The sequence below is a fragment of the Setaria viridis genome, chromosome 9, assembly GCF_005286985.2.
Source record: "Setaria viridis chromosome 9, Setaria_viridis_v4.0, whole genome shotgun sequence".
NCBI lineage: Eukaryota > Viridiplantae > Streptophyta > Magnoliopsida > Poales > Poaceae > Setaria > Setaria viridis.
This window is the reverse complement of record NC_048271.2, coordinates 11,551,433-11,612,380: the sequence shown is the minus strand read 5'-3', so window position 1 is coordinate 11,612,380 and position 60,948 is coordinate 11,551,433. Positions and strand designations below refer to the sequence as shown.

General features: G+C 43.0%; 4 protein-coding genes, 1 non-coding gene and 2 pseudogenes across 12 annotated transcripts in view; 4 read left to right on the top strand and 3 right to left on the bottom strand.

Annotated features, from left to right (window-relative positions):
• Positions 1–2,607: 2,607 nt before the first annotated feature.
• On the bottom strand, positions 2,608–9,757 carry LOC117835064 (lysine-specific demethylase JMJ27). Of its 4 annotated transcripts, XM_034714418.2 has the most exons (12): positions 9,639–9,757; positions 8,598–8,662; positions 8,374–8,506; positions 8,217–8,283; positions 7,383–8,136; positions 6,329–6,658; positions 5,298–5,744; positions 5,142–5,214; positions 4,945–5,030; positions 4,711–4,833; positions 4,144–4,214; positions 2,608–3,034 (listed from the first exon to the last, which is right to left on the bottom strand). In XM_034714418.2, the coding sequence occupies exons 2-12, from the start codon at positions 8,640–8,642 to the stop codon at positions 2,968–2,970; spliced, it is 2,196 nt and encodes a 731-aa protein (XP_034570309.1). In that variant the 5' UTR covers positions 8,643–8,662; positions 9,639–9,757; the 3' UTR covers positions 2,608–2,967. The 4 variants fall into 4 exon arrangements, with proteins under 4 accessions (XP_034570309.1, XP_072147226.1, XP_034570308.2 ...); XM_072291125.1 differs by lacking the exon at positions 9,639–9,757 and having other exon boundaries at positions 8,598–8,820; XM_034714417.2 differs by lacking the exon at positions 9,639–9,757 and having other exon boundaries at positions 4,711–4,830; positions 8,598–8,820.
• Positions 9,758–11,668: 1,911 nt separating this feature from the next.
• On the bottom strand, positions 11,669–17,604 carry LOC117840248 (uncharacterized). The gene is made up of 3 exons (XM_034720726.2): positions 17,324–17,604; positions 12,070–12,146; positions 11,669–11,937 (listed from the first exon to the last, which is right to left on the bottom strand). Exons 1-2 carry the CDS (start codon positions 17,497–17,499, stop codon positions 12,071–12,073), a joined length of 252 nt encoding a protein of 83 aa, XP_034576617.1. The 5' UTR covers positions 17,500–17,604; the 3' UTR covers positions 11,669–11,937; position 12,070.
• Positions 17,605–21,177: 3,573 nt separating this feature from the next.
• LOC140221312 (uncharacterized) lies at positions 21,178–21,941 on the top strand (annotated as a pseudogene).
• A 1,722-nt stretch (positions 21,942–23,663) lies between these two features.
• On the top strand, positions 23,664–40,330 carry LOC117835269 (lysine-specific demethylase JMJ29-like; annotated as a pseudogene).
• Positions 40,331–41,588: 1,258 nt separating this feature from the next.
• On the top strand, positions 41,589–48,021 carry LOC117837061 (uncharacterized). 5 transcript variants are annotated; one of them, XM_072291306.1, is made up of 7 exons: positions 41,589–41,993; positions 42,808–44,672; positions 44,772–46,237; positions 46,325–46,484; positions 46,670–46,806; positions 46,935–47,150; positions 47,273–48,021. In XM_072291306.1, the coding sequence occupies exons 1-3, from the start codon at positions 41,846–41,848 to the stop codon at positions 46,083–46,085; spliced, it is 3,327 nt and encodes a 1,108-aa protein (XP_072147407.1). In that variant the 5' UTR covers positions 41,589–41,845; the 3' UTR covers positions 46,086–46,237; positions 46,325–46,484; positions 46,670–46,806; positions 46,935–47,150; positions 47,273–48,021. The 5 variants fall into 5 exon arrangements, with proteins under 5 accessions (XP_072147407.1, XP_034572517.1, XP_034572513.1 ...); XM_034716626.2 differs by having other exon boundaries at positions 42,808–46,237; positions 47,276–48,021; XM_034716622.2 differs by having other exon boundaries at positions 42,808–46,237.
• A 269-nt stretch (positions 48,022–48,290) lies between these two features.
• On the top strand, positions 48,291–49,972 carry LOC117837062 (presenilin-like protein At2g29900). The gene has a single exon (XM_034716629.2). It carries the CDS (start codon positions 48,349–48,351, stop codon positions 49,717–49,719), a length of 1,371 nt encoding a protein of 456 aa, XP_034572520.1. The 5' UTR covers positions 48,291–48,348; the 3' UTR covers positions 49,720–49,972.
• Positions 49,973–58,606: 8,634 nt separating this feature from the next.
• LOC117835268 (uncharacterized) overlaps positions 58,607–60,948 on the bottom strand; it is a 2,343-nt gene continuing 1 nt past the window's right edge. The window contains exons 1-3 of the transcript XR_011896967.1: positions 59,186–60,948; positions 58,977–59,104; positions 58,607–58,882 (exon numbers count right to left, since the gene is read on the bottom strand). The exon at positions 59,186–60,948 is cut by the window's right edge and continues 1 nt beyond it. This is a non-coding gene — a transcript (uncharacterized protein). The remainder of the gene's footprint in view (positions 58,883–58,976; positions 59,105–59,185) is intronic.

Below are 60,948 nucleotides of genomic sequence, written 5' to 3'. Positions count from 1 at the left end.
AAGATTCTATAGGTTGTATAATATCTTTTTTTTACAATTAATACATGACATATTTCACAGTTTCTGCATGGATCATTCTCGTTGTACTACTTTTTGGAGGATCCAGTGCCAATCCAATTGCCCCTCACCAAAGTAATTTGGATGTCAAGCACAAGAGGCCACTACAGACATTCAGACCTTACAATGTTGCCCATAGTGGATCAAGTGGCCAAATACCAGAAGAAACAACAGCAGCCTATTTGGTAACTAAATCCTTGCTTTCTATGCTACTGACAGGTTGAAATTATCTACTAAGTGGTAAAATATGGCTCTTTATATTTTTAGAGACGCATGGAATTAAACCGCACTAGCAATATTAGTTAGAAGTTTACACTATCCAAATAAAACTGTAGTGATCTCGACAGTTTGGGGCTCATTCCAGAGTATTATACTACCGCAAACTCTAAGATACGCACTGGTTCTTGAAGAGGGCAATTGAAGAAGATGCAGACTTCATCGAGGCTGATATAGTTGCATCAAAGGATGGACATCTGATATGTTTTCATGATGTAACGTTGGATGCAACAACGGATATTGCGGACCATACAGAGTTTGCCTACAGGAAAAGAACCTATGAAGTTGAGAGAGTAAACATGACTGGATTTTTTGTTGGTACGTGAATACGATTATTTTTGTGATTTTTTTGCTGACATTTGTTCCTGTGAATATAGTCTAGTAACTTGTAGAGTCATGTTTGCTTCTAGTTAGGGCCACCAACCGATCTGGTCTCACGAGCACATGCTCTTGATCTTCAGGTCTGTGATCCTAGACCTGCAAATTTTACCCGTCGCATCGATACTAAAATCATGACACACACTGAAGGTGCATCCATACACTTTCAGAAACGAGAACAAATACCTGCACTTCAACTTCCATCACGATCCTTATGTTGAATATGAGTATTGGCTCAAGGAGATTGGTGTTGATGGGCTGTTCACCGATTTCCCCGGCTGCTTGCGCAACTACCAAGAATGCAGAATGCCATACCCAGGAAGGGAGAACATATAGGCCCCCTCTTGCTGGAGATGGCAAACATGCCCAAGGATGATTGTTATTGAGACTCGGTTTACCTAAGCCATATGATACCCCTTTTCAGTTATGTTATTATTTTCACCAGGGGAAAATGTGATCTATAATTCTTCACCACTCTGTGATTGTTACCCTAAAAGTGAAACGCTAAATAGTCAGTCACCTGCTCTTTAGCTCTTTATTCGGACTAAACGGTCAATTAAATGAGTTAAATGGACATTAAACGGATGATTAAACGGACATGGCTAGGTACTGTGTAGTGTTTACATGGTGTGTAAATGGACTAAACGGCCATGTAAGCAAACATTGGTATTTTTACACGTTTATATATTTTATTTGTCTAGATGTCCAATTCCAAACATAAAATGTAAGCATGCCAAACCTTACCATGCTTAGAGAAAGGTATATTATGTTTTTATCTGGAAACATACTTAAGTTCCATCATATAAGTGTATAAAAAATTCTAAGTAGACTTGAAAATGGAATACAATAGTGAATTATGTATTTTGTAGTGGTTGTATTTTTAGATGTTATACCTTTTGAAAAGTGGTTATTTGTATATGTGAATAAATTTACACGAAATAAACCGTACTCTTTTCATCTATGCTTGTTAAGAGTAGTCAATAACACATATAAAATACCCAATTAAAAGTGCAACGGTTACGAGAGGGAGCAAAAGGTTATGTCCTTGGAGAGATAAATAAGGATAAAGAAATTATTATATAGACGTGACACGATACATGCATGGCAGAATATTATCCGCGCGCATAGGTAAGCTCAGAAAATATTCTAATATTTTTCAGCACTTTAGGTATGGTGACTAAAAAAATCTTATTTTTTGTTAAAAATATTTTTTTTGCAAAACTGCAAAAAATAATATTGACAGGATAAAATACACCGGTGGTTCTTAAACTTGTCTTGCAGTGTTATTTTAGCCCATAAACTTTTAAAGTGATGCACTTTGCAAGTTTGTGACTTAAATATGCATTTTAGGACACTGTGGACTAAGTTTAAGTGCTGCCTATGAATTTTAGTCGTTGATATAGTGTATGTGACACAACAAACGTGATACATATCAAGACGGTATCATAAAATTCACCAAGTATGTAGACAAATAAAATGGCAGGACCCCAACGTTCTAGACTTCTAGTATAGAGCTGAAGTGAAGTGACAGAGAAAACGTTCTATGTGCGCGCGCGTGTGACGAGTATATCTTAGTAGCACATTACGCTCACAGGATAGTCGGAATACATCCAGAAATCAATAATCCTGTTTTCATCAACGAGAATAAGCAGACTGCTATACATGAAGAACAATTTGCTTGTATGCTGGCGGTTGTGGAATGAGTGGGATGCGCAAGTCTTCAATCAAATTGAAGCCACCATAATGCAACTGCTGCAGGAGATCATCGAGGAGTGAGGCCAATGGGTCCAGGACTGTGCCAAGAGACTTGCAGGTGTTGGATGGCCCTGCAGCACGGGGACCGTTGGAGCGACTAGTGCAAATCGACCAGTTGGTTCCCTGCTCGGCTGTTCCCCCTAACCACGGAAAGATACAGGTTTGCATGTATTTTGAAGTACATGGTCTGTTTTCCCATCATAGAAGATGCTACTATACAGAAATTTACAAAGCTTTGTCTTTGTTCTAGCAATTCCCAATGTTTGAATTGCACTAAAGTTCTTGCACCATCGCAGAGTTGACATGCTACGCATACAAACATAGCAACGAACAGGCCAGCTTACAAGTTATAGGAGGTTGTTGCCACACTATTTGCCAAAGCACTGGTTACATTACACCGCATAGAAGTTTGATCCCAATAGAAACGAAGGCACCACAAAATATCAGGTGAAATGGCATTTGGCAGCAAGATTCCAGCAGATACAGCATCTTCTGCTTATGCTACGGTTGACATTCCATTTCTGCAACTTCACTTGGGCGAAGTTCATCTTTAACTTCTTTCTTCGGGCTGCCAATTAACAGCAAAAGCTACTTAGTAAATATCTTTATAATATCCAGTTGCTTGTTGAAAATTAAATATACCATTTCATGCCAAAAAAGTGTTTGCATAAGTTATAAACTTAATCTACTTATCAAAACAAAAGGGCTTCAAAATCAGGAAATGAGGCATTGCGTGAAATTCAGAACCTGCGCGGCAAGAGCACCATGCAGCATAGAAGGCAGCAGCTGTTAGAATGATTTGAGAAGGTTGGTAGCCTAACTTTACATAGTAGAACAATTTCTTTTTTATTACCATATGTTTTCTTTTTACCTAAACTATTCTATAGAATTAAATTATAATTAGATCACAAAGAATTTTGATCTGCAGAATAATCAACAGAACTTAATTTCTTGTGATACATTCTCAAAAGAACCCTCAGTAGAGAAACCAATATAGTATTATATTTATGTTCAGATATATTTTTCTGATGTATCAGATGTATGTAATGTTGACAGCTATATTCTAAAACTGAAACATAGTGTTGCACCTACACAAGCATGGATAAAACCACACAACAATGCAGAACAGAACACGAAGTGTGCAAAATAAAGGTAATTTCATAACGTCTCTTAAACTCCCTACGGTCACAAATACTTGATGTTTTGACCAAAATCCGGTCAAACTTTTGGAACTTTGACTGTTGATAGTTTTCAAAATATTTAATTTTTTAAAATTAAATATATAGATTTGTCTCGAAAATTGCTTTCATACTTCTTAGATATTATCATACTTCTTAGATATTATAGCTATTAAAACTCAAAGACCAAAAAGTCACCTTCTAGGAAGGTGATCACTCTGGTGCAAGTTAAGCATTATGGGACAGAAACAAGAAGAAAAGCAAGCAAGCAAATCAGCAGCGCAGAAGCTAGAAAAAAAAGAACTAAAGAACTGAAAGCTTAAACAGCACATGTAAAAGTTTGTATCAAATGAGAGATGCTAGAAAGCGGTTGATACATGAGGCCTCAAAATGATCAGAGATAGACGATTACACATGCAATATTTGTGTAATCACAGCAGGAAGATAATCAGAAAGTGCAAGGAAATTGACACAATACAAAGAGATGCTGGAAACAAACCCATCCTTGCAGTCATACAGAGTGATATCCGCAATTGCTTTGCTGAGTGCATGAAGAGCTATCTTCTTAACCTGGTGATTCAAAATCATACGATGCACATATAATTCAGAATGTAGCATTGTATCTTAACAAGTCCAGTTAAATAAGAATGCTCAAACAGTAACAAGTCCAGTTCTAGAGTAAAACAAAATAGCAAAATTGATAATATGCCTTAATTTATATGTACTCCCTCTATTCCAAGATGCAAGATGTTTTAGTTTTGTCCTAAGTCAAATTTTTTCAACTTTGACCAAGTTCATAGGAAAAAAGTATTAACACCTACGTTTCCAAATAAATGCACTATCAAGACTCATGGTGGATTAATGAAATTAATTTGACGTTGTAGATGTTGGTGTAATTTTCAATACACTTGGTCAATGCTATGAGTTTGACTTAGGACAAAACTAAACGTTTTACATTTTGAAATGGAGGGAGTAATCATCTTAAGGATTGCCATATTGAGAAACAAAGAAATGACCTTGTATATACAAAGGGATAAAGAGAATATGAACAGAATGATAGGCAGACCTCTAGTTTGTCTTCATTGGCCCAATGCCCCTTGGGTAAAAGACGGAATTCATTTGTCAACCTGATGCACTGTCGCAAATTTTCCGGAGAAACGAAATCAAGTGCGACATTTATACATGACTGCTGAATAGCAAAAGAGTGTCACAGATAATAACGATTATTATGATTCCAAAAGTATGTCATTAGTAGCAATGAAAATTGGAAGCTGTTCCCACCAAATCCTTGTAATCATACCTTCAAATTTCTGACCTGGTGGGGACATCCTGCTGGGATAAGTACCGCCTCACCAAGCCTCTGTTCAAATGTCCAAGGCTCAATTCCTACATAAGCAGTGATAAAAACCAGGAAATAAGCACCAGGTCTTGTCACCAAAAACCTTCCCCGATTGAAAGAAAAGTTAAGTTCAAAAAACGTTAGTAACGTTAACTAACCATATTCTTCCTTAAGCTTGCGCTTGTGCTCATGTGTTAGATAAAAATACTGATCATGTATAGGATGAGTAACCTGCCAACATAAGATAGTTACACAACACATGAATTAGATTTTATATGGAGTGCCATGGAATATTAGTAGGTACAAATAGGCACCTGCTTCACTGGTTCATAATTGCAATGCCTAAACTCATCTGCATGCTTCATCAGATAATCATGCAGCTTTGTAACATCTTCCCGTCGGAAAATATCCCACAAGGCACCACCTTCTGTTTGGCTTCCCTCTACAGATGGGAGATCCTCATCTTCTGACTCAGTAGACACAGGAATATGTTCTATCTTATTTCCCTTGCCTTTTTTCTTCTCCCTTTTTCCTCTTGCAACAGAAGAATTACAGGCATGCTGTTTACTGTGTGTTTGACCAGTAAGTTGGGCAGACATTCCTTCTGTAGAATCAGTAGATGTTCTTGCAGCTAAATCTGCATGTGAAGATTGTAGGTATGCACTCGCTCCCTTGGTGGATAAGATCTCCTTCATTTTCTTTACTGCAGTAATTCTTTTTGATTTGAGCTTTATTTCATCAGTATGTGTGAGGATATAGACCTGTTCAATGAGTACAAATCAGAAAGTAGAAAATCACTCAGAAAACTTAACAAAAACAAAAGGATAAGTAAAGAAAGGCTCACCTATGAGAATAATAAAATCAGGAACATTAAGAAATGGCAGTATGTGGCAATTTCTGGACCTTTCTTGATTTATAGTCCAAACCATGGTCAACCGTCATCAACATCTACTATAACTAGCATTAAGCATTTGGCAAAAAGAGGTGCAGCTTTTGGCACCAAAAACTAGCATATCTGATCTATAAGTTCAATCAATGTTAAACATGGTAAAACCAAGAAAACAATAAACATGCTAAATAACTTCAAGTTCTTTGTTTTTGTAGTATTTTTAAGACAACTGAAAAATCAAAATTGTAGATAAGTCCCAAGACACAACAATGGCATATAGAATGGCATCAACGGTTTTTACTTCCCATCACTAGAATGTGGACGTATATACTATATCAAAGTTTGAAGACCAGATAACTACAGTTATTTTGGATTCTAATGGACAACATGCCCAATTGCCCATCAGCAACATCATCTTATAAACAGGATAAAGCACAATAATAACTATTTAGTTACCGCATCAGACATGTTGCAGTGAATCTTGGTAACAGAATCACCAATTTCCAACTCTTGGGTGACTCCATAAGCAATATAAACCTTCGGACCAAGATCTGGTTTTGCAAAATCTTTGGGAACCTTCACAGCCAGATTAAGAGGACCAGATTTTGGATCTGTATAGGCACGTAATGGCAACGCAGAAATAAACTCTGTACTATGCCGTGGCAGTCGCTCCTCAAAGGAACTATGTGGTGGCCAATCTTTAAGCTTAAGTAGCAGAGGCAAATCCGCGGGGCCAACAAGCCCACGAGAATAGCCCGTAAAAAACATGCGCATATTCACATCAACCTGCATTTGGAGTACAGGTAAGCAACATTGATGGTAAAGAGAAATGATTTGTTAGGTAAGTGCAATATAGGACAGATATTTTAAAGAATGGTAATCGGACATCTTATGGGTCTACAAGGCCCTAAAAACTAAACATGGTAAAACAAGAACAAAGTATGTACAGCAATCCACACAAGACCAAACTGATATAAGCAGGAACTTGGGCTAGCTGCATTTCAAGCTCTAGTAGGCAAATTAACCGAACAAATATTATGCGGATTACAAGACATGGTACTTTTTGAAAGGAAAAAAAGATATTCCAGAACTCAGATAGAAGAGATCCACACAGCCAACGACTTTACAAATCATTTTATGCATGTAGTAATCCACATTCTTTAGCAAGTATTGAGAACTCGGATAGAAGAGATCCACACAGTCAAGACTTTACAAGTCATTTTATGCATGTAGTCCTCATTCCTAAGAATCAGTTTATCAGTTTTGGTTCATAATACTGCCAAAACTGAGACAAATTAATTGACCACATATTATGCAGATTACAAGACGAAGACAGTACTTATTAAAAAGGATACTCCAGAACTCGGATAGAAGATATCCACACAGTCAACGACTTTACAAGTTATTTTATGCATGTAGTAATCCTCATTCCTTAGCATCATCTTATCAGTTTTGATTTATACCAATGCTAAAACGTTAAAAACAAACAATTGATAATAACATCACCAACCTCACACCACGTCAGGCATTCAAGAGCAATAACTGAGAGTCGCTCATCTTTGTTCTTGTCTCTTATTTCACGTAATGCACGCCACATAACCATTGGTTCCCAGCTCAACCCAGAAGCCAATGCAAGTGAATCGCGAACAATAACAGGCTGCCCCTTCAACCAGTGCTCCTGGAAATGATCCAGACTTTCATTCTGAACATCTCTAGCAGTTGGACAATATATGTAGTTATCACAGGAATTATGTCTGCGAGATGCTTTTCGTGATGTTTCATCGTTCATGTAACCAGATTCTGCAAAGCAGGAACATTTTGAACCCTCAGACTCCAGCTGTGTTCCATTGTTGACCACGGAATTGGATTTCTCTAGTAAGTCAGCAATAAATTTCTCTTCGAGCAAACACTTAAGTTCAAGAAGTGAACTACCACAACCACCAAATGCATTTGGAGGACAAGGTATGCTTCCATTGCTATTTGCCCTCCACCTAGGAGTGTTATCCTCAGGTGGAACTGCACTACCTATCAAAATGGCATACTGTCCATCTGAAGGTCCTTGACTTGCAACTTTATCATGACTACTTCTCTGTTGCCAATCTTCCTTGCCTCCATCATAAGTGAGATTTGTAACTTTGTCACTTTTAACACCACCACCAGGAGCATGGCCTCCACGAAGCTCCCGGCAGCAGCTGAGGCAGAGATCATAGAAACATTTGTTGCAGCTTCTGTGGAAATCAGCAATAGATGTCCTGCAGTTGTTGCTGTTACAAGAAATAGCAATGAATTAGACATTTCAAGAAACAAACAACTTGCATGCGAATGTAAGTAAAACCAAACCAACCAGTATGTCCGTTCGTTGCGCCAACATGTAGCTAGAGTAACCTTAACGCTGCATGCGTCAATCCCTGCTATTAGGAGCAGCACAAACTTATGGAGTAACAAATAAGAAGCATCTATGCTCTAAATCCATACATAAAATGGCATTGCAGTAATAATACCTTGAATCGAGGCCTCAATCCTCTTCTCTAGCACCTGATCTTGGTGAAATTCTTTCAACCAAGGGAGCAGAAAGTGCACAATACGCAGGGAAAATTTAACTTTATCATCTGTAGATACATCCCAGTTGTCAACCTGTAGAACAGGAAATGTGAGAGTATCAAACACATTGGGGCCAGTTAATGAAATACAAATGGAACAAAAAAAAAAGGCACACAAGCCTTACAATTGCAAATATTTCGACAAGATGGGCAACATTTCTCAAAATCATATTCTGATAAATGTGGGTACCTGTTTCGATCATGTCAATAACACGAGCAGTGAACAATTCAATAGCAAAAACGTAAAATGCACAAACTCAGTAACAAGAAGAAAGATAATGTAAAATATGAGGCCAGACAAGAGTTATAGCTCAACAAGGCAAATAAATATAATGTCAGGTTATCAAACATGAATGCTACAAGGGCCAAAGCAGCGTCTGATGCACTTCACACAGTATCTCCTCTTATAAAGCGTGCAGCCCTGGCACCGTACAACTCTTCCACTGTCGTTCCTCTGGCACTGATGGCACATGTTTGACTCTCCAGTCCGTTTTGCCTTCTGCAAATTCCAGCAGGCAAAGTACAGCATACATGCACATATAGGAAATCTAAAGGTTATAGTTGGGAGCAACTGAGCAATTATCCCAAAATGTAAACCATTTCTGAGACATTGCACTTTATCTGTAACCTAAGGAATTGCATACACGATGTGCACATTACTCATTTTACTTCCTAATTAAGTACCGTGTGCTAGGGCCTACCGTGTGCATAGCAGTAGGATGGGTAAAAAAAATGTGACACAGCTCACGAGCATGCGCCCCCAAATGCAGGTATACAATGGAATCAAACCAAGATTAATAGTAAATCAAATATATAAGTGCAAACCCAGTGGAAGCACCAGGTAGAGGTTGGGAACAATCCGACGAAATCCCGAATGGATCGTCCTCTGCACTGCAGATCCGCGACCATGATAATCAAACTATTGTAGTGGCCAGTGGGGTAAAATGATAAAAGCTGGTGAGAAACACCAAGCAACCCGAAGGTCCCCCACCCCTCTTGTTAAAAAGGAATTAAAATAGGATCAATGGGGATCAATCCATCTCCCACTGTTGCAAGCAACGCACGCGACGAAGCCATTAAAGTGAAGCAGGAGCTGACTCGCGCCGTCGCGTGGGCACGGGGAAGGTGAAGCCACGAAGAAGGCTTACGCTCTCCCGCTTAATTACCTTGGCGGAGTCGCCAACCGGGGCCTTCCGCTTGGACATCCCTCCGGCGAGGTCCATGCGGCGAGGGAACCTGGCCGGAATCGGAACGGACGCCGCCTTGTCAGGCGGGGGAACTAGAGGGAACTAGGGAAGGAGGGAGACGGGTGGGCATTTATATACAGGTTAGTGGTGGGACCCAGGAGTCATTGACGGATTTGGGTGGGGGTAACGTTGGGGTTCGCGGGTGTTGTGAGTGGGGCCCGGTGTCAGCGACGTGGCTAGATGACGTTGTTTTTGGTTTCGCGGCTTGTGCGCAGGTGCGTTTCAAATTTTGAACGCGCCCGGTAAAAAGGTGGCTGCAGCACGAGTAGGACTGGTACTCCTACGATAGAGTGTAGCAGCGTTCCAGCTTGTTTGCTAACGAGATTTAAGAAACATAGAATTATACTTTCATTAGACTTTTTGCCAGATTTTTCAACAGCGGCGGACCCAGCGGAAAGACGGAGCCTGGGCAAGGCGTAAGACAGCTTTAACCCAGTCTCTAGCAGAAGAGCGAAAGAGAGTTACGACCATGAATGACTACTTGTAGGCTCTTGCAGCTGCTCCATCGGAGCATGGGCATGTGCCCAGGGTGACCGGGACTTGGATCCGCCGCTGCTTTTCAACTGACTTTGTCGATGTTTTTAATAAAATGGGGCAATGGATCTATAAAGAACAGGTAGATGGACCAAGTCTATCATTGTTGACTTCCATATCATACTCGCTCCAGTTTTTTTACATGTCACATTATATTTGTTCTAGATCGAACCTTGACCAAATTTATAGAAAAATATAATAACATCTACAATATCAAATTTGTTTCATTGAATTCATCATAGAATATATTTTGATAGTGCATATATTTAGTAGCATAGATGTTGTTATATTTTTTTATAAATTTAATTAAAATTAGACAAATTTGACTTAGGACAAATTTAATGTGGTATGTAAAAAACCAAAGGGAGTAATGAAGATTAAGAGGTCGAAGACTTCCAGTGCAAAGGAAATGAGTAACTAAATACGAGTGAAAGTGAACCACCCATTAACTTATTCAGGAGGAAGGGAAAATAATTACGAACACCCTATGCTTTTGTCATTCCATTCATTTAGCAATTCTTTTTTTCTACACTGTTAATCTAAAACCGTTGTTTTGAAATACAATGGATCATGTTCTATGTTGGACAAAGTTTACAAAGAATAGTGTTAGCATATAAATTGTGAAAATATATCTCGTAAGATCTAATTATGCTTATTTGAATCGTATAGATAATATTATTCTTTTTTTAATATAAACTTGTCAAACATAGAATAGTTTGACTTAGGGCAAACTTGCAATTTCTTATATTTCAGGATGGATGGAGTCCATGATATATCATGTTATTCTTATAAGCTAATTAGTAATTACGGAGTATATAGGTTATTAATCTTTAATGAGGACGGGTCATGCTGAAGTAGAGTAATCGTTAGTGCCTTAAGTGGCATCCTAAGGAAAGAATGCATCAGAGAGACCATTAAGACAAGGGCTCGATCACCTCGTATGCAAATTCAGTTGCCCCTTCATGTTATTGTTACCAATTCATTTCAGCTCATAATAGCATGGAAATGAAGGTAAATGATGCTTTATAGAATTATCTGAGGTAGTGGAGCCAGCCAGAGGATCAACGGAGCATGTTGTATCTGGTTACGCCATTGCAGTAGTAATGACCAGTTCAGCACTTTTCTCTGGCTCCCAGTGAGCAGAAGCGATCAAAGATCACCAATGGTATCATTTCTTGTTTGCACTTTTGCTCTTCCTTTACAGGATGTTCTTCTGTGAGACCGTGTGTTCAGTAAAGCTAAATGGATACCCAATGTCTTGCTCAGGTTCCTTCTGGGCAGATGGATACCCAGAGGACCCGTCTTGGCGAAAATGCAACACCCAGCTCTACTACAGCCTGTAAGGTCAACGGTTTGGAGTACACAACATAGCATGGAAATATAACCAACGCAGCAGATATAGATGACATGTCGCATGGTCAAAAGATCACAAAGATTTGAAGGATAGGCAAATCATTCTGCACGCCATTTGAGGATTTGAGCTGGAGTAAACACCACAGTGGGGGGGGGGGGGGGGGGGGGGGGGGGGGGGTCAGTTTAACACAATACATTCGTTTTGACAGGAAGTTCTAACACTAGGCAGGAAAACCAAAGTTGGTCGCTCTGAAACTTTCTGCACCACAATTGATGACTTGAGACAAGCTCATCCAACCGGCCGAGAAGCTGGGAAGTACAATGAGCATAGCTGTAGCGCACAAGAAGAAACAGTAAATAAGTTAAAAACACGACAAGGTAGCCTATTCATCCAATGTTTGACTGCAAAGACTGAGCAGGTGACAAATATCATAAGCTAATACAGGAAGAGAGATCGACTCACCTTAAGCTTGTTGTTGCTTCTTCTCGAGGATTTTCTTCCAGCGCTTTTGATCAAGCATCATTGTCATGTTTTGCCAACTACGATTAATGGTACCATATGTAAATCAACTTGTATAAGGCAAGGAAAACAACGGAAAACAATAAAAAGGATTTCAAACACAGACATAACATTGAAAGATTCTATAAGAAAATATGCCATTCATTCACAATGGGAAAAACAATTCATGTATCTTAGATGCTAATGGATAACAGCTACAATAAAGAATGACAAGAGACTACGAGATGCTCTATTATGCAGGCTAAAAATAACAAATGAGTCCCGACACCTTAGATGCAGAGCATTTCAAGCTAAAATTTGATGAGTACCACAAAACTCAAAAGCATTAGACTGAAACCCAAGAAAAGATAAACATACATGGCAGCTCAGTGACAAAAGATTCTGTAAAACCATGAAAACTTTAAAGATAAAACCTAGTGAAAATTAACTTGTACCAAAATTATGAGAATCAATTTTTAAAATTTTTCCCATGTAAGCACCTAAAGTTTAATATGGTAGTTCTAGTGGTTAATCTGCTACTATTCTGGCTTTCATTTAAACAATAAATGCTAGAATGGCCTATCAGAGGAGTAACAATGTCCAACATATTATCCGCATGTGGGCTTCAAAAATGTTTGTGCATCATAGCTGTTTACATTTATATATGGTTGAACAGCAGTGCCAAGAACCTAATACCATACATGGACCAAATCATGATCCAAAAAAGGAATGGTTGCAGCCCCACACTTCGGTAATTTCAATTGAGGCTGCTAACGAGAATCATGATCAAGTGTGCAATTAACCAATAGTAAAACTATTATGAGTGATTTTGCATTATACTGACCTCAGTTTTCAAATCAACATGTGACTGACACGAGAACATATCTACTCCAGTTATAACTGGAAGACATTTTTGCTTCAGGTGCACTAGTAAGGAGGAAACTAAAAACAGTCTGGTCTCTTCATTTCTTCCTAAACTTTTAGGATCATTCTTTAAGAGCCTAAACCTCTAGGAGCTTGTACGTGAAGCTAGGCTCCTAAACCTCTAGGATGTGATTCAGCAAGATCCAGCCCACCACCGCTTCCACATAGGCATCAAACGGGAGCATTTGCTAAAGGAGTGGTGGTCCCACAAAGTACTACACCTCGCAAAGTGTAATACCCACACGAACCATTGGAATCAATTTCCACAAAAGTGGACATCCCACAAAGTACAATGCGTAATGAAACCCCAAATGGTTCAGTAGAGAAGAAGGGGGGGTGGGGTGGGGGTTAGGGTTGGGGGGATTAAAGGTGTGGTTTTACATGAGGGTTTGGTAATGCTTCCGTTCTGACAGTAGGTAGCGGACAGTAGGTGGTGGGGTATGTCTTGATCCACTCCGAGTCATCATTAAGTGCAGGATTTGGGACTATTTTAATTTTGTTTTGCTGGATCTAAGGAAAACTACATTCTGTTAACCTCTTTGTCAAAAAACTGGTGGTGGTTTTGGGTTATATTATATGGGTAAATCATTGGAATCAATTTCCACGAAAGTGGACATCCCACAAAGTACAATGCATACCACAGATGGTTCAGTAGAGAAGAAGGGGGGTAGGGGGGGGGGGTGTTAGGGGTGGGGGATTAAAGGTGTGGTTTTAAATGAGGGTTTGGTACGGCTGCTGTTCAACAGTAGGTAGCAGATGGTGGGTGGTGGGGGGTATGTCTTGATCCACTCCAAGTCATCCTTAAGTGCAGGATTTGGGACTATTTTGATTTTTTTTTGCTGGATCTAAGGAAAGCTACATTCTGTTAATCTCTTTGTCAAAAAAAAATTTCTCGAACTACGTAGGAGAGCTGCGTGTTCATTAAGGTAGAGTTGCTCCATTACAGACGCGCCACAATCTAAAGAAAGACCGACCAGACCTCCAGAGCTTATGCTCCCAGAGTCAGCGACCTGGCCAGGAGCTCCTGAAGCTTAGAAGCACCTGCCATACACCAAAAACTAATCTCTGTGTCAAAAAATTGGTGGTGGTTTTGGGTTATATGGGGCAGGGGTGAACCTAGTGTTGCATAAGAGCCTCATGAAAACACCTCACTGGCTCCCCTTTGACATTCACTAGGATTTGTGGGCCTGTGGTGCATTTCCACCATGCTGCAGGAAGGGAAAGCCCTATCACCCTTTCTTTGAGTTCCTAGGGCAGGGTGACCCCAAGGGAACCACCAGCACGAGCTGGACACACCCTACCAATGGAAGAAGGGGGTGAGATGTGAGTGAGGAAGGGAAGGGGCATGACAAGAAGACAGGCACTAGCAAGGTCAACTGAATAAGAATTATAGTGTTACTTCAAGAGTAAGGAAGGAATAGTAAAAAAACCAAGAAGGTCATGGATTTCAGAATCTAGTAAATATAAACTGTTTAACTGGGCTATTTGGATGCTACACAAGAAAATGGCACAAGATTTAAGAAACAGAATTGTTGGGGCAGTTCCACAAGATCGGTTCTAATTAGGGTGTGTTTGGTTGGAGAGCGGGGTAGGATGAATCCAGAATTTAGGGATGGGATGGTTCCATACCGTGTTTGGTTTGAAGGATGCAACAATTACATTTTTGTGTTTGGTTGGAGGGATAAGGATGAAATGCCTTGTGTTCCGTTAACCCCATTACCAGTGGGTCCCGCCAGTCAGCCACCATCAAATCTCCTCCCCTCCACTCTCTCACTTTCTCTCCCCTCCCCGACGCGCAGCTACCCGCCGCAGCCCGTCGCCCCACTCCCTGCTGCCGCAGCCTGCGAGGCCCGTCTGATGTAGCCGCTGCCAGCGAGATGTCGTGGCTCATCGTCGTCCTCCACCCGCACCGCCAGCAACTCGTTGTCATCCTCTGCAGGGGCCGCCCACAGCTCATCACCATCCTCCACTCGCAAGCATCCACCCGCTGCCCGCAACTCCTGACCTTCTGCCACTCAGAAGCCACCACCCCTCCACCGCTGCTGCAGCCGCCCCACAGCCACCCACTGTTGAGCCCGCGCTCCGCTCAGCGTGCAGCCTTCCTCCCCACCACCCAGTTGCTTGCCATGTGAGAGGGAGGGAGGGAGGGAAAGTCGAACAGTGAGAGACGCCGTCCAAATGGGACGGCCATGTTCAGCAAAAAAATTGGGATGGAGTGGTGCAGCATATTTGGGGAATATTCCTCATGGGGATGTGGCTCATCCCTTGTATTCATCAATCAAACACCATGAAAATTGTTCCTTCCCAGGTGATACTCCCCCAACCAGCCACATCCTTAGATAAGCAATAACTATGGAATGTAGGCTTGAAAAGCCAAAAGGAGGTTCTTAACCTAGAAGACAGCCAAGAAGAAATGTATAAAAAGACACATAGGCTACTTGGCCATGCTTTATAATCAACATGATGACACCTCAAGAAAGGTAAACCATATAAGTAAGAGCCTCAAAGTCAGATGAAATGTAAATATGCATTGATCAAGTTTTTCATGCCTTTTCTATGGCTCAAGACAATAATACAACCATCCTATGTGCTAACAGTTCCATCACAGGAAAGATATACCTCATATATTATTTATTTCGTTGGAACTGCAAAGTTGTGCTTACGTAGTTAGACAAATAAATAGAAAGCCATAGAAATTTTATGTAGGAGAATACTACCTAAAAAGAATCTCTAAAGTTGAATGGAAACAAAACAACACATGCCAAAAACAAGCTGATGTAAATAAAATATTTCAAGTTCAAGAGACAGTCTCTCATCATCCCCATTTATATTTTTCAAGACATAAAAGAATGTTGAAATCGGATTCAAACTTTACCTACATAATTTGGTATTGTGCAAACAAAATGGTGGCGTATGGTTACCACGTATTGTTCAATGCATTTTAGTTGGGATTTGAAAATGCGTGGTGAGTATGCCCTGCATCTACCGAAAGATTTTCAGGATTATTTTGAACTTTGGGAGGGTGTTGAACAAGATAGACCACCATATTCATACCAATCGCAGGAATCAAAAGCAAACAAGAAAAAACAGTGTTATATCTTTTTGTTGTCTCAACTATTGAATAAATTTCTGTAGCAGCTTGATGAAAATTATGTAGCAGGGCTTCATAATGTATACCTCAAGGTTCATAAAACAAAACAAATTCAGTGCTTAATATGCACAATTGCACATATACATCTAAAGTATTGGACCCGGTTTTCTTCCTTTACCAGCATAGCCTTGCTCAGTTTTCAAAAAAAAAAAGCATAGCCTTGCTCTGTCACTTCAACGTTGGTACTTTCCTTTACCGTACATATTTAATTTGGCACAAATTGACAATCAGGCCCAACCCAATAGTCTTTCCCCCAAAAAAATAGAGTTCAGTAGCATAGGCAAACCACAGCACACCCATCAGAATTATGCACCTTCAAACTCAGCAAATCTGCATGTTTGGTACCAGAAAAGGACTGAGGATCAACATTTACTAAGTCTAGTTCCAATGCCATTGCATAAACTAGCACAAAATTAGGCTGTGCTGTGCATGCACCGAATTTATTTGATATTCACCGAAAAATGTGAGTATGCATAAACAGGAATTCCTGACACACTACAATCGCTAGGGAGAGTGTATCAAATTGATACGCCATGTTGTTACCTTATCTTTGCATGATCACAAAGTAGTGGACTATTTGGTCGTTACACAAGATTAGGATATAAATCATTAATTGTTGTGTATCTAGTCTGGGTTCAAGAATTTTCAGCAATGTCAAGTTGTTAGAATCGGAAAGGTTTAATCATAGAGTATCAAAAAGGCTCCGTATTAATGAATTATGGACTGGCCCATTAGAACATCTCCAATGGATATGTCTCTTGATCTTATTGTAAACGAACAGCAGTTCAGAGTCAGAGTGTGTCAAAATAAGAAATTTCCAAATCCAAAAATAATGGGCTCAAGAGATATCTAGTGGTCAGATTGATATTATACTAAATTCACAGAACCTTCCCCCGAGTCTGGAATGCAATTGCACAGCTACTTCAAGAACACAAGCATCTAACCAAGATTCGGCTCAACAGATCACATAAAATCCCCCAAACACGTAGGACGAGACCCAAACAAATCAATCTAGAGACACATTGCAATCCATGGAATAAACATGATCTCGGGCTCCGCAGCAATCAGGTCATAGGAACACAATTGGTACAAATATCAGCGCGAGCGAGAGATAAAGGAAGAGAGAGGAGGCGGGGGGCTCACGTGGCGGGGAGGGACTTGATGTTGGAGGCGAGCGCGGAGGCGTGGTGGTGGACGCAGGCGGCGGCGCCGAGGGCGAAGGCGCCGGTCCAGGTGGAGACGAGCCGCTGCGGGTCGGAGTGCGGGACCCCTGAGTCGCCCCTGTACGCCCGCGCCCAGTAGTCGTCGAACTCGCCCATCCTCCTCCGCTTTCCCTCGAACCGAACCTTCTCCTTCCCCTGCGGCGGCGGCGGCGAACGCTCCGGGACGAAATAGATGGATGGGGATGGGGTTTTTCAGGGGAAGGGAAGAACGGATATACGGAACTGGGGCCGCCAGGGTGCCTGGAATGTTGGTGGACCTAGTCTAGGGAATAGGGCCGATGAACCAATGTTGTTGAGATTTGTGCTGGGACTCAGGGAGAGGACGATTGGATGGTGTTTACATGGATTTTTTTTTACTTCGTTTTACAAGGGCTGGTGTTTAGGCTTAAGAAAAATGTTATTGCAAGGAGAGGTGATAGGAAATAAATAAGACACCCAACAACTTTTTTGTGGTGTTTATTTCCTTGAGTTTTTGAGAGATGGAGTTTGGTGTGGAACCATGCATAGAGTAGGCAAAAGAAAAAATGATGCAATGGTGCGCATGATATATACTCCCTCCATTTTTATTTATAAGGCGCACACGCATATCAAGATTCAAACTTTGCAATCTTTGATCAATACTTTGATTATTAATTTTTTATTTTAATAATATAAATTTTATATGGTTGGATTCGTAATCAATGATTATAAGTTTATAATCATAAACAATATAATATAAGATAAATGAATGGTCAAAATGTTATTTAGAAGATCGTGCCAAGTCATATCATGTCTTATAAAAATAGATGGAGGGAGTAGAAACATAAATTAAAGGGTTTTTTTTTGCTAAGGGGAGGTGCGGGAATTTAAAGGTAAATATGATATTTTAATTGCTCTTGTTGGCTAAGGTAACCATTCCTTTCTTTTGTTTTCTCTTAGCTGGTTATTCACTAGTGATTAGGTGGCAAGGCTATGCGACCATAGTGCATTTGCTTTGGATGTGTTTTTTTAGTTGTATTTAGTTAATTATTAAGATGATATCACTTTTATAGGCTTTGTTTCAAAAGATCACATTAAAAGTTTAGCATTAACTCCATTATCCACTAGCATAAAAACTTTAATGCGATAACACCTTCATAGAGTAACTATATATGTAATGCATGTAGGGTTATTTGACCACATATTCTATTATTAGCACGAGTATTTTTACACACTTATATTTTTATTTATGTAGATGTCCAATTCCAAACATAAAATGTAAGCAGGGCCAATCTTACCATGCTTAAAGAAATGTATATTATGTTCAGAGAACATACTTAACGTCCACTGTATAACCGCACAAAATTTCTAGCCAGACTTAAAAAAGGAATACAATAGTGTTTCTACAATTATGTCTTTACAAATGGTTGTGTTTTTAGATGTCATACATTTTGACAAGTGGTTTAGTTGCATATGTAAATAAATTTACATGAAATAAACCGTACTCTTTTCATCTATATGCTTATTAAGAGTAATCAATAATACATATATGATACCCATTAAAAGTGCAATGGTTAAGGGGGAACTCGTAAATCTTATATAGAGATGCCACATTATACATGCATTGTGGAATATATCCACATAAGCATGATAGGTATTTTTTCTCATGAAACATTCTAGTGTTTTTCGGCGGGTATCATGGCTAAAAAATCATATTGTTTTCTAAAAATAATATTGATAGAGCAAAATACACTGGTAGTCCTTAAACTTATCTCATGGTGTTATTTTTGGCACATAAACTTTTAAAATGGTGCACTTAGCAAGTTTAGAGTAAAACATGCATGTTGACCGTGTTATTTTTGTGAGCATAAGTTGCAACTTAATAAATTAAGCAAATACTACGTACATACATGTCATTTAGAAAACAATATTGGCTATATGATGTTCAACATAAGATTGTTTGTTGGTGAAATGTCCTCTTTAACCATGAGAGGTGGCTTGTTATGTTATTTTGTCCTCATGTGGATTTGTGATACGAGCACCATGTCAACGCAAAACAAGAGATTCAACTTCCAAACACTAGATTCTCCGAGCTTATTTGAAAATTTGGCTAAATTAGCCTATTTCTCATCGGAATCGTCTCCCAAAGGCCCAATCGATCGAGTTTCTCTTCCACAAATATTGGGCAAATTTGCTGCTTACATTGTTCAAGTAACTGCTCCTGTGGATTGTTCCTTTAATTGGTTGTTGGGTTGTAGTCTTTACAATGGGACTACAGTACTGCCAGGCGCTATTCACCTAGATACATAACATCCTTTTCCTACTGAAACCATACTAGTAGCACAAATACCCGGATAACCTAGTGCAATGAACTGTTAATTGTATACTTTGCCTAAAATACATACCCGTTCTGAGAGTAAACAATTGGTTCTAGGGCCAGGAACCTTTGCTAGCTGGAATGGTAGTGACATTGTAGTTTCATTTTGTAATAATTAGTGCATGTTTCTGTCATCCGTTCTCTAATTAGACGGGGTCAACCTGCAGAAATAAAAATAGTTTATTTATCTTGTTCTCTGCGTAGAAGAATTAAACAAATGTTCCATGAAATTAAACAAGCTGATGTATTAGTAAGTATGGAGTACATTAAAGAATTAGAATTTTTACCTGCAAGATGTCTCTCGTTAATTGTATAGGAACTATCTTGGCATGCAAGTATTGGTGGATCTCTATACAAAGTATGAACTTAAAACTATATATTTGTATAAATGGGTACAAATTATACTGCCTGTTTTTGCGTTGAAAAGGGAAGGGTGATCCTTAGAGGAGGGCAGAGTTGATGTCAAATGAAGCAATGGAGAAACTGCAACTCGGTGGTAGTGTTATTTCTGCTTGTGTCCAATGTTAAGTATATCAAGGCCCATATGGCTCATGAGGACTCTATATATCCATCTCTCCTAGTGGGATAGATTGTAGACTCTAAAACCCTCAAGATTAGTAGCATGGAATCAGAGCATGGTTTAGGGTTAGGATTAGGTCTAATCTAATCCACCCGAGATCCATTTTTTTCCATCATCGTCATCATCATCCTGCGCTCCCAACATTCATCCGCTGCCAACGCACGTGACGCCCGTCACGCTGCCTCTCCGCCACCCGTCACGCCGCCTGTCTCGGCTCGTCCCTGCCGCCCGTAACGGCTCCTCACAGCCGCCGTCGTGGCTCCTCTGCACCGCCTCTCGTGCGTCGCCCTCGACTTGTCTAGTTGCGCCGTGTGTCATCTTCCGCATGTCTGTCCACTGTGTGCCACCCGATCCGCTCGTCGCGGATTCGATCTTCACTCTGCACAGTGGTACTCCGCTGTGGTGACTTCCTCTGCACAGTGGTACTTTGTTGATTCTACTCTCGAGTGATATCTGTTCCTTTGCTTTTCTCTATTGTTGGTCATATCCTAGAGGTTTTCAACATGTCATAGATAAATGCAATTGTTGTCAGTATCACTCTAGATGGTCACAATTATCCTAAGTGGGCTTTCTGTGTAGAAACTGCTTTAAGGGGTACTGGTCTCTATTTTCATTTAACTGATGATGCACCTGCACTTAAGACTGATGATAGCAATGCTAAAGAAGTCACTGATTGGCAAATTAGTGATTAGAAAGTGATGGCTGCCATGGTCAACAGTACTAAGCAATCTATGATTATGAGTCTAAGTTTAAAATAGCCAAAGCCATTTGGTCTGCCCTGAAGGATAGATTTGTTCAGGATAGTGGTGCCCTTCTACATACTCTCATGCATCAAACTCAAACAATTGAGCAGAATGATATGTCCATTGATGATTACTACTCAACCTTTGATTGTCTGGTAGGCTCTTTGACCTCCATGATAGGTGCTTGTGCTGCTGATCAGTGTCCAGCACACAAATTTATTGAGAAGTTCTTTGTAGATCACTTTGTCATGGGAGTAAGGGAAGAATTTGATTCTCTACGTAAAAGGATATTACATGATTCTTCTAACTTAACCATGGCACGTGCTTTGTCTAAGTTAATTGCTGAAGAGACTCGCCTTCGGTCTACGTCTGTTGCATCTATGTCAGTATCTCATAGTGTATTGGCAGCTTCTTAGAGGTTGAGTACACCTAAAGGTACTTCTTCATAGCCATGTAAGCACTGTGGAAAGACTTCTCATACTGCAGAAAATTGTTTTTCTGAGCATCCGGAGAAGTTGGCCGAGTTTCGTGCACGGCGGGCTGCTCGTGCTGCCCGTGGTCGTGGTACAAAACTTACTCCTAGAGGCTCTATGTCTATTGCTGCTACCTCACCTGTCAGTGCTTCTTCATCATCTTGGGTGCTTGATTCAGGGGCCTCCTTTCACGTGACATCTGACCGCTCCCAGCTTGTTGGTTGCAAGTCAGTTAATGATGGTGCCTCTATTCAGACTACAGATGGTACATCCTGTTCTATCACTCATGAGGGTTCTCTTTGTACTTCTCATTTTTCTATGCCTGATGTTTCTTTTGTATCTAAATTGTCCATGAACCTTCTCTCAGTTGGTCAAGTAACCGATCACAATTGTTTTGTTGGATTTGATGACTCATCTTGTTTTATTCAGGATCGTCGAACTGGGACTATGCTTGGGACTAGCCATCGCCGTAAAGGTTCCCCTAGCCTCTATGTTCTTGACACATTGCATCTCCCTCAGCCTTACGCGCGCATGTCATCCGCTGCATGTTCATCCACTTTGTCCTTTGCCAAGTGGCATCATCGTCTTGGTCATCTTTGTGGGTCTCGTTTGTCTACATTAATAAATAAAGGTTGTTTAGGCCATACATCTATTGAATCTAGTTTTCATTGTAAGGGTTGTAAGCTTGGAAAACAAATACAACTTCCATATTCCTCTAGTGCTTCCCATTCTACTAGACCTTTTGATCTTATTCATTCAAATGTATGGGTCCTGCACCTTTGTGCTACAAAGGGTGGTCACAAATATTATGTCATTTTTATTGATGATCATTCTCGATATACATGGATTTATTTCATGAAACACCATTCACAGTTGTGCTCCATATACCAGTCTTTTACTTGCATGGTTCACACAAAGTTATCTACTCCTATTAGAGTTTTTCGCTCTGACTCTGGTGGTGAATATTTGTCTGATGCTTTTCGCCAATTTTTGTCCTCTTAAGGTACTCTTGCTCAGCTCTCTTGTCCTGGTGTTCATGCATAAAATGGTGTTGTTGAACGTAAACATCGCCATCTTATAGAGACAGCTCGCACACTTTTGATTTCCTCTTTTGTTCATTCTCATTTTTGGGGTGAAGCTGTCTCCACTGTTGTATACCTCATAAACAGACAACCCTCATCCAAACTGTCTGACAAATGTTTTGGTGAGGTACTTTTTGGTACCCCTCCCAGCTATGACCATCTCCGAGTGTTTTGGTTGTACATGCTATGTTTTGCTTGCCCCTCGTGAGCGTACTAAGTTGACTGCGCAATCTGCTAAGTGTGTTTTTCTGGGGTATAGTCCTGAGCATAAAGGTTATCACTGCTATGATCCTTCGTATCTCTTGTGATGTGACCTTTGTTGAGGACCGTCCTTTCTTTTTTAACCCCTCTACAGCCCTCGTATTCTCCCACAGAGTCCACGTCTTTTATGTGTCTTCCTCCTGTTTCATCCACAAGTTATGCCACTTCATCTTTCGAATCCATTCATGATCCTTTTATTTTCATCACACCTCCTCTCTATGAGCCACCTACACCTCCTACACCACCTTCACATGCGCCACCTCCACATCAACCTTTTTCAAAACCATCTATCACACACTTTTTTCTGTCATCGTCCCAAAGCTCTCACTGAACTTCCTTCTAGTTCTACCACCTCGACTAGTCCTAACGCACCCGCTCTTGATGCTTTTGACAATAATATTGATGAGTCACATATTGTTTCTGATGAGTTACAGGCTGGTCCACGATATAATCTATGAGATCGTACTACTATTTATCCTGAAGACAAGTATGGTTTTCCCTGTGTGAATGTTGTTGTTTATGAGCCATCCACATATCAGGAAGCATCTAGTCTTCCGGAATGGCAGCTTGCTATGTCTGAGGAACTTGCAGCACTTGATCGTACAGGCACTTGGGATATTGTTCCATTACCATCACATGCAATTCCTATTACATGCAAGTGGCTATTCAAAATTAAAACTAAATTAGATGGTTCCATTGAGAGATATAAAGCTCATCTTGTTGCTAGAGGTTTTCAGCAAACTCAGGGATGAGATTATGATGAGACATTTTGCTCCGGTTGCTTGCATGACCACTGTTTGTACTTTGATTGCAGTGGCTGCCACATCTTATTGGACCATTTCTCATATGGATGTTAAAAATGCTTTCCTTCATGGTGATTTGCATGAGGAAGTTTATATGCAGCCACCTCCTGGTGTTGATGTTCCTTTAGGACATGTTTGTCGTCTTCATCGTGCTTTATATGGCCTTAAGCAAGATCCTCGTGCCTGGTTTGAGCGTTTTGTCTTTGTGATATGGGCTTCTAGTTTCTCACCTAGTGAGCATGATCCTGCTTTATTTATTCATCTTTCTCCACGTGGACGTACTTTGTTTCTCTTGTATGTTGATGATATGTTGATTACAAGAGATGATATGGAACACATATCCCATGTGAAACAACAACTTGGTGAGCAGTTTCAGATGTCTGATTTGGGTCCTCTTAGTTATTTCTTAGGACTTGAGGTACTGCACTCTTGAAAGGGTTATTACATTTCTCAGTCCAAATACATACAAGATCTGATTGCTTGGTCTGGAGTTATTGATCATAGAATGATTGCAACACCTATGGATCTTCACTTGCAGCTTCGTCCTACATATGGTATACTTCTCGAGGATCCATCTCGATATCGACATATTGTGGGCAGCCTTGTTTATCTCACTGTTATGCAACCTGATATTGCACATGCAGTTCATATTTTGAGCCAGTTTGTGAGTGCTCTTACTTCTATTCATTTTGGACACCTTCTTCGTGTGCTGAGGTACTTAAGAGGGACATCTTCTCAGTGTTTATATTCTATGGTCGTGACAGCCCGCTTCAGCTTCATGCTTACTCGGACTCCACTTGGGCGAGTGATCCAATGGACCGTCGCTTTGTCACAGGTTATTGTATCCTTCTTGGCTCTTCTCCTCTTGTGTGGAAATCCAAGAAGCAGGCAGTTGTATCTCAGTCTAGTACAGAGGCAGAACTTCGAGCCCTAGCCACTACCACTGCAGAGATTGTCTGGCTTCATTGGTTGTTAGCAGACTTTGGTATTTCTTGTAATGTCCCCACACCTCTTCTCTGTAACAACACTAGAGCCTGTCACATTGAGCCATACAGATTGCAAATGATCCTGTGAAGCATGAGCTTACAAAACATATTGGTGTTGATGCATCCTTTACCCAGTCTCATTGTCATCAGTAAACAATTTCTCTTCAATATGTGCCCTCAAAGCTACAAGTGGTAGATTTCTTCACTAAGGCACAAACTCGATAACAACATTGGCTTCACTTGCTCAAACTCAATGTTTCAGCTCCTCCACTTCCACCTTGAGTTTGAAGGGGGGTGTTAAGTATATCAAGGCCCATCTATATTGAAGGCCCATATGGCCCATGAGGAGTCTATATATCCATCTCCCCTAGTGGGATTGACTATAGATTCTGAAACCCTAAAAGGTTAGTAACATCCAACATCATAATGAGCTACGTAGCGAATTGAGGACAAGATAAATAGGAGTATGTTCAAGATGGATTGTCATGTGCTGAAATCTTGAGGTTTGTTATTACTGCATTTAGCTGTTTCTAGCAGCCTTACTTGTTCACCATTTCAGGCATATCTATTAATTGGAGTATTAACTCGAAATTAGCATAATTGAACAAGAATATTTATTTTTAACCAAATTCTGTTATATTACTAGTTGCAAGCATCATATTCCATATATCAAGACAATACTAAATGTTAGATAGCTAGTATGTGTTGACCTTTCCTCCATGTTTTCCTTTTGAGATATTTTGTAGAATCTAATATTTTTTTGTGCTAAGGTTTTCAAATGTTTGAATACACATTTCACTTTTAGTACTAGAATGTCAAGTCGAGCTTATTGGTCATATACACAAAAAGTGCATGTGATCCTTTTTGCAGGCATAGATGTATTTTATACCCCTATAATTATGTTATAATGAATTGTACTTTTCATAGTTGTGCACACATGTGGGACAGACACACAAAGTGGTTAGATGAATTGTGCTTTTCATGTGATCCCTTTTGCACGCGTAGATGCATTTTATCCCCTTATAATGATGTTACAATGAATTATGCTTTCCATAGTTGTGTACTCACGTGGGACAAAATCCTCAAAGCTCAAAGGGGTTGAGGAGTGTTTACTGAAAGTAAGACACAGCGCTACGCCAGTGTTATTTGGGGGCCAGAGACAGCTTTGAACATGACATAAAGATCTGACTTTTAATGAAATCATGAAGAATGTTAGTTTAGTGGGTTATGTTGGATCTCAAGTGTGATGTTCTGATGAAATGTCTCAAAACATCTAAGAAGTGTCTCTAACACTTCTCTAGAATGCCTAGAAAATGTCTGCACCACAAAATATATGTGTTCTCCCTCATAGAAGTCTTATCTGGTGGGGTCGTTCATTGATTTCTTTTCCGAGTGCGAGAACCAGAGTGTAAGTAATGAGTGCTAAGCAAGGTGTCTCCCAGTTTATTATTGTTCTGTTGCTTGTTGTATCATAGTATATGTATTGTAGCATCAAATGGAGAAACCACCGTACTTGCGCGTACTTGGTGCTGAATAATGTGGACCTTCCATGAATCATGTATGTATATACTGTCTGTGTTTACTTAATCTGCTGAACCAATACCGGACTCTTTTGGTCTGGAAATCGGTCACCATGGTTGCAGTAGACAAATATATATATATATATATATATATATATATATACACACACACACACACACACACACACACACACACACACACACACACTTGCAGTTGCAGTTTCAATTTCATCCCCCATTTTGTGTCCATTTGCGACATGAGAAGCTGTAGCAATTGTTCTTAGTGGTTTGCATCGTTGATTGTTGGGGTTAACCGATTGGTGAGAATACATGAAACAACTGATCAACACCACATGATAAGATCATGCAAGAAAAAATCGAGATCATGTACTTTATACACATTTGGAAGTGTCGATCATTTTGGTGCTGCGTCAGTATCTCTCCTTAATACTACTGCGTTGATTTCCATGGGTTTTACTTTGGTTTGAGCGGGTCTTTGCGATTTTTTCACCTCTATTTGAATGAGCGCGCATCGAAAGTTAGCAAAGACCTTGTTTTGCTCCACCTCTTCGCATTTTTTGGTCTCCGCCCACGATTTATATCCTTTTCCCCTTGCAATATTTTTCTTTTGTTCCGAGCAAGAATACGGCCAGTCAGTCACTTGGGGGGTTTTCGCCTAAATATTCTTGCTGCGCTATCCTATTCGCATAATTTCTTTGATAATCTTTCTCCTACTTTTCTTGAAAGATGGGGAGACCCATGCATAATTTCTTTGATAATCTTTCTCCTACTTTTCTTGAAAGATGGGAAGATCCAGAAACGCGAAGGTAGAAAAGATGGGTAGTAAAACTTTTTTTGTATTTTTGCCGCTTTGTTCGTTACCACTTCGATTATATATGCCACACACGTGGGACCATCAGAGTAAAGACAATGCATGTTGGTGTGATGCAAAGTGAAAAAATGTATGAATGTGAATGAAAAATGTATGAATGTGGACAAAGAAGTGTATAGAATAATGACATAAGTGGGTAATTTAGATGAAGATTATGGGGTTACTTTAATTTATTTTTATAATAGCAGAGATGGGTAATTTACATATAGATTTAGGGGGTCATTTAGGCTATTTTTATAATGGTAGAGGTTGGTAATTTTTTAGAAAACAGAATAGATCTAATGGCTACGATGATTCGAGTGTTCGAATTGATGGCCGGATGTTTTGCTTTTTTGAGAGAATTCTAAGATTTCTCTCTTTTTCTAGAGTGTCCACTTATGTGGATTCACGTGAAAGCTTCAAAAGGAACCTCCAATTAGTAATAGTAAGATAGTGCGTTGCTAGTCGCTACCATTCTTCTTCAGCTTACCATTCATGTTCCTGGCCTCGAAGATTTTACCCCCTTTAACCAGAACTATCAAGTGGAACTTCTAATTTTGACTCTGGACATCATATAAATGAAGCGTCAATGGAAAAGTTAACAATGAATTAAAACCCTGAAATGTTGGAATTCTGCAATGTTCATCTATTTAACTTATCATTGGTCTTGTAGACCTTTAGGTATGCAATAGTATTATTTGGCGGCCTTGCTTCATTAAAAGAATAATGCTGCCAGCCTTACTTAGTTATTTGGCAGGATGATACTAAGCAGGACCAGGACTTAAGTTATGATGAGGCTTTACGGACTGCAAAAAAGCAGAAACGAGGAGATGCAGGGAACGATGCTACCGTTAGAAATTTAAAGAGAGGGGATGATGAAAAAAAAGGGCCTCATCCTGCAGTGACAAAAACTGTGATGAAAATAATAATAAGGTAATGTACTGATTTCCTTGTATAAGAATGCTCATGGAATGGTTCTCCACAATTATTTTAATTAATGTATGTGGTTTTTCAATTTTGAAGAAACGGAAGAGGAAACTCCTTTATGTGCCACCAGTGCCAGAGGAATGATAAAGGAAGGGTGGTCCGTTGTAATTCTTGCAACAATAAACGCTTCTGTGTGCCATGCATCCAACAATGGTGTGTCACGTTCTCTCATCTTGTTTAGTTTTTTTTCTACTAATTTGATCGCCCATCTACTACCTTGTTCTTTTGGAAGTTACATTACATATAACCTAGACATATCTGCTTTGGTCAACCATTGTTTTATGTATGCATTGACTACTTTTTTTGCACTTCAGTTTATGTCTTGGCGCTCCATATAATGCATTTTCATTTCGTTTACATTGAAATCTTGCTGTATTATTAGTCTTGTGTATTACTATTACACAGCACTGAACTTTCTTTTGGGTAAATAGGTACCCTGATTTGTCAGAAGATGAATTTGCTGCGAAATGCCCATATTGTTGCAAGAACTGTAATTGCAAGGCATGCCTACGAATGCTGCAAGGAGTTGAAGAGGTTTGCACCTGTCATCACATATCCAATCTCTATTTTTGTGCTTTCATTTTTTGCTATTGTTCCTTTCGGGTATTCCTTAATGACTCCAAATTCCTCTTGAACAAGGCTCCAAAAAAAGGACGTCACTGTTGAAAATCAAGTTGGTTATGCTTGTCATGTTGTACGCTTGTTATTACCCTGGTTGAGAAAACTGCAGCAAGAGCAGATGGAGAGAAAGAATTAGAGGCTAAAATAAAAGGTTCTTGTTCTGGTGTTGCATGACATAATCTGGTAACTGAGGTTGCAATACATGCTGATTTGTCTTTCTTTTCAGGTGTTTTGGTGAATGAAGTAAAGTTGGAACAAGCTGAGTGTTCTCCGGATGAGCGTGTTTACTGGTAAGGACCTTTCCTGTTTCCTTTATGCCATAAATGTTGTAACAGTATCTTATTTGTATTTTTTCCTTCTGATGCAGCAACGAATGTAGAACTTCTATAGTTGATTTTCATAGAAGATGCAAGCTTTTCTTTTATGATTTGTGCCTTGCATGCTGCTGGGAGATCCGCAAAGGTGAGATTCCAGGAGGAGAAGAGGTTAAGCGTGTGTGGTATGAAGATAGAGGTAAGGATTATGTTTTCGGTTATATTCCTAATTCAAGGATGCACAAGGAGTCCCCAAATAGCCTGGTCAATAGTGAGGACCCAAATAACGCTATGCTACTGTGGAAAGCAAAGAATGATGGTAGCATTCCTTGCCCACCGAAGGAGCTAGGAGGCTGTGGTGGTTCAGTTTTGAACCTCAATTGCTTGTTCCCAGAGAAGTTCTTTCTGAGTTAGAAGAACGAGCTGGCAGAATTATCAGGACTGAAATATTTGCTAAAGCAATATTGCTTGAAAAAGGTGCTCTTGCTGGGATCATTCAAGAAAGATAAGGACTCAAGACACGCGAGAGGCTGCAAATAGGAATGGTTTGAGTGATAATTACCTATACTGTCCAGTTGCCACTGGTATCAAGGAGGATGACTTGCTGCACTTTCAGATACATTGGGCAAAGGGTGAACCAGTTGTTGTTACTGACGTTCTCAGTTAACCTCTGGTCTCAGTTGGGAGCCATTAGTAATGTGGCGGGTATTGCGAGAAAAAAAAACAATTGCAAGGGAAAAGATGCGCATCTTGCTGTCAAGGCAATAGATTGCCTTGAATATGCTAGTGCATTAGTGATCGCTTTTTTTTACATGAATTTTATGTGAATGTTTTCCTTGGATTTTTTTTTTTGCTTTTCCTGGATTTGTTTGAGGGTGGGCTGTAGTTGTTGGATAGGTTCATTTCCTTCCTTGTTGAAGTATGTGCTCTGTTGCACATATTTGCCCCATGTTGATTTTCATTGTGGCGGTACAAGTTCCCAATGATATTTCTTGATTACCAATTCTCCTTTGTTGGCTTGTTGCACATATTTGCCCCATGTTTTTTTGTTCTGTATATGCGAATTACTAGTGCTTTGTTGCTGAAATCCCTCTTTGTTCTCCCCTCCTCACAAAACATTTTATTGACACACTTGGTCCAGGAAACTCTGATATTTGACAGATATGTTTCCCTTGGAAACTTGCTATTATGTGAGATGCCGGTGGGCTAGCACCTTGGTGATGAGCGATTGACAACACGGTGTGCGTGTGACGTGTCTCTTGGCAGGTTGTGGTTGTAGGTGACAGGTGGAGACAAGATACATGCGGCGACAAGTGAAGAACGAAGATAGGATGCCGCGTCGAAAAACCGCGGGGGCGGAGAAGGGCGGATCGAGGCTTGCGTTCGAGGGACAGGCGATCGTGCGGTGTACGTCTACTGTACCTGGCTACACGGCGGGAGGACGTCGAGGGAGGTTTCCGGATTATGCCACAAAATCTGGGGTTCGCTGGTTGAGCCACAAAGCCATGCATCGTACCGGGACGCTCGTGCGGCGTGCGTTGGCCGAAGATGGAAATTCTGGCGATCGCGATACGATTTCGGATGGTCGTGCGGCGACATCGCGAGGATCACATCGCGGAGATGGAGGGATCGCGGACATCGCGGAATTTGCCATGGAGGACGTAATTGGAATTTACGCCCCTACGTTGGATCTATTTAGCGTAGGGGGTTATGTGAAAATAGGTCGTGCCACCCTTTGGAGATATAAATATGTGGCACCTAGGGTTGAGGGAAAAGTGGACATTTTGGACTCCCGGCGAGCTACTATTCATGCGTGAACAGTACCCGTGAACAGTACTCGTGCCCTGGGGTTTCACGATTCAATTTTTCCTCTCTCCGGTCTAGCCTAGGGTTTGAATTCTAGTGAGAGGTTTTTGTTGATCTCTCCGATTAAGAGAGGGAGGATGTTCGGGCAGAGGCTAGATGCACTTTTGTAAGTTCAATTACTCGATTTAATCTTTCATCTATAATGATTGATCTTGTGCATCTCGATTGGTTCTTTACAATTCTCGTCAGCATCTGACATAGTCTGATTGTTTTATTTTTATCTCAAGATCCGTAAGTCCGATTGACGTGATTCCAGTTGGGTTAGTTTCGTAATTTCATCTAGTTTAATCTGACAAATTTTTAGGTCGATCGGAGTTACGGATTTTCGTCCACATCAGGGTTACTAGGTACATAGAGTTCTGTCCAGATTTGAAAAACGTGATTTATTCAGGTTTTGTGTTTAGGGGAAGGGTTAGAAATTTTTGTTAGAAAGTTTTGGCTTCTGCGACCATTCATCCCCCCTCTGGTCGCCCGTTACGATCCTTCAATTGGTATCAGAGCCGGTTTAGGTTTTCTATACCTTAATCGGTGCTGATAGCTATGGCGACCAATGAAAAGTTTGATGTTCGCGCTCCGTTTTTTGATGGGACTGATTATGATTACTGGAAGGCACGTATGACCAACTATCTCAAAGGCAAGTCGCTGAAGCTATGGAAAATCACACAAAATGCCACATATGTGATTCCAGCTGAGGAACCGACTGACGCCGCTGAGATCGGGCTTCTTGAAACAAATCATCGTGCTGTTGCTATTTTACAGGCTTCTATTTGTAAAACTGAATATGATCGGGTTTCTAGTGAAGATCTCGCTTATCAGATCTGGGAGAAACTTAGAAAATATCATGAAGGCTCAAACACTGTGAAAAACCGAAAATTTGAGATTCACCGAAAAGAGTTTGATGCTTTTTGCCAATTGCCTAGTGAGTCTATTGATGACATGTTTGCACGTTTTCAAGTGATTGTTAATAAGATGAAGGCCATGAATAGAAATATGCCTTATGATGATCATGCTAGGGCTCTCAGATTATTACATTCACTTAATGATGAATGGGATATGAAAGTTGAGGCGATCGTTGAATCTGTAGGTTATGAGACTCTCACCACTGATGAGCTTTACAGTAAGCTCAAATCAAAAGAGATTGAAATTGTTTCTAAGCGTAAATTGAAAAATCCCACAGCTGCTTCTTCTTCTGACGTTCCAATGGCTTTGGTTTCTGGAAATAAGACTAACACTAATGCTAATCCAAATGTTTCCAGTTTTGCTTTGTCTTCTTTGTGTCATGTTGCAGATGAGGAGTTGGAGGTGCTAGATGATGATCAGCTTGTACTGCTCTCCAACAAGTTTAAGCGTGTGTATGACAACAGGCGTAATAGAAGATGTTCAGATGGCTGCTTCAACTGTGGTGAGCGAGGACACTTTGCTGCTGATTGCCCAAACAAGCAGAGATCTTTTGAGCAGGGCAATAACTCCTCCAGGTGCCAGGAGAAGTTCAGGGAGAGGAAGAAGAAGAAGGATAAGCAATGGAAGAAAGGCGGACAAAAATACTCTGACAAGCAAGTCGCTAAGGCTGCAAATGTTTTGTTATCTTCTCTTGGACAGTATGTTTCAGGTGGCTCGTCAGACTCCAGCGATTCAGATTCCGAGGATGAGACACCCAAGAAGAAGACAGACGGACTTTGCTTCATCACTGACGCCGGCATCAATGATGGGATATGTACTATGGCCTTGGAGGGTGATGCATCAACCGACAGCAACGATGAAACTTCTGATGATGAGGTTGGAGGCGAGGAGGACATATGGATAATGGACTCCGGTTGTTCGCGCCACATGACCGGAGATGATAAATGGTTCTCCAGCCTCACCCCCACGAGCGTAAAGGAAAACATCACTTTTGGGGATAAAAGTCAAGGTAAGGTAATGGCGCATGGCTGCATCAAGGTAACAGATAAATACACGTTAAAGGACGTCGCATTGGTAAAGAATTTGCATTATAATTTGCTGTCTGTTTCGCAACTTCTTGAGGATGATTTTGAGGTTCGTTTTAAGAAAGGAAATTCGCGTGTTCTTGATTCTGCTGGTAACCTTGTTTGCAAGATTTCTCCTTTTAGACGGATTTTTAAAGCTGATTTTTCTAAATCTTTTGGTGAAACTTGCTGTTTAGTTGCTCATGGTTCCCCCCTGATTTGGAAGTGGCATCGTCGGTTGGGCCACTTGAGCTTTGATTTGCTTTGTCGTTTGAGTTCATTGGATTTAATTGATGGTTTACCGAAACTCAAGTTTGAAAAGGATTTGATTTGTGCTCCCTGCAAACATGGAAAAATGGTTGCTGCTTCTCATTCACCTGTGACTCAGGTGATGACGAGACGACCAAGTGAACTGTTACATATGGACACTGTTGGTCCAGCCCGTGTTCGGTCTGCTGGTGGGAAGTGGTATGTGCTCGTCGTTGTGGACGATTTTTCTCGATATTCATGGGTGTTCTTTTTGGAATCTAAGGATGAGGCCTTCTCACATGTTCATGATCTTGTTCTGAAGCTGAAAAATGAGTTGTCAAATAATGCCGTTAGAGCAATTCGCAGTGACAACGGTACGGAATTCAAGAATTCTCGCATGAAAGCTTTTTGTTCAAAACAAGGTTTAGATCATCAGTTTTCCTCACCTTACGTTCCTCCCCAGAACGGTGTTGTTGAGCGTAAAAATCGTACGCTTGTTGAGATGGCTAGGACAATGCTTGATGAACATAAAACTCCTAGACGTTTTTGGGCTGAGGCTATCAACACCGCTTGCTATGTTGCTAATCGCATTTTTCTGAGAGCTTTTCTAGGAAAAACATCTTATGAGTTGAGATTTGGTCGACCTCCCAAAGTTTTCCACCTTCGAGTTTTTGGCTGCAAGTGTTTTATATTGAAAAAGGGAAATTTGGATAAATTTGAATCGCGTTCTTCCGATGGGTTATTTTTGGGGTATGCCTTGCAAGGGCGAGCGTACCGTGTGCTTAATCTTGATACTAACCGCATCGATGAGACATGTGAGGTCACCTTCGACGAGACAATGCCTTGTTTTTCTTCTGCTTTTGAGTGTGCAGGTGATGACGAGATCGGGCAGGATATTTTTGAGGATGAGAAAGAGGAAGATGGATGTGACGACGACGATGACGATGATGCCCAGCCTGCGATGCAGGGGGAGCCTGGTGCCCAGCCTGAGCAGGCCCCCTCCACCACTTTGGAGGATGGACCATCGCCGACACGTACATCTACAGCAGAGCCTGCAGCTTCACCGACTGTTGATCATGTACCGGCTGCAGTTGAGGGGGAGGCGATTTCAGAACATACAGCACCACGACACATTCAGAATCGTCATCCTGCCAAGAACATAATAGGTAATTTGGATGAACGCACGACAAGGAACAGAGGTACGAAAAATAAAAATTATTGTGTCTTTGCGCATACTGCCTTTGTTGCCTCTTTTGAACCCCGAGATGTTGGACATGCTTTATCTGATTCTAACTGGGTCAATGCCATGCATGAGGAGTTAGAAAATTTTGCACGGAATCAGGTTTGGGTTTTGGTTGATCCTCTTCCTTCTTGTAAACCAATTGGAACTAAATGGATCTTTAAGAACAAACAAGGGGAAGATGGTCATGTTGTTAGAAATAAAGCTAGGCTGGTTGCTCAGGGCTTTTCTCAAAAAGAGGGTATTGATTATGGTGAAACTTTTGCTCCTGTTGCTCGTTTAGAAGCCATTCGTATTTTGCTTGCATTTGCTGCTTCACGTGGATATAAGCTTTATCAAATGGACGTGAAAAGTGCTTTTCTGAATGGTTTTCATTCATAGAAGAAGAAGTTTATGTTAAACAACCGCCTGGTTTTGAACATCCCAATTTTCCTGATCGTGTTTTTAAGTTGCAAAAGGCTTTATATGGTTTGAAGCAAGCACCTCGTGCTTGGTATGCTAGATTGAAAACTTTTCTGCTTAAAAACGGGTTCAAAATGGGTTCAGTTGATAAAACTCGTTTTCTCCTCAGGCAAGGCAATGACACTTTAATAGTTCAGATTTATGTGGATGATATCATTTTCGGTGGTTCCTCTCATGCTCTTGTGAAAAAGTTTGCAGATGTGATGAGTAAAGAATTTGAGATGTCTATGATGGGCGAGCTGAATTTCTTTCTTGGCTTACAAATAAAACAAACTTCGGAAGGTACATTTGTGCATCAAGGAAAGTACACGAAGGATGTCCTGAAGAAGTTTGCGATGGATGATGCGAAGCCAATTTCTACGCCCATGCCGACTAGCGCTGCTTTGGATGCTGATGAGGACGGAGAGCCTGTGGATCAGAAGGAATATCGAAGCATGATTGGGTCGCTGCTGTACTTGACTGCTACGAGGCCAGATATACACTTTGCTGTGTGTATGTGTGCTCGTTTTCAGGCGTCTCCCAGGACTTCTCACCGTCAGGCGGTGAAGCGCATAATGAGGTATCTTCGATTTACTCCTGCATTTGGCCTTTGGTACTCTGCTGCTTCAACTCTCAGTTTGTGTGGTTATTCGGATGCTGATTTTGCTGGGTGTCGTTTGGATAGAAAGTCTACATCGGGTACTTGCCAATTTTTGGGTTCTTCGCTTGTTTCTTGGTCCTCTAGAAAACAATCTAATGTTGCTCAATCTACTACAGAGGCTGAGTATGTTGCTGCTGCTAGTTGTTGTTCTCAGCTTTTATGGATGATAGCTACCCTTCGCGATTTTGGTTTGTCGTTTTCTCGCGTTCCTCTCTTGTGTGACAGCACTAGCGCTATAAGTGTTGCAAAGAATCCTGTGCTTCACTCTAAGACGAAACACATTGAGGTTCGTCATCATTTTCTGAGGGATCATGTTGAGAAGGGTGATATTAAGCTTAAATACATTGATACTAGTCAGCAACTTGCTGATATTCTGACTAAACCACTCGATCAAACCACGTTTGCACGTTTGCGTGGTGAGTTCGGGGTGTGTTACCCATTCTAGTATCATTGTACGTTGCTTCAGTTACATATGCCTTATACTTGTTTTGGCTAGGTTGCGATCGATGCTTTTGGAGAGGTTTGAATGCTTTGCTTGACCAATTTTTATTTTGAAAACAGCACAGATATATACTTAAAAAATTATGTTGGGCTATGCTTGCTTTTCTGGATCTAGTGACTTGTTGAATACTTGACATATATCTTGCTCATGGTTCGGTAGTCAACTTCTTTTAATGGGTTTTCACTGCAAATGTAACTCACAATCCAAGTTTTAACTCGGGAGTGCATAGTATGGTTGTGAGCAAAAACTCTGAATTCCCATATCTCTGCTATTTAGCTCATGATCTGCTTGCCTTACTGAGAATTTAAATATGGGCGCAACTCTGTTTTTCCCATGTCCCTGCTGGTTCTCGCTCATAAACAAAATTAAACAAACTGGCTGGGCACAACTCTTGCTTCCCATATCCCTGCTTATCATGCTCACAAAAGTCAGACTTAAATATGACAAGTGAATGCATTTGTGGGCGTTGCAGTGAACTTTGACTGAAGCTGTGTATCTGTCGTGTGAGCTCGCTATATGTTTTGTCTTCAGCTTTGCACTGAGTTTGGAATGTGCATGTTTTTGCCTGGCACATTAGTTTTCAAATAGATTTCAGTTCTAAATTTTTATTGGTCATGGCATTGTATTGTTCCTTCTCTGGATAGCTAGTGTTGTTGGTTAGCTTTTATAAGTATTTGGCATATGTCTCAGAAGCTTCAACTTGTGCTTTCTCACATGCTTTTCTCTAAATTGGTTCCTTGCATTTTATCTTGATGGAGTGCTTTGTCAACAAGGGGGAGAGTGAGTAGCGCACAAATTCATTCTTGCAGGGGGAGTTCGTTCATTCAGGGGGAGTTTTGTTTGCTGCTGAGATTGCTTTTGGGAGATTGATATGGCTTCACTTTGGGGAGAGTGAATTTCTGTCTTGATTGTGTCGAGCCTAGCTTTTTCGCTAGCCCATGTCTTTGGGGATTAAGATCGTTTCTTTTTCTTTCTTTTTATTTTTCTTTTTCAGTACGAATAAATTTGTGTGGTGTGGTGTTGTCAATGCACTCATCAAGGGGGAGATTGAGATGCCGGTGGGCTAGCACCTTGGTGATGAGCGATTGACAACACGGTGTGCGTGTGACGTGTCTCTTGGCAGGTTGTGGTTGCAGGTGACAGGTGGAGACAAGGTACATGCGGCGACAAGTGAAGAACGAAGATAGGATGCCGCGTCGAAAAACCGCGGGGGCGGAGAAGGGCGGATCGAGGCTTGCGTTCGAGGGACAGGCGATCGTGCGGTGTACGTCTACTGTACCTGGCTACACGGCAGGAGGACGTCGAGGGAGGTTTCCGGATTATGCCACAAAATCCGGGGTTCGCTGGTTGAGCCACAAAGCCATGCATCGTACCGGGACGCTCGTGCGGCGTGCGTTGGCCGAAGATGGAAATTCTGGCGATCGCGATACGATTTCGGATGGTCGTGCGGCGACATCGCGAGGATCACATCGCGGAGATGGAGGGATCGCGGACATCGCGGAATTTGCCATGGAGGACGTAATTGGAATTTACGCCCCTACGTTGGATCTATTTAGCGTAGGGGGTTATGTGAAAATAGGTCGTGCCACCCTTTGGAGATATAAATATGTGGCACCTAGGGTTGAGGGAAAAGTGGACATTTTGGACTCCCGGCGAGCTACTATTCACGCGTGAACAGTACCCGTGAACAGTACTCGTGTCCTGGGGTTCCACGATTCAATTTTTCCTCTCTCCGGTCTAGCCTAGGGTTTGAATTCTAGTGAGAGGTTTTTGTTGATCTCTCCGATTAAGAGAGGGAGGATGTTCGGGCGGAGGCTAGATGCACTTTTGTAAGTTCAATTACTCGATTTAATCTTTCATCTATAATGATTGATCTTGTGCATCTCGATTGGTTCTTTACAATTCTCGTCAGCATCTGACATAGTCTGATTGTTTTATTTTTATCTCAAGATCCGTAAGTCCGATTGACGTGATTCCAGTTGGGTTAGTTTCGTAATTTCATCTAGTTTAATCTGACAAAGTTTTAGGTCGATCGGAGTTACGGATTTTCGTCCACATCAGGGTTACTAGGTACATAGAGTTCTGTCCAGATTTGAAAAACGTGATTTATTCAGGTTTTGTGTTTAGGGGAAGGGTTAGAAATTTTTGTTAGAAAGTTTTGGCTTCTGCGACCATTCACCCCCCCTCTGGTCGCCCGTTACGATCCTTCATTATGTAAAGAAATAAAACATGCTTTACAAATAGTAAAAAAATTATTAATTGATCAGTGAAGTTAACTTTCCATTTCAATTTCAAATTAATGGTGTTATCTCTGTGCATGCAGTCAGACTGTGATCTGTTATTTACAGTTTTTTGTAAAAATAATAAGCAATTAGCATTCATACGTTTGGTATTGCAGGTAGAAATTAATATACACAAGTTTTTTTTGGGATACACAGAAGGAAGATTTCACCCCATCAAATACTGGCCTGAGATGTTTAAGCTAAAGGATTGGTCACCGTCCAATTCGTTTAATCAGAGATTGCCTCGCCATGGTGCTGAGTTTCTCAGTGCATTGCCATTTCCTGAGTATACTGATCCTCGATATGGTCCACTAAATCTTACAGTGAAGCTTCCTGATGGTGTCCAGAAGCCAGATCTTGGGCCAAAAGCTCATATCGCTTATGGATTTTACCAAGAGTTAGGCAGGGGTGACTCTGTGACCACGCTTCATTGCGACATGTCAGATTCGGTATGTTGTCTGATAGTGAAATTTCTGCCATTTTACCCCACTACTGCAGTTGTGTGTTGTTCCTGCAGTGTTTAATAAAACTGATTTGTGAAAAGCTAGGTCTTATACTAGGCGATACGTGTCCCACTTGCTTTATAATATTTCTCTCTAATGCTGCTGCTTTATACCCACCAGGTAATTACCATTAGTAGTTCTTCCTTTTTTGGTAAAAGTGCACTCAACGCCCTCAAAGTATCGTGAGAGACCACTTAACCCCCTGAAGTATATTTCGTTTTATTTAACCCCTGATAATATAATCCTGGCTCACACCACCCCTATATTGGTTTTGGTTTTGATGATGTGGAAGTTTTTTTTGCAATGTGTACTGCCACGTCACCCATATATCTCTTTCTCTCTTCTTTCAGTCTCTGTTCTGACCCCATCTGTCTTAGGAGGTGGATGCATCATGCCTAGGCTCCAAGCCTCCCAACTAAATCAACAACTGATCCAGGCGGAGGGCATTGCTGTGCTCCATCCTGCTGCTACTCTTTCCCGTGGCCTCTCTTAATGTCTCCTTTCAATGTTCAAACCTTATCACTGGTTACATGCACTTAGCTACAAATGAATCACGACCCTTTGCACGTATCATGTATCATCATTAGTGTGTTGCATGCATACATGCCAGAAGTCACGATAATTGCCTCTGCACATGCTAGTGTCGCAGCCTAATGTTGTGGCTTGTTGCTTGCATGCACTAATGTTTGAATACGGTGGAAGTCACGATGCTATTTGGAGAGCACTAGTGCACTACAGTGGGTGCGTGTTGATGCAAAGAAAGGCATCAGGGATGAGTATGCAACAGCTAGCTGAGATACCAGAAGGTGAGAGAACAAGAAGGATCATGGGACAGGACGGTCCACATGGCGAAACACCTTCCACATCATCAAAACTACTTGGAAAAACCGGTGTAGGGTTGATGTGAGCCGGCATTATAATCTCAGGGTTAAGTAAGCCAACAAATACTTTAGGGGGTTAAGCAGACTCTTGCAATACTTTTGGGGAGTAAAGGGACCTCTTCTATTTATTTATTAGTTTCTTGTGATATGTGTCTGCTTTAACCAGGTAAATATTTTAACACACACAGCAGGAAGTGGCCTATAGTACTCATCAGCTCCAGATGATGGAAAAAAACCAGAAAGAAAATGAGAGAACAAGATATTGATGAACTTTACGGTGAAGGAAAAGTCAGTGATGCTCCTCACAGGATGGTCCAGGAGAGTGGAGAGCATCAGAGGACAGGTGGTACTTTGTGGGATATTTTCCGAAGGGAGGATTCGGATAAATTACAAGATTATCTTAGGAAGCATGCCTCGGAATTTCGGCACATCCATTGCAATCCTGTGAAGCAGGTATTTGTTTTCTTTTCACTTACTAGGAATTTATTCCCTTGTCTTTTCTATGCTGATTAATAGTTATAGTAATGATACAGGCTATTCACCCAATTCATGATCAGTGTTTTTACTTAACTGAGGAGCATAAGAGAAAGCTCAAGAAAGAATATGGTTAGTGAACTTGTTCCGCGATTGTATTCAGACCTCACACGTGTGTTATGCCCTTTCTCTGCCTTTTTTTAGGTGTTGAACCCTGGACTTTTGAACAGAAACTTGGTGAAGCGGTTTTCATTCCTGCTGGATGTCCCTACCAAATCAGGAATGTGAAGGTAGCTAGTTGGACATCACGGCTTAATTTATGTTCCCTCCCTCCCTCCCTCTCTCTTTTAATGGAGCAACAAATGACTCGCTGCTTTCATTTGCGCAGTCCTGCATCAACGTTGCAATGGGCTTTGTTTCCCCTGAAAATGTTGGCGAGTGTATTAAGCTGACTGAAGAGTTTAGACGGCTTCCATCTATTCACTGAGTTAAAGAAGATAAACTGGAGGTTAGCATGGCTGAGTTTACAAATGACCTTTTTTCCCGCTGGGTACTATTCCCTCCATTTCAAAATGTAGTTCTATCCTAAGCCAAACTTCTCTAACCACAAGTTTATAGAAAAGAAAAAAGTCCAAATTACTACCCTAAACTACGAACAAAGTCTGAATAACCCCCTAAATTATCAATAGGTCAGGGTAGTAAATTGAACTTTTTCCTATAGAAGAGTGCAATAATATAAACATCAAATTAGTTCCATTAAATCCACCATGAAATTTGTCTTGATACTGGAATTTATTTGATGTTGTAGATATTAATATTTTCTCTATAAACTTGGTCAAAGCGAGAAGTTTGATAGAAATCTAAAACGACCTTCATTTTGAAACAGACTATGCAAAACATGATTCGTTTGTGCCGAGGAATGTCAAAACATGATCGGCCGAAGGAAGGCTCTCTGGTGGTTGCAAGGATGTATCGAACATGCGATCATTTCTGACGAGAGGAGCTCGCAGTCTACAACCGTGAGGCATGGGTCACTCCTCACCCCAGACACCGCCACGGCGTCAGAGTTTTGTTCGTCTGTGGTGATCGCCGGCCGGCACCGTGGTCCGTGAAGTTGCTCTTTGTTAGAAGGCTCCTCCCGTGTTTGCCAGTGATAAGAGGAAATATGCTTTTGAACACAGTTTTTTCTTTGACATTCATCAACTTTTTTTACGTGTTCGCCAACATTTTTTTTTGACATCCACGTAGAAAATGTTGAGATAGTTTATTAGAAAAATGTTGAAATAGGTTATTGGGCTGTGGATCAGTTATTGGACTACTGTTAGAGTATAAATGTTTAGTTATATGTCTCTACCGGACGTAATAGCAAATCCGAGCGCAACAGGCCAGACTGCAAAGAGCCCAAGAGCGTACATAACTTCTATATCAATTGAGCCTGAATTGCAGGCGTGCAACCAGCCCAAAACCTCTGGCTAGCCCAACTCGGCCCAAGAATGAACCACATTGCTGTAGTTTAGGCTCCTCAAGCCCACAGACCCCCTCCGCCCAGCTGCTCACCCTCTCCGGTCGACGGGAGTGACGGCCGCCGCCTCCTCCCCGGTGGCGCCTCCTCCTCCCCGGTGGCGCCTGCTCCTCCTCCCCCTGGTCCTGGTGGCGCCTCCTCCACAGACTAGCTAGTCAGCTACCATCAGCGTGTTCGGCTGGCTGCTGCTGCTCGGCTCTCTGTCGCAGCAGCTGTAGCACGCAAGCTGCAGCAGGCAGCAGCTCTCTGCTGCTGCAGCAGCAGCCAGCCGAACGAGCTGCATGTCGTCGACCTTCTCGTCGCTGGCGTGCTCCTTGTACCGCCGCAGGATCGTCGAGTGCAAAGCGGCGGCTTACTCCTCGCGGCTCCCTTCCCGCGCGAGGCCGCCCGCGTGCCCCCGTATCGCCGCCGGCGCCAACACCACCTCAGGTAAAATCCTCCTCCGCCAGAAACGCAACTGACTGGCGCCAGTCAGTATCAGCAAATATGAGCAGTCAGTCAGCAAACTTGTTGGGTTGCGTAGTTCGGTGATGCTAAGAATTGGGGGCACTAGTACTTTAGTTGATCTTTATAGTGCAAAATGCATATCCCAGGCCTATAAAAAATTACTAGTAGCCAGCAAGTGTGTGCTGAACTCAGCTTGATGGAGTGGTATGTGGAATAATAAGTTTGTGCAAATCTGAAGTCAGAATGCTGCTGGTCGTGCGCCTCACACATGTTTATTTCTTATTCTATCTCGATGCTTTCTTGATCAATTTGTAACTCCTATTCCAAACCAATTCGTTAATGTGTACTTGATTAGCAATTATGGAAATGGGGTGCATGTAAAGCTCCGAATTAGGATTTTTTTTCTTTTTCTCTGTTTGGCTATCAGTTCGGTTGCAGATTATCTCCATATTTGACTTAAGAAATGTTTTCATAGCCTCCCGCTTGAAAGTGGTATTGGCAATTCTGGATGGGTGCTTTTGACCTGACAACTTGGCATCTGCTTGTGACTTTCCAGTTCCTAAACAATAAGTCTAGGAATGAACCTGTTTTGAATGTCTCGAGGACATTATCAAAGATAAATTCTCTGACACAACAGTTTCCTAATTGAAACTAGGCAATGAACATGTGGATGCCAATCCTAGGGACTGAAGTAGCATTTCCGTAAAAGTCAAACCCCAATAACTTTCCTGTGCGCTATAACTACTTTATGGGTGGAATGAATTTCCTGTTTCATTGATTTGATTCTTTCTTTCAGCGCGTGGTATTGATAGTAGCATAATCACCATTCAGACTATGAAGCAGTGGGAGACCTTGAATCACATGGCCTACAAATTTGGGAGGCTTGACAAGTCTGATGGAAAGTTGACCTTGAAGATACTGAGTTCTATTGTGGAGCGATCAGGTTTAGACCGAATTACCTATATTTACTGTATTGCTGTTCCAATTCTCATCCAGGCTCAAATGCATTCTCAAGCAATGTCAGTGTTGAAGCATCTTGCCATGACAGGCTTCTCCTGCACTGCTATTCTTAGTTCCCTCTTGCGGACCATTTCACGTTTTGATTCCACCAATCATGTTGTTTTTGACATCCTTGTCAAAGCATATGTCAAGGAAAGAAAAGTGGTAGACGCAGTTGTGGCAGTTTTCTTTATGGATGATTGTGGATTTAAGGCTTCAGCTGTTGCTTGCAACACCATCCTTAATGCTCTTGTGGAGGAAGGGGAATCAAAACATGTCTGGTGGTTCTTGAGAGAAAGTTTGGCCCGTAAATTTCCTCTGGATGTTACCACTTGCAATATTCTTCTTAATTCCCTGTGCACTAAGGGTGAATTTAGAAAGGCTGAAGATATGCTTCAGAAGATGAAGAGCTGCCGCTTATCTAATTCAGTTACATATAATACAGTACTACATTGGTATGTTAAGAAAGGGAGGTTTAAGGCTGCCTTGTGTGTTCTAGAAGATATGGAGAGGAATGGTATAGAGGCAGATGTGTATACTTATAACATCATGATAGATAAATTATGTAAAATAAAGAGGAGTGCACGCGCTTTCCTTTTACTCAAAAGAATGAGGAAAGATAACTTAACACCTGATGAATGTACATACAATACTTTGATCAATGGTTTTTTTGGGGAAGGTAAGATAAACCATGCTCGCTATGTCTTCAATCAGATGCTGAGAGAAAATTTGGTTCCAAGTGTAGCTACTTACACTACAATGATTGATGGGTACTGCCGAAATGGGAGAACTGATAAGGCCCTTAGTGTTATGTCTGAAATGCAAATTTCTGGTGTCATTCCAAGTGAACTAACTTATAGTGCTTTGCTGAATGGTTACTGCAAACTTTCCATGCTGGGACCGGCTCTAGATCTCATCGAAGATCTGAATTCAAGAGGCATGACCATCAATAAGACAATGTATACTATTCTCATTGATGGTTTCTGTCAAGTAGGTGACATTTCCAAGGCTAAACAAATTTTAAGGAATATGCTTGCAGATGGAATTGATCCAGATGTTATCACTTATTCAGCATTGATCAATGGCATGTGCAGGATGGCTAAGTTGCATGACACAAAAGAAATTTTATCAAGAATGCAGAAAAGTGGAATTTTACCTAATGATGTGGTATACACAACTCTGATTTGTTATTACTGTAAGGCTGGGTATGTCAAGGAAGCACTGAAGCATTTTGTGGACATTTATCGAAGGGGGCTAGTTGCCAATCCAGTCATCCATAATGCATTATTATGTGCTTTCTATAGAGTAGGAATGTTTACAGAGGCTGAGCAGTTTAGACAATACATGTCTAGGATGAAGATATCATTTGATTCTGTCTCCTTTAACTGCATCATAGATAGTTACTGCCACAGAGGTAACATAACTGATGCATTTTCAGTTTATGATGATATGGTTAGATATGGTCATTCTCCAGATGTTTGCACATATCAGAATTTGCTTAGAGGATTATGTCAAGGAGGCCACTTGGTACAAGCGAAGCAGTTTATGTCCTGCCTTCTTGACATACCTTCTGCTATTGATGAGAAAACTTTCAATGCACTACTTCTTGGGATATGCAAATATGGAACCCTAGACGAAGCTTTGGACTTATGTGAGAAAATGGTCAGAAACAACTTTTTACCTGATATCCATACTTACACCATTCTTCTCGGTGGTTTTTGCAGGAAAGGTAAGATTTTGCCTGCATTCACCTTGTTGCAGATGATGTTGGAGAAAGGATTAGTCCCTGATACTGTTGCATATACCTGCTTGTTGAATGGATTGATCAATGAAGGTCAAGTGAAGGCTGCTTCTTATGTTTTCCAGGAGATCATATGCAAGGAAGGCTTGTATGCAGATTGTATTGCCTATAATTCATTGATGAAAGGGCACCTCAAGGGAGGAAAGTTAAATACTATGAAAAGTGTGATTTCTGATATGCATAAGAATGAGGTTTATCTAAACACTGCTAGCTATAACATACTTATGCATGGGTATGTCAAGAAGGGACATTATTCAAGGTCTTTTTATCTGTACAAAGATATGGTGAGGAAAGGGATCAGACCAAACAATGTCACATATCGCTTGCTCATACTTGGGCTTTCTGAGTGTGGGATGATTGACATTGCAGTTAAGTTCTTGGAGAAGATGGTTTTAGAAGGCATTTTTCCTGATAAGTTAGCTTTTGATATACTGATAACAGCTTTCAGTGAGAAATCCAAGATGCATAATGCGCTACAACTTTTCAATTCTATGAAGTGGTTACATATGTCACCCAGCAGCAAAACTTATAGTGCCATGATAAATGGATTAATCAGAAAAAATTGCTTCGACCAGAGTCATGAGGTTTTACGTGAGATGTTACAAGGAGGGCTTCAACCAAACCATACACACTATATTGCATTGGTCAATGCAAAATGTCGGATTGGCGAGATTGATGGAGCATTCAGGCTAAAAGAAGAAATGAAAGCTCTTGGTGTGGTGCCTGCTGAAGTTGCTGACAGCTCAATTATTAGAGGACTTTGTAGATGCGGGAAACTTGAGGAGGCAGTCATAGTTTTTAGCAGTATGATGCGTTCAGGAATGGTGCCAACTATTGCTACTTTCACTACTCTAATGCATGGTCTTTGTAAACAATCTAAGATTGCTGATGCTTTGCACTTGAAGAGGTTGATGGAGTTATGTAGACTGAAGGTTGATGTTGTCAGTTATAATGTTTTAATTACTGGTTTATGCAACAACAAGTGTATCTCTGATGCACTAGATCTTTATGGAGAGATGAAATCTAAGGGTCTTTTGCCAAATATTACAACCTATGTCACACTCACTGGAGCTATGTATGCGACACAGAGAATGCAGGTTGGAGAGAAACTACTGGAGGATATAGAAGAAAGGGGCCTTATTCCATCTAAGCATTCTGAAAGTCTCGAAAGGAGGATGGAAGATGCAATTAGAAGGTTAAACATGATAAGAAACTGCAGAAAGGGAATGCCTGTTAAGGAGGTTGAGGTATTGCCAGTAGAAAGCTTCCAGTGATTGAAATTCCGCTGGAACTTACCCAAGTCAAATGAATTTTAGCATTTGACCAATATGGTTGGTAGAAAACTGTGGGTACATTTTCTGGTTTATGCCCTGTGATACCTTGTACTGTGACATTTTAATGCAATTTGCCTTAACAGTTAATTCAGGTCAGCTTTTGTGTTATGTCTTTTTATCCTACTCTTTTTGTCATAATACTATTTCTTCACTTTTAATCATCAGTTTGGTGTTTCCAGAAAGACAAAATTTACCTGGGGAGGAACATCCCATATGCTTGCGCACGGGCAATTTCCATGTTTGAATCTTTATTTGCCTGTGGTTTGTCATTCACTACATAAGAACGAACATAGCCATACAAGCTGGAGCGCACTTACTCACTAAAGAGAACATAGACAGGTAAGCCACTCTGAAAACCCACATTTGACTTCTCCTAACGCCTTAATCTGCAGCAAAAAGAACTCCCAAAAGAGCTCTGTCATTACTCATTAGCTCAAATACTGCGAACAACCACACATCTTGCATTTTATCAGCACAGTTTTCACAACGTTTGAACAATAAAGTATCTACATTCTGTGCTGCAGAGGCCATCAGGTGGAGGGTAACAGGCTAACAGCGTCTTGGACTCTTGGTCCCAGGCAGGGGCTACTGAACGACAGACAGGGACAGCAGGTGGTGGAAATGCTGTCTCGAGCTCAACATGTGCTTTCACTTGTTGGAGGTGAGTAGAAGTGTTGCCCCACTTGTGATTTAAATCTATGAATTGGAAAATTTTCAGGTTTCATCATGTTTTCATTCACTGGATATGTCTCCTTGGATAGACTATTAAGTGCTATATTTCTGTTGCAGTGAGAATGTAGTCCTCGCAGAGATTCAGTATCAATCTTATGTTCCAATTACCAGGAGCTTTTTAAATGTCTGTCACTCGATGAGAAGACCTTGGATGGACATTCCAATGTATACGATTTACAAGATGGATGGCCATCACGCGTTCACTTAGTCAAATGCTTATGGTTTTTTGTTGGATCATTTGTTTGGATCTCTGAAGCTGGCTCTGCAACAAAGGTAACCCAACCCCACTGCGTATCATCAGTCATGAAGTTGCCATATGCCACTACTGGATCGGTATTTGCCTTGCTGTTGCTACTGTGTTAGTACTTACTAACGTTGATTATTTGTGTTCTCAGCAGGTATGAATTCATTGGTACTGTTGAAATAGAATTTTGTAGTTAAAGGCAGCTGCAGCCTGTTTTCAGGAGAGGAAGAATTTCTGAAGGGCCGGGAGCAAGAATGTTCAATGAACATGTATGCAATTTTGTGTGGCGAGGCAGCTGATTTGGATTTTGGATGTGGTGTAAGAGTACAGGGACCTCAACCAATCTGAAATTCAGTTGAAGAGGGATCTTAAGGCTCAGTTTCTTGGGCTGACTGCGAATGAAAAACTAAGGGCAAAGCAAGTCACGTCTGATGACCACCAAAGCAGAAGAGGCCTGTTCAAAGCTTTTCTTCGTGCAGGCAAAGGGCAGGAGGAAAAAAATTTATTCAGCAACTTGAGGCCTGATGGTTGTGTTGTACAGGCATACAGAAAATGCCTGCTTAACCACTTCAGGGCTCTGTTTGGCCAACCCTCGGCACGATCCAGTACTCAGAATTGGGATTCTCGTGGCATGGTCAGCAGGAATCTGGATATGAGTTCAGCGAAGAGGGCACGTCAAGCAGGACTGGAGGAGATCGCAAGCGTGTGGATTCTCTCAGGCAGCAAGCGTTCGGAGGGCTTTTGGTGGCTTAACGTTTTCCTTGTGTTAGTTACCTTTGAGACTGAGAGCTCCCTTTTGTTTATGTAACTCAAACTCTGTAATGACTGGCATGCTTCTCCCTAAATGATATGGCAGTGCTCCTGCCTTTTTTAAAAATAAGATGGATGCAACTTTATGTATCTTGTGTTGTGTGTTTACAAGGCACTTTATATCTTGCGTTTTGTATTCATAGTGACATGTGCATCGATCTGTATGAATTACAGCACTGAAATACTGTGAGGCTTTCATTTTCAGCCGACCAAGAACTGAAGGTTAAACATGACGTGTTAAGATTTTTTTACTGTTCTCGGTAAGATTTTTAGGAGGCTGGTTAGTGTGACGCAAGACTGAACTGTATTCTGATGAGATGCTACAAGAAAGCTGAAGTGAGCGGACAAGTGTAAATAAACAAGTCAATACTCGGCCAGCCCAACGGAAGCGATCCCCCATCTCCCCCATCCACCAAAATGGCCGACGCGGCGGCCGCCGTCCCTGGCGATCCACCGGCCGGCGCCACCGTGCTGGACTCGCTCGGCGAGGACATCACCCGCATCGTCTACCCCGTCTCCGCCTGCATGCTCCTCGTCGTCCTCCTCGTCTCCCTCCTCTCCTCGCCCTCCTCCCCCTCGCCCCTCACCGCCTCCATCGCCGCCGCCACCGGCGGCGGCGGCGGCGTCTCCGGCGGAGTGGGGGACGACATCCCCACCGCGCTCGTCACCGCCCTCACCTTCGTCGTTGCCGTCACGGCCGCCACCTTCCTGCTCGCGCTCCTCTTCTACCTCCGCTGCACGCCCTGCCTCCGCGCCTACCTCGGCTTCTCCGCGCTCGCCGTCCTGTTCGTCCTCGGCGGCCAGGTCGCGCTGCTCCTCCTCTCGCGCCTCCGCTTCCCGCTCGACGCCGTCTCCTTCGCGCTCCTCCTCCCCAACGCCGCGGGGGCGCTCGCGCTCGCCGCGCTGGCCCCGGCATCCGTCCCCATCGCGCTCCACCAGGCCGCGCTCGTCGCCGTCGCCGTCCTCACCGCCTTCTGGTTCACGCTGCTCCCCGAGTGGACCACCTGGGCGCTGCTCGTCGCCATGGCCATCTACGACCTCGCCGCCGTGCTGCTTCCTGGTGGCCCTCTGAGAGTACTGCTTGAGCTCGCCATAGAGAGGAACGAGGAGATACCGGCGCTGGTCTACGAGGCGAGGCCGGTGGATCCCCGACACGGCCGAAATTGGCGCTTGTGGAGGGAAGGGAGGCAACCTGGTGCGGATTTGGATGCCAGTTCCACCACGGTCGACGTGACTGGGGAGGTATCCGGGAGGCGTCTTGATGCCAATTCCGGAAACAGTTCGGCACCCCAAGTTCATGAAGCTACCATTTCAGCTGGTAATGTTAATAATTCAAGGCCCAGGGAGACATTGGCGGCTGCTTTGAGCTCAGATTCTACAGTTGAACAAGCTGGGGAGGTATCCGCATTGCGGGAGCATAGAGTGGCTGTTGCTGAAATGAGGGTACCTTTGATCCAGCCACGTCCAGAGAGATCAGGGGAAGAGGAGGAAGATGAAGATGGCATTGGGTTGAGCTCATCTGGGGCGATCAAGCTCGGCTTGGGGGACTTCATATTCTACAGTGTTCTGGTCGGTAGGGCAGCGATGTATGACTACATGACAGTGTACGCCTGCTACCTTGCCATCATTGCTGGGCTTGGCATCACTCTGCTCCTGCTGGCCTTCTTCCGCAAGGCATTGCCTGCCCTACCCGTGTCCATCGCCCTTGGCGTTGTGTTTTATGTGCTCACAAGAACATTGCTTGAGGAATTTGTTGTGCAGTGCTCCACCAATCTTTTGATGTTTTAGCATTAATGGAACATTGCTTATTGTTGTACTATTGTAGTTCACGATTGGCACCTTTCCTGGTCAATTAGCTCTTCATTTTCTGGAAATGTTAATCTGACTGGTCCATGCAACCTATACAAAGCTATTTGGAATTTGTGTCATATTTTCCACTACTGATCTTGTTGTGTATGTCCCAACCTAGGTACGTCCCCATCTGTTTCTGTTGTAGCATCTGGCATTTTGTAATAAAATTAATAAGAACATTTTGGGTGCATATATATTACAGACATTTTCTTGAATTATCAAGCCATAAATATGCCTTTTTAGAGGTATCATTCTTCAACTTTTTCTTTTCACCAATTGCGGATGAAAAGTTTGCCAGGCTGCAAATAGGTTGTTTAGATGGATTGATTTTCAGTCTGCTGCAAGTTTTCTAAAATTATTATGGCTGTGCATATTATGAGAAAAAAGAAAGCTAAGATGTAGGACCAACGTGCCTTTTCTGCATCATTTAAATGAACTATATCTCAGTGAAAATAACTACTGCACCACATTGTTCAACAAAATGGTCATGCGGACCACTTTGGTAGTCCAATTCAGTATGGAGTGCGCCTCACTTTCTAATTCTATATGTATTCTGCTACTAATGATTTCTGTAAGCCCTTACGCAGGATGTCTTTCTATATTTGAAGTGATATAGGAGCAAAGGAATGGTTGTTGTGGGGTCTGGCTGCGGAGGTGACATACAGATACCAGCATCAGTGTTTGCAGCTTCATGTTCTCACTACAGAAGTGTGGGGAGGAGAAGGAGGTTGATGCGGACCAGTTGGGTGTTGTTTCCTTATCCTTCAAGGAATGAGGATGTGGCATTTATTCTCTATACATTCATATATTTCTCTTTGCAGAGTGCCAGAGTTATGTTCAAACCCGGGTGCCTCCTTCGCAAAAGTCCAAACCTTATAAATCTTGTTATACTAGCTGAATGGTAGGGTCTGGACTTCGATCTTGATTTATCTTTTTTCCTAGATAGAACTTACTTATGTTCAAACTTATCTTTTTTCCAAGATAGAACTTCCTTATAGCTCAAGAATGATTTGTTTGTATTTTATTTGGAGTTAATAGTTTCAGTTTTTTATGTTCATAGTTGGCATGTCTTCGTTGTCGGAGAGTACAGTAGCTGCTAATATGATATTATTATTAGAGTTTGGGATTTCTGATGTTGAATACTGTTATCTTTTTTATTAAAGTCTCATTGTTTTTTCTCTTTGGCCTTTTATTTGTGTTGGCTGGCGATTACAACAAATAAATAGTTGAGAATGGATTTGACAGATCTAGATTCACTCAATATAGGAGGTATTCCTTTGTTCACAGGAATTTAATACTAATTTGCTACAATAACCCTGTGATGATAAGCTGGGTGAAGGGACATGAGGTATGAGCTTTAGAAGTTCAGGGTCATCTTTGTTGGCTCTCTTCCATCTCAATTGTGTCTGTACACATGGAGATACTATTTTTAACAACACTTCATGTCTTCATGGCTGTTGTGCTTTGATACTTCAAAGTGAAACTTATTATCACAGTTTTGGGAAAGACATGACAATAACTACTTTACAGCTTCTCACAGCTTCTCACTTGAGACCCTAACAAACTGATAATACGGCTCTCTTCTGAAGCTGTGTTGTTGGAAGCTGGAAGGATGAACTGAAGATAGTTTCTGGATAATCTGGTAATATGGCTGGAGGATTACTAGAAGCTAAGTTCTTTAATTGAAGCTGGCTATATGCAGCTTCAAAAGTTAGTGCCCGGTTAGAAGCCACTCAGCATATCAACAGTTTTTGAACAAGTGTGATGCGAAGTTGGCATCTAGTTTGTGTTGCCGTTTTATTGGGTTAACATCTTTCTTTCATCAACCGCTTTGCCATCATGATTGGCAGCTTTTCGCAATTCCAAATTGAGGGCGATGCTACTAATCTACTATGATAGCATATGTTGATTATGATATTATGGATAGAAGTAGAGAATTTCCCATCTGTGGACAATGTAACTTCGACTCAATGGGTTCAGGAAATGGCAGCCTAGTAATATGATACAGCAATTGCATGCTACAAGATGTAAGAGCAATATACTTTTTAAGTGCCGATGTATTTGCCATTGGAAAAGGGAATCGAAATTGATGCCTTTGTAAGAGCAAATTTTGTGTGATCAAAATTGTGTGCCAATTTATCATGGTAACTTCCTACAATTTTGCTATTCTTTCATAGCTGCGTTGATGTTCTGCTTCATCCTCAAATAGTCAAATGTCGATGATGAACACATCTATGCAGCCAACAGTTCTGTTATATATTATGATACCTAGAAAGGCACTAATAGAACTACAAAATGCCTGATGCAGCAAACCAATTAACAGCAAACATGATGGTCATCCTGAAAAGCACTGCATTCCAAAACAAAAAAACAAAAAACTGAGGTAGATGGACTCTTTGCTAGAGCCTAGATGTATAATGTTCGCTAGAAGCGCAGAGATGAGGAAGCGAGACTGGTTGGGACAGAAGAAAATAGGAAATCCTTGCGCCCCTGATCTTTGCTGTTGACATGGTGCTGTATCAGTACTATCAGAGAACACTTAATGGATGGATTATCCATCACATAGAGGTCGATGCTATTATGTGAAAAATTGTCAAAACAAAATTTCGTGCAATATTACTAGGCAGAGTTCAGGCGAAGGTAATAAATTAGGCTTGAAACTTAAAATTATTACTAAAGAAATATGATAGAATTCCCTATTTAACACCTCTACTCCAATTTTTCGTGATCACTCCCTGACCGTCATGATCAAACACTTGCCAACGAATGTTGAATGGTGGCTCACGTGTATCTATGGTCCCCAAACCGACCAGGATAAAATCCGCTTTCTTTCTGAGCTTCGTGATGTCAGGAATAGTTGCACAGGCAGGTGGATGCTATGTGGTGACTTCAATCTTATTTATAAAGTGGAAGACAAAAATAACTCTCGCCTTGACAGAAGGATGATGGGTCGCTTTAGACGTTTTCTTGATGATCTAGAACTTCAGGAGCTGCATTTAAATGGTCGTTTGTTTACCTGGAGTAATGAAAGGGCTGACCCAACGATGGAAAGAATTGACAGAGTTTTTTATCCGAAGATTGGGCATCCCTCTACACAAACCACAGTCTACAAGCCCTTTCATCTCAGTGTTCAGATCATGCACCTCTGCTTCTTCAAACCAATTGCATCCCCAAAGCATTCAAGCGATTCCGCTTTGAGTCAATTTGGCCCAAGTACAAGGGCTACATGCAGACGGTTGAGCAGGCATGGACATGCCCACCCCTTGGCCCAAAGCAGATGCATTTCGAATGCTTGATCATAAGCTTCGCAACACGGCGGTCGCACTGAAAAAATGGAGCGCTAAGCATGTTGGCAGCGTCTGGTTGCAAATGGCTATTGCCAAAGAGTTGGTGCTTAGATTTGGTGTTGCCTAGGAATCCAGGATGCTAGCAGCACATGAAAGAACCCTCTGCAACAAGATGAAGCTCAAGTGTCTTGGCCTCGCCTGACTACTCAGGTCTATTATTCACCAAAGATCACGTATAACTTTTCTGGCCAAAGGAGATGCAAATACAAAATTCTTTCACATGCAAGCATGCCATTGCAGTAGAATAAATTACATCCGGTCGTTCAAACTAGGGGACTTAGACATTGTAAATGAGGAAGCTAAAGCTGAAGCAGTCTTCCAGCACTTTGAGGACATCCTTGGAACTTCCCGTACGCCAACGGTTTCCTTATATTTTCAGTGTTTGGGTATTCCTTCTGTTGACATGAGCCATACAGACTGCTGCTTCTCAGAAGAGGAGATTTGGCGCACGATCCAAGATTTGCCTCTCGACAAGGAACCGGGTCCCAATGGCTTTACATGATTATTCTATAAAATAGCCTGGCCAATAATCAAACACGACATAATGTGTGCCTTTCATGCTTTATGGACCCTGGACAGTCGTAGCCTCTACCTTTTAAACCAGGCTTACATGGTTCTCATCCGAAAGAAGCCAGATGCTCTACAAGTTGGAGACTATCGCCCCATTAGCTTGATCCACAGCTTCTCCAAACTCTTCACTAAAGTCCTAGCTAACAGATTGGCACCCAAACTACAGAACCTGGTTCAACTAAACCAAAGTGCATTCATACAAGGTCGTCTGTTGCATGATAATTTTCAAGCAGTACAACTCTCAGCTAAGTTACTTCACTGTCGCAGGGTACCGTGCGCGTTGATCAAACTTGACATCTCCAAGGCATCCGATTCCGTGGACTGGACATTCATGCTTTGACTTCTAAAACACATGGGCTTCACGTTGGCTCAATTGGATTAGCATGATCCTCTCCACAGCTAGCACCAGAATCTTTGTCAATGGAGCGCCAAGAAGGCAAATTTGCCATGCTAGGGGCCCAAGGCAGGGGATCCGCTGTCCCCCATGCTCTTTGTTCTTGCTATGGAAGTCCTAAATGTTATGATCAACCTAGCAGATACAGAAGGTATTCTGTCCCCCTTAGGCAACAACAGCATACAACAGCGGACATATCTCTATGCCGATGATGCTGTATTGTTTCTGTCTCCTTTGCAGCAAGACTTGGTGGCCTCTGAAGTTATCTTGGATGTTTTTGGGGACGCCTCTGGACTGCACACGAACCTGCAGAAATGCCTCATCTCCCCTATTCAATGCGATCTCCAGGATACCATTGATCTCCAGGATACCGTTAGGCTATTACAGTTCTTCCCAGGTCGCCTTCAAGCTTTTCCATGCAGGTATTTTGGAATTCCGCTATCCCCACAAAGACTGCATAAGAACAACCTCGTACCGCTAATTGACAAGATAAGCGAAAGTCTACCAATGTGGAAAGCAAAGATGATGAGCAAGGCTCGTCGTGCAGTAATGGTAAAGGTCAAGATGCCTGCTATTCCTATCCACACAGCCATAGCAATTTATATATCTCCTTGGGTCATCAAATGCATTGACAAAAGAAGGAGAGCCTTCCTGTGGAATGGAACTGAAATGGTTGCGGGGGGGGGCAAATGTCTCCTGGCCTGGCCCAAGGTATGCCGACCCACTGAACTTGGGGATCTTGGGATCACAAACTTACAAACCATGGGTTATGCTCTCCGAATGCGGTGGCTATGGTTAAAGAAGACAGACAATGCCAGATCCTAGGTCGCTCTACCAGACACCACCGAACCCATTGTCACAGCCATGTTCTTTTACTCCACATCCATGCAAGTCGGAGATGGGAAACTAACATTATTCTGGACTGATAGGTGGCTCGATGGTCGCTCAATTGCTGAAATTGCCCCCTATCTGTATCAAGCAGTAAGACCGAGGACACGCAAGAAGAGAACTGTTTACGAAGGTCTACAGGATAGAAGATGGGTCAAGGATATTATTGGAGCTCTCACGGTCCAAGTCCTGCTGGACTACCTAAACATCTGGGAAAGATTGAGATTGATCACATTGGTTGATAATGTCCAAGACAAGATACTTTGGAAATAGACAGAAGATCACATCTTCTCCACGGCTTCAGCATATAGAGCCTTCTTTATTGGACAGTACGTCATCACTGGAGCAAAAATCCTTCGGAAATCTAGAGCCCCTGCCAAATGCAAATTCTTTGTATAGCTTGCTCTCCATGGTCACTGTTGGACAGCCTCGAGGCAAAAGAAATATAATCTTCAGAATGACGACGCCTGTGTTCTTTGCGGGCAAGAATCAAAGACTATAAACCACCTGATGGTTAACTGCTCCTATTCTAAGCAAGTGTGGCATTTTGTTTTATCTAGGGTTAATTGGTGGTCCAGAGCTCCTTCAGCGCCAAACCTAACTCTTGCTGATTGGTGGATGGCATCGTGAAAAGGGATCAACAAGGTACAAAAAAGTCCTTTGATTCAGCGGTCATCCTGATCTCATGGTTCATTTGGCTAGAACACAATGCACGGATATTCAACAGGGAAGAGAAAACAACAACTCAGAACAACTCAGCTAGTGCACAAGATCGCAGAGGAGGCATGGTCATGGATTGCTGGAAGGTTCACAAGCCTGTTGCCTTTTGTCTTAGATACTCCTCATGCTAATGCGTTTGTAAATTGGTCGCACAATGGTGCACATGTAGCAACTAACTAGTGAACTCTCTACTTAGGGCGCGTCATCCCTTCTAGATGACAAAGCCCTACCCTAATGTAAAATTACTTCTTCCCTCTTAATGAAATTAGTGCTAAGGTATGGTCGGAAAAAAAATGGCTCTCAAGATTTTTTTCTTACTTATTTGACACTGACTTAACTTTGGTGCTCTTCATGAACCCTCGTTGTAAATCCTATCGAGCAGGTGCTCTTCAGAGATTATGTGCGCACAAACGGTGGTGGCCTGTTCAGCTCCAGATGGAACTGATGAGTTATTCCTGCAAGGCCTTGAAGCTTTCGCCGGGGCCTGATCAGCAATGCGATGATGTCATCGATGGCGGTGCAGGAGAGGGAGCCGCCTCCGGTTGCCAGGAGCTGCGACCCCTGCTCCATCCGAGAAGCGAGCTAGTAGGACCTGTTGACGAGGGCTCCGGGCTTGGGGTGGCAGGCAGCAATGGCGGCGCACTTGAGGGCCGTCTTGGTGGTCCGGGAGGCGAATGTGAAGCCGCCTCTGCCGTTGCGGTCCTCCTCGACGAGCCGCACGGCGGAGAGGAGGTCGGCGTCGGCCAGGCGGAGGTACTCGAGCGCCTCGCGGGCGGGGAGGGGAGGTAGCGGAAGTAGTAGGTGAGGGAGAGCGCCTTCCGTCGCCGCCTCGCCGCCGCCGTCTTGTAGTCGGACGATTTGGGCATGGACGTCGCCGCAGGCTTGCGGCGGGCGGGGACGCGGCGGCTGTAGGACGAGACGGTGTTGACGACGATGTTGGTGACGGGGTCGGAGAAGCCGACGCAGAGGCCGGCCTTGAGGAGGCGCGGGACCAGCGCCGGCATCTCCCCCACCGGCAGCCGGTCCAGCGCCGCCGCGCGCGTAGAACCCATTGATGGTCTCGAGCAGCGCCGATCTGTTCCGAGCGATGTGTCGCATCGGTAGGGGCGGTCGGCGTGGGAACGCCCGCTCGCGCGATGTTTGCCAACCATGATCCGGAATTACGCGGGACTCTTGGAAAGGAACCGACGGCGTCGAGGATTGGATGCCGACGGCAACATTGGCCAATGGCCCCGTGGAGGCAGAAGAGAAGATGGGGGCTAACTCGTTGGAGAAATTGCAAATATACCCTTCGGTGTTAAGGACCGGTATGTCACTGTGTTGTCTCTCATGATGAGTCTTTTTTTTTAGTGAATTGGCAGGAGAGCTGCCTATTATTATATTAAAAAGAAAGGGATCTGGGAGAAAAAAAACTCATGATGAGTCCTTATACCTAAACAAATGGTTTGAGTCATATAAAGTTGACATATGATCCTGGTGCATGCATCATTGTCTAGTGAAAAAAAGATCCACTAATATTATTAATGTGTGCACCGGGTCGGGCAACCTTGACCTATGAGCTTAATCCTGAAAAATTGTATTATTAAACACAAAGAGAGTATTCAAAAATCCTTGCACGGGAATTTAAGAACTCTGCACACTTGACATCCCTCGTGGCATCAAACTATATGCAACCCTCCTCACAAGCGTCAACAGAACCAGTAATAAGCCGGTCGCCGCTGTCATCAACTGTCAAGCCACCTAAGACCCTGTTTGTATCCGCTTATTTCCCGCTTATCGGTGGAAATAAGCCATAAGCCCACCCAAACGTTTTGATTATTTCCCGCTTGCTACGTAAGCCGTTTAGTGCACAAGCTGGGAAACAACTAGCATCCGGCTTATTGTGTAAGCGGGTCGGGAGACGCTTCTCCAATAAGCGAAGGAAATTTCCCCCCGCTGCCCCTCACCCACCGACGCTTCATCGTCCGCCCCGCGCCTCCCGCTACCGCCGCCGCCTCCCGCGCCCGCCGCCGCCTCCCGACCGCCGTCGGCTCCCGTCGGTCGCCAGGTCCCGCCGCCGGGCTTGGCCCGCCGCCGCCGCTCCTGCGCCTCCCGCGAGCGCCGCCGGCTCCCGTCCGCCGCCCGATCCCGTCCGCCGCCAGAGCCCATCGCCGGGTCCCGCCGCCTGCAGATCCCGGCGCCGGCGCTCGGTTCCCGTCCGCCGCCGCCGCCCCCCGCGCCTCCCGCGACCGCCGCCGGCTCCCGTCCGCCGGGCTTGGCCCCCGCCGCCGGCTCCCGTCCACCGCCGCCGCCCCTGCAACCGACGCAGGTGCCGTCCGCCGGGCTTGGCCCCTGGCGGCTTGGTCCCCGCCGCCGGCCTTGGCCCTTGGAGGCTTGGCCCTCGTCGCCAGGCTTAGCCCCCGCCGCCGGGCTTAGCCCCTCATATTCAGAATAAAAATGAGCTATCAGCCTTAGGGGCATTCAGGTCAATTTACCAACCTGGACAGACAATCGACACAAAATAATCAGGATTGCCAAACACCCTGCTTATTCAGACAGTAGATTCTCCAGACAGCAGACTTATCAAATAAGCTTACTTGACAGATAAGCGAGTTCCAGAAAAGCGTATACAAACAGGGCGTAAGTCCTCGCAAGCCATCCTCTCAAAGGCAATGTCACAGCCATTGTATTTTTCTGAGTCCGGATGGACAATCTTAGCCACTTCGTTCTCACAATAGAAACAACGACCATCTGCTAAGAGAATGAAATAAATGACGACCATCAGTTCTATCAAAAAAAGAAAGGCAATATACGGAGAACAGCCATCGTCTCATGTATCTTACAGGAGAACAAAGGTAACTCACTAATATCAACAACCTATATCAATAATTTAGATAGGTGTATTACACAATACAACAAATAACACTCAGCAAGTAGAAATGCACAAAAATGGAAGGAGATCATACCAGGGTGCCCCATGACAGGATGATTCATCAGTCACATCTTCATCGTTAGAGCACTCAGCAAAGAACAGGATAGGAACTGCGTTAGAAGAGTGCAAATCTGTCGGGCTGGCCAGAAAGTTGATGTGAGAATACTGAGTTTTTCTTGGACGCATATGCCCCGGTCCGTAATGGAGACCCCAAGAGCTGCCTACGTTCCTATTTAAGCCACATATAACATGAAGCTCGAATGCAGGTCCCTATGCAGAACAAGGTAAACAATGAATCGGCTATTGTTAACATTACTGTCACATTTTGATAATACTGTAAATCTCAAAGAATTAACAAACATACCCCGGTTTGCTGCGTGTATTTCTTCAGCGCAGCATCAACCTTCGCAATTCGCAATGGCAAAGTGTTCTTCCTCCTTGAAATCGCTCTGAATCCATGACAGCACATCCCTCCCCGGCCGCCCCCCGCCCCCCCCCCCCCCCCCCCCCCCCCCCCTTCAGAAAGGTCAGGAGCTGTCTGCACCATGGGGAATGGAACAGTATTGCATCAACATCTGCGACCGAGATGAGCTGTACATCCAATGCCATTGGCTCTGTCTGAAGGGAAAGGGGCAAGCCAGGAAACGTTGTGACAAGAAAGAAAGTTCACCGCTGCATCAGGATCCGGGTGCATCGCAGCGGTGACTGCTGCCTTGCAGGCACTTTCCTGCCCCACCGTCACCGTGCTTCTCTGAGCGTGTCCTTCTCGTCTTGCCATGCCATGTCGATTGCTCCCCAGAGATCAACCTCGGTGAAGAGCAGATAGCGCATGGCTTGGTGCTCGGAGATGGTGTCAAAGCAGGCGCGGAGGTAGGCGACAAGGCCACCGAGGGAGCGGCACGTCACGAGGACAAGGCTCCTGGAGCAGACCATGGCCACGGAGAGCTCTTCTCGCGGCGGGAACACGGTCTCGTACCACACGGTGTTGAGCACAATGTTGGAGACAGGATCCTTGAAAGGGCCATAGCAGTGGCCGGCCTTGAGGAGTCCCCGGTGGTAGCGCTGTCCCAGGTCGGCCGTCGGCAGCAATGCAAGCGCATCCAGGTAGAATCCGTAGACCCTGTCGAGCAGGACGCTCTGCAGAGACTTGGTAGGAACAAACGGCGGCGGCCTGTTCAGCTCCAGATGGAACTGAGGCGGGGTTACTCCGGCGGCGAGGCCTCGGAGCTTTCGCCGAAGCTTGAGCAAGCCGTGGATGGCCTCTACGGCGCTGCACGAGATGCGGCCGCCGTCCGCATCGAGGAGCTCCGACACCTGCTCCATCTGGGAGGCGAAGGAGTAGGGCCTGTTGACGAGGGCTCTGGGCTTGGGGTGCCACGCGGCCATGGCGGCGCACCTGAGGGCCGTCTTGGTGGTCTGGGAGGCGAAACTGAAGCTGCGGCCGGAGGAGTTGCGATCTTCGAGGATGAGCCGCACGGCGGCGAGGGGGTCCGCCCCGGCGAGGCGGAGATACTCGAGCGCCTCGGAAACCGGGAGGTAGCGGAAGTAGTAGGTGAGGAACGCGACGAGCGCCTCGAGCGACCGCGAGGCGACGGGCATGTCGCGGAGGAGGGGACGGAACGGTGGCCAGTACTTGACGTTGCTGGTGTCAGCGACGGCACGCGAGAGCGCCCTCCTCCGCCACCTCTTCGCCGCGGCCGCCGCCTTCCTCTTCTTCTCGCCCTCGTCGGAGTCGTCGGACTCGGACTTGGGTGCCAGCGCCACGGCAGGCTTGCGCTCGGGGACGCGGCGGCTGTAGGAGGAGACGGTGTTGAGGACGATGTTGGAGACGGGGTCGGAGAAGCCGACGCAGAGGCCGGCCTTGAGGAGGCGCAGGACAAGCGCCGGCATCTCGCCCACCGGCAGCCGGTCCAGCGCCGCCGCGTAGAACCCGTTGATGGTCTCGAGCAGCGCCGATCGGACGAGGCGCCGCGACGTGTTGTATCTGTAGTGGCGGTCGGCGTAGGGAGGCCTGCTCCGGCGACGCTTGCCCGGCCCCGCCATGATTGATCGATCGATCGGATTCGCGGAAGTGATGGCCGGAGGCGGAGGGTTCTTCTTTCTCCCACAACTAGTTTTTTCAGTCGAAATCGCTTCCTTGACAGCCCAAAAACTCAGGAAACATAAAACGAATTCGGGCAGGTTTCTGCAGCGACCCGTGCTCCTGCAGAGCCGTGCTGGGCCGCACCTACGCAGCTACGCTGGCTGGCTGCGCACGTGCCTAGCTGTCCCAGATAGCGAGGTTGCATAATTTTTGCAAGGTGGACACACGCTGAAAATTGGCGTAGAGAGAAATA

What these genes read in the sequence shown, in the direction of transcription:
- LOC117837061 (XM_034716626.2), top strand. Translation starts at nt 41,846, where the DNA reads ATGTCGTCGACCTTCTCGTCGCTGGCGTGCTCCTTGTACCGCCGCAGG. An exon ending in CGGCGCCAACACCACCTCAG is followed by an intron (nt 41,994 to 42,807) that starts GTAAAATCCTCC and finishes TCTTTCTTTCAG; the next exon opens with CGCGTGGTATTGATAGTAGC.
- LOC117835064 (XM_072291125.1), bottom strand. Translation starts at nt 8,675, where the DNA reads ATGATCGAAACAGGTACCCACATTTATCAGAATATGATTTTGAGAAAT. An exon ending in ACTGCAACATGTCTGATGCG is followed by an intron (nt 5,745 to 6,328) that starts GTAACTAAATAG and finishes CTCATTGAACAG; the next exon opens with GTCTATATCCTCACACATAC. An exon ending in ATTATGAACCAGTGAAGCAG is followed by an intron (nt 5,215 to 5,297) that starts GTGCCTATTTGT and finishes TTATGTTGGCAG; the next exon opens with GTTACTCATCCTATACATGA.
- LOC117840248 (XM_034720726.2), bottom strand. Translation starts at nt 17,499, where the DNA reads ATGGGCGAGTTCGACGACTACTGGGCGCGGGCGTACAGGGGCGACTCA. An exon ending in ATCAAGTCCCTCCCCGCCAC is followed by an intron (nt 12,147 to 17,323) that starts GTGAGCCCCCCG and finishes CATTAATCGTAG; the next exon opens with TTGGCAAAACATGACAATGA.
- LOC117837062 (XM_034716629.2), top strand. Translation starts at nt 48,349, where the DNA reads ATGGCCGACGCGGCGGCCGCCGTCCCTGGCGATCCACCGGCCGGCGCC.